This window comes from Nymphaea colorata, chromosome 11, assembly GCF_008831285.2.
Source record: "Nymphaea colorata isolate Beijing-Zhang1983 chromosome 11, ASM883128v2, whole genome shotgun sequence".
NCBI lineage: Eukaryota > Viridiplantae > Streptophyta > Magnoliopsida > Nymphaeales > Nymphaeaceae > Nymphaea > Nymphaea colorata.
In genome coordinates, this window is record NC_045148.1 from 18,356,133 (window position 1) to 18,428,221 (window position 72,089).

Consider the following 72,089-nt stretch of genomic DNA (forward strand, 5'->3'; position numbering starts at 1 on the left):
ACGAAGCTGTTAATGGCGGCAACCAGGTGCTGAACGGTGGCAGATGGAGATGCGCATGGTGCATGAACCGGTTCACCGAGCCACCGATTACCGATTTAGGTTAATTTTTTTTTTGTTTATTACGTTTTCATTTTTAACATTTTCTTTTCTACTTCTCCCTCCCTCTGTCTCTCTCTCATTTCTACCCCCCACGGCCGCACGACTCACCGCCGCTCTCTCTCCTCTCTACCACCCACACCGACTCACCGCCGCACACGCCATGACCACCACCATCCATCCGGCAGAGTCCTGCCACTATACTAGTTAGTCTCTATTCTCGTCTTTCCCCGAAACCCTAGCATTCTTTTGAAGATCCGCCACACGTTTAGGGCTTTTTTTGCAGGTGGATGTCGAGATGGAGATCGCCGGCAGACAGATGAAGAGGAGGATGTTCAAGAAGTTCAGTTTCAGGGGAGTTGATCTCGATGTGCTCCTTGACATGCCCACTGAGGAGCTCATCAAACTCTTCCATGCTCGGGCTCGATGATGGTGTGTATCTCTCGCACTTTGTTTTCCATCCTCCTCTCTCTCTCTCTCTTTTATATGGTTTTGCATCTTTTTGATGACTGAGTAGGTTCCAGAGAGGTTTGAAGAGGAAGCCGATGGCATTGATCAAGAAAATGCACAAACCAGTAATCAATATGTTCCTTAAATTTCATTTTGTTTGAGAAACTTCTTCCGGGTTGAGTTTGAATTGGTGCTTGGGTACATAGTTGTTTTTCATGGTGGATTTTGTTTTCTTGCATTATGCCTTTTTAGTTGTACCATAGAATTTGCTTTGGTGTCATAAATGAGTTAAACAAGTTTAAAAAAACAAGACATAAACGAGTTAATCGAGTTAAGGGAGTCGAGTTTAAGCTCAACTCTGTATAATCGAGTCGAGCTCGAGCTTGTGTCAGGGAGCTTGACTCAAGTTCGAGTCGAGTTCGAGCTCGAGCTGCGCAAGCTCGAGCTCGACTTGGCTCATGTGCAGCCCTAGAAGTGGCAATGAATATGGAAATGCAGGATGCATGCACATTTTGTGACTCATCTATTCTTTTGCAGAAAAGGAAAGTACTTTTTAATCAAAGACAACAAGCTAGAGATAAAGACTCTTTTTCATTTGATAGCAATAGTAGCAGTTATGGTTCACAATTCAGTGCTGATTGGACACATCAACACCTCCCGATGGCTTTGCGTCGTTCGCTCCTATAAGGTTCCGTTTGATGGGCGGGTGAAATGTTGTGGGGTGGGGTAAATCTGTACGGGCGGGTGAAATTTCACCCGCTCGACGGCACCCGCCCGATTAAAAACCCATCAAACGGGGTGAATTTTCACCCGTTTAACCCCAAAGGGAGGGGGTAAAATTTCACCCGCTCGACGGCTCCCGAGATGCTCCTGGTTCTCCTGCGTCAGAGCCCCTACCGCGAGGTTCATGGCGCCAAAACTCTACCGCCGAGAGAGATATCGCTTGAGGATCCAAAGGAGTGAGCGCCGGAACTCACTACCAGATTTGCAGATGACGGTGCAGCCCTTCCCAGCCACAGAGAGGGCTAGATGCCAGGATCATTGATCGGACAAGCTGGACGGATGGTGAGCCTCGCCGTTCATCCGGTGCTTTACTGCAGAAGACGTCTAGTGTGAAGATGACGGAACAACGCTTGAGGATTATCGCTGCCGGGCGACTGTTTCCCCAATTTTGTTCTGCAAATTGGGTTGATTTCGCAATCCGGTGACATGTTCTATCATCCTTTATTGTTAATTGATGTTATGAATTGCCTTTGATCGATTTTACATTCGAATTTGGGGAAATCCCCAACTTCTGTCAAGGACGTGTGCAGCACGCGGCCCGGGAGATCGACTTTGTATTATTTTGGAAGATGTTGTTGTTGGGGGAGGAGAGAGTAGCAGAGAAGAATGAAAACGCATCTTTTTTCGGTTCAGTGGGTGGATGAACATCTGGGGTTCCCTGTTGTTTCACTCTCTTCGGAGAGCGGCAATCAATTTCAATAACAAGTGTTGCAAATTTTGTGGCCTGAGAATCTTGTTAATGTATATGAATCCATCTTCTCTCTCTCTTCTCTCTGTAAGAAATGGTTTTTATAGAAATTCCCCATCACCTTCCCTCCAGCCTTAGCTGCCTTGCTGCAAGTCTGTAAGTGACGCCTGATAGTCAAATTTCAACAATTCAAATGTAAGAGTTAGAAATTGAAACAATTGACACATTTTATACAGTAAATAAACCTCAGCAAGTGAGTGAAAGGTTTGTTTTCCTTTTTGAGTAAGAATTTTGTATCAATGATTGTTGCAAATGAAAATAAGCAGTCTCTGATTTCTTTGCTTATCATAGTTGCTGCTTTTGTTGATGCATGTCTCTGGTTTCTTTGCTTATCATAGTTGCTGCTTTTGTTTATGCATGTCAAGGACGTGCAGTGGAATTGAGCTCAATTTTTGGAATTGTTGTTTGAAGTGCTCTCTCTATGCTTAGCTAGGAATTGTTGTTTGAAGTGCTGTCTCTATTTTTTTTTATCATGTGCATCAAACATGGTTAAATTTACCATGTTAAATTCTTCCTGATCATCAAACAGGGCCTCAGATTGGAAGAGGGAAAAATTTCATCTTGTAAATTTTTCCAGAAAATTTTAACATGGTAAATTTACCGGGTTAAATTCTTCCTGTGCATCAAACGGGCCCTAAATGTCGACTTTCCCTCCTCCCCATCCCGCGTTCCTTCGTCGGTCCGCCTCTGCCTCATCCTTCTGTTTTTTTTCTTCTTCTTTTTATTTGGATTGTTGATCCCAATAATCATGTTATGAAAGGTTCCCCGTTCCTCCTTGCCATCATCTGAATGGGGAAACTTTCAGAGCATGCTTATTGGGATCAACGATCCAAATAAGAAGAAGAAGAAGAAGAAGAAGAAGAAGAAGAAAGAAAGAAGGACGAGGCGGAGCGACAAAGGAACGTGGGATGGAGGGGATGGAAAGTTGACATTTATAGGAGCGAACGACGCAAAGCCATCGGGAGGTGCTGATGTGTCCAATCAGCACAGAATTGTGACCCATAACTGCTACTATTGCTGTCAAATGAAAAAGAGTCTTTTATCACTAGCCTTGTTGTCTTTGATTAAGATCTATTTTCCTCTTCTGCAAAAGAATAGGTGAGTCACAAAATGTGCATGCATCATGCATTGCCATATTCAGTGCTACTTCGAGATTTGGATGGTGATGGAGAATAGCATTGCTTATTCATCCACTTTTCTTTTTACTAGCTTTTCTTTCTCTTTTCAACGCTTTTCTTGTTCAGCTGAAACTTTGAATTGCCATCTAACTACACGATCTCAGTGCAAGCCACTCGGTTTTCTTTTCCATGGTTGCTCTTTATCGTCTAAGATACTTTTATGGGAACCCCCACTGGATTACATGGATATCAGACTCGGGTCAGAAGCCAGTGCTAACCTATACCTATCTGGTTTGTTCTATCCAAAAGGAAATCATTCCAATTTTAAAACAAACAGGAAGAAATTTCAAAGGGTTCATGATTTGATAGACAAACTTAGGGCTGCACAACGAGTCGAGCCAACTCGGGCTCAACTCGAACTCGCTCGAGTAAACTTGACTTGAGCTCGACTTGTTTTTTATACGAGTCAAATTCGAGCTTAAATATAAACTCGAGTATTTAATGAGTCGAGTTCGTTAAATATATACTCGACTCTCGGCGACGTTAATCACATTTCACCCACACAGCTTAATTTTATTTTTTTTGTTTTAAGTTTTTTAATTTTCCCTCCTTTCTTTTCCTCTTTTCACCCACACACAGCAACGTTTTTTAAATATCATTATTATACCCCACTTTCATTATCCTACTTTTCTACCAATCAATCACCTTTTTACTTTCCCTCTCCTTTTTCTCTCTCCTCACCACGCTCATGGTTCATTTTTCCCAACACGCCACATTTCTTCCTCCCCGCGTCGTCGGTGACACTTTCACCCATGCATGCTGCAAGCCCAACGATGCAGCGAAAAAGGAAGCATTACTGATGATAAACAGTCGAGCTCGAGCTGACTAAACATGAGCTCGAAGACAAACTTTCTTGTTGGCTGTATTTCTTGCAATTGTTTAAAATTAAAGAAAAACATACTTTCATGTAATGTAGAATAGAGAATGAAGTTTATTTAGTCAAATTTGTGCCATCTCTAGAAACAAGTTTTCTTGTTATGAAAAGACCTCGAAATGGTCCAAAATTTTGTAGTATACCACGCAAGCATATCAAGCTCTCACAAGGTATGCATTTTATAGCAACGAAAACCCCCACGTTCATCCCTTCCCATGCACCAACTTAAATCTCTCGAACCAGATGTACTGGAGAGACATGGAGATGCAGAAAGCAATGAACGATGATCTGATGGCATGACACTCCTTTCTCAAATTCATGACCTTTGATCACAGGGTCTGAGAGATCATATATGATTAGGAAGAAGAGGAGGAGAAAGGGGAGTTAAAAGGAAGAGGGAAGGAGCTTGCAAAAGGTGGTGGCAGCAGTGGCAAACAATCCAACAAAATGTAAGCAGGAGCATGTGGGAAACGAACTACTTGAAGCTAGTAGTTTGTTTCTCAGCTCTTGAGACGTCCCCTGCCTCCTCTGGTTCACCGGCGGCCATTGCTGTTTCTAATAGCCAGAATGCGACATATTCACCTCCCCTCTTTTCACAAGTAAACGAACAAATCAACCCAAAACACCCAAAATTTAAATCTTTCCTAATGCCGATGAACCTGATAGAGCAAGGGGCGACGATCTCCACCGACGCCCCCTACATAGATATAGAGAGAGAGAAAAAAAGAAAGAGAGGGAAGGAGAAAGAGAAAATGCGAGAGAAGAGAGGAAGAGGAAGGAAGAAGGGGAGTTGGTGATCGGAAAGATGGCAAAGAATGAATGTGGGAGAAAAAGAACAGAGCCCCCAGAAGAAAGAGAAAGGAAAAAAAAGATCAGCTTATAGTAACCAGGCATATAAAGAGAAACCTAGGCTGAGCACTGATCAAGCTTAAACACGACCTAATATATTTATAATTACAAAAACCCTAAAAAATAAAAGAAAAGTAAACACCATAAAAAAAATATAGTAGGAGCCCTCTCACCATCCCTATGCTCTTTTCAATATCTTTTATAATACTTGTTTTGAAATTTTTTCCACCTCAGTCTTAAAAGGAAACAAAAAATTATTGGCGAACGTGTCCCCCGCCCTCCCACTAGCTGATCAGTACCCGTTTGTCATTTTTGGCGAAGAAAGGATGTGTCCCACCAGGAGAAAGAGAGGGCATCGTTGCCGTTGCCTGCATTAGTACACTTTTCTTTGCCGAAAATGATAAACGGGTCCTGATCAGCTAGTGGGAGGGCGGGGGAAACGTTCGTCAATAATTTTTTGTTTCCTTTTAAGACTGAGGTGGAAAAAAATTCAAAATAAGTATTACAAAAATAATTAGTGAATATTGAAAAGAGCATAGGGATGCTGAGAGGGCTCACCCCATATTTTTTTTATGGTGTTTATTTTTTTTTATTTTTTAGGGTTTTTGGAATTCCAAATATATTAGATCGTGTTTAAGGTTGATCAGTGTCGAGCCTACGTTTCTCTTTATATGCCTGGTTACTACAAGCTGATCTTTCTTTTCTTTTCCCTTTCTTCTCCGTGCTCTCTGTTCTTTTTCTCCCACATTCATTATGTGCCATCTTTCCAGTCATGAACTCCCCTTCTTCCTTCCTCTTCCTCTCTTCTCTCTTTCTTTATCTCTCTCCTTCCCTCTCTTTCTTCTCTCTCTCTATATCTATGTAGGGTGCGTCGGGGGAGATCGTTGCCCCTTGCTCACTCAGGTTCGTCGGCATTAGGAAAGATATAAATTTTGGGTGTTTTGGGTTGATTTGTTCGTTTTCTTGTGAAGAGAGGGGAGGTGGATATGTCGCATTCTGGCGAGTGGAAACAGCAATGGCCGCTGGTGAACCAGAGGAGGCCGGGGACGCCTCAAGAGCTGCAGAATCAAACTACTAGCTTCAAGTGGTTCGATTCCCACGTGCTCCTGCTTACATTTTGTTGGTGCGCTTGCCTGAGACTTCCATGATCCAATAAATAGCTCACCACCTCTCAGTCATGAGATTCCTCGTCCCTAGAAAAGGAAAATCATTGAACTCATGAAAATGAGAGATTTTATTTCCTCAGGGCTGCTTGGTGCTGGATTAGAAGGGAAGGAATACAAAAGTCTCTCCATGATTCCATCGTTCTGGCTTCTTGTTTATTTTGAGATTTTTAGTGATCAACTTTTCCTTTTAAGCCTTATTTTGCTTTAATATTTTCCTTCGAGGGGTTGTAGAATTGGCTTTCAATGCAAATTTGATTAGCATTAGTTTTTGGATACTGTGTAGTTCTTCAGGAAACTTATGCCAACCCACCAATCTCTATAATTGGAAATTCAAAATGCCATGAATCGACTTGGTGAAATTCTAAAAAAATCCTAATAAGAGAAGATTTTAACTATAAATGAGGTTGCACCAGCAATGTCACTACACCAATCTCTATGGCAGAAAAAATGTCATAGTTGGAATCTTAAGATGTCGTTAATCTCCTTGGTCCACTAAAAAGGATCCTGTAGATAAAAAAAAAGGTTTACATGAAGCCTCATTTTTTAATAACTGTCTCATGAAAAATGTCTTCAGCCTACGTTGCGTATCTTTAGTTGGTTGGTTGTTTGGCAAAAGGCTGCCCTTTATATTTTCCGGTTACGGGAAAAAGTAGAGTTATGTAAAACCAATGTTTTGCACGAGGCACACATCACACACATAATTATTATTCAAATCAAGATTTTTTTTTTCACTAATTTCAAACAGAAAATGAGAGATGACCTATTAGCTTATGCTAAACTTGCAAAATAGGTGTGAGCACACGTTGGGCCTTGTGGAAGAACATACAAACCGCTTTTCACCTCTTCTCGACCAATCATCATCTTCGATGCCGGGCACTCGATAACACAATGATCAGACAAAAAGGTTATAGAACACTTTAAACTTTTAGTAAGTTCACCAACACATAGCAAATTGACCTTGAACGATGCTATACGTAACATGTCATCTATGTCAAATGAAGACAAATATTTTATCCATCTGATGTGCTAAGAGAGTTATTCCATTTGTAATGTTCCAGGCACATTGCACGTTTTTAATTTATGAAATGCTTGTGCATCAAAGCATATATGTTGAATGGCTCCCGAATCTATAATCCTAGTAAGAGAGTATAAATTAGTTGAACAATTATTACCTGTGGTGGCTATATTACCGGTAAAATTGATGTTGTCTGGCTGGTCATTCACCAAGGATAGAAGCCCACTATATTGTTCAAGGGTCAAGGCTAGTGTGATGCTTTTAGTATCATGTCCTCCACCGCCTTGACCACAGACATCTTTTGTAAAAATGGATTTCAGATTATGCCTTCATAGCACCACAGTAACAAACTGGAACCAGAGAGCAGGAACTAAACTCATCTCAAAGAGCTTTTAGCTTGGTATAGCTTGATGCAATGGACATAGTACCTTGCTGTAGGCAGCATATGGCACTCTGGATTTGATGAATCCGAGGAACAAGACTTTGTGAGAAGCGTTCTTTCAAATCTTGCCAGACTTCTCTAGCATTAATTGAGTATATGATGCTTGTTAAAATATCCTTGGTGACTGAATTGAAGATTCAAGACAGTACAAGATTGTTGTATATAATCCACGTACAATGGTTAGGGTCACCCTTATTTGGCATCTATAAAACTGATCTTACTTTTTGTCGAGAGAAACAAGAGCATGGCTCTACTCCACATCCCATAATTTTCTCCATTAAAATTTCGAGACACCAAAGCATTTCCAAGATTATCATTGTGATGAATATAAAAAGGGCTAGACAACACCTGGGATGTATCGGCACCATTGATGTTGAGATCAGCATCATCACCAGACTGACATCCATTGTTGATCTCCTTAGGTCCATGTTCTGCCATTGAACTCATAGCTCTGATACCATGTTGAAACACTTACGAAATATATTTGGGTGACCACTGATTCTAGTTTGGGTTTAGAAAGCTAAATTTGAAATACAAACCCTTTAGCCATGGGAAGCACTATTGGCTTTACAAGTGTGACTTTACCAAACTCTTTTACCGTCTCCTCCACCCATTTTATATAAGTAGTTGTTATAGCTCACATCACTTTTGCATTGCCTTATTAAGAATGCCTAAGCGTAGGTTGCATATCTTTTGTTTGTTGGTTGTTTGCCTGTTTGGCAAAAAGCTGACCCTTTGATATTTTTCGCCTACCTGAAACCTAAAAGTTAAGTTATGTAAACCATATAGTGTCAATAAATGTGTCATAGTGGCTTCAAATGTATATAATTAACTACATATACACACATATGAGGAATGTGTGTGTGTGTGTGTTTATGATGATGATTTTAGATTCTGATCATCTATTCTTCTTTCCGTTTTTAGTTGTTAACACGAGGCCATGCTGTGCCTGTTTCACAAGATATGTGGTCCTCTAGTTGTTCATACTTTTTGTTCATATAATATATATATATATATATATATATTAAATAGTGACTCTAGCTTTTTAGAGTTATGTTGTCATCTAATCTAAACTATATGATCCAACATGATGGACAGTTAAGAGAAAAATAAAAAAAAAAAGATGATGAACATTTTCGTCATCTAATATTAATTTACATATTTTTTTCTTTATTTTTCTCTCAATCATCTTTATACTTTACATGGACAGTCTTGATTACATGGTTGGGTGTGATAACTAGAGTTCTCGTTCATATATATATATATATATATATATATATATATATATATATATATATATATATATATATATATATATATATATATATATATATATATTCGGCCCTCTTAAATTACCAATGTTATGGTTCAAGTGAGTTGAGTTTAATATAATTTTGTTTGTATGTTTATGTGCATATATAATGACTCTAGATTAAGTAGACAGTATGAAACATCAATCATGGGCAGATCTCGTCTCCTGTTAGTAAGGCTGGGCGTAGGGTTGGGCACCAGATGGGTACCTCACCCAACTCGAGCTCGGGCTCGGCCTGAAAAAGGGCACCAAGCCATCTTGATAAGTTATCGGGCCAGCTCGGGTGGGCCCAATTAAGCCTCGTTCGGCTTAATAAGATTTTTTTAATATATACTTTATTAACTTTTATATATAATTATAATATTTTATTAAGATTAATTATATTGATATATTATTTTATATTAAGTATATATTTTTTAATTTAATTGGGCAAGCTCAGCTTCATGTTTTAAGTGTTGGCCAACCCGAGCCCAACCCTTTAGTGGGTAAAGCCGGGCCCACACTGTGTGCCACCCAAACCCCTTTCTTCCCCTCTCTCTCTCACTCTCTCGTGCTCCCTCTCCCCTTCTAACACAGACTGCATCAGGCAGCCTCCCCATTCCATTCCGTCCACCAGATGATGGGTGGAAGGAAGGGGCTCACCCTCCAGTCACCGAAGCCCCATGCCGTCAAGCAGCCATAGGGCTCCTCCATCCCTCCACCCGACAATGGGTGGAGGGGAATGGAGGAGACCGGTATGCTGCGGCGATGGAGAGGAAGAAAAGAGCAAAAAAATGAAAAAATGAAAACACTTGTTAATCTTTGACCTGAGATCCAACGAGATATAATTTTACATATCAGACACGAGGATTTGGAGTACTTCCCACAGATTGGAAATCTAAAATCTTCTTTTCTCGATGGTGGTGATGAAAGAAAATATGCATGATAGGAAGTTTTAAAGTGGTTCCGATAAAATCCTACCTCCACTATCTCTCACACCAAGACTTAGATGATGTGAGGTTCCCTTATGATGATATTTCATTTGTTTGAATTTTAAAAAATCTTTCCTTAAACTTTGATTCTCTGTAACGATTGCTCTCATCTTTAATGAGGATGTGTTACCATTTTCGTTGCTTAAATTTCCTTCCCTAAGATACCCTGTTTCTTGATTGTTAAGATCATGATCAATATCTTTTCCTGCCGTTGAGCAGTTGTTAGCAGCAGGTATGATTTCCTTTTTATTAAGATTGTGCTGAATTAATTCAGCATGATCTTCTCCAGCCTTTGAATGTACGTAACTGCCTTGAGATGATCGGTTAACAGGTGAAACCCAGCATTAGCCTTAGGGAGATTTCATAAGCCTCACATCTATCAAACACACCGGAGTTAATGTCTCATGATAGGATCACAATTCAGTGTATTGGATCTGTATAAAAGGACATATTATGAACTAGAAAAACAATAGATACGTCTCTCTGAGTTTTTAGTTCGTTTTTCTTTGATAACTTGTTGTCTAGTTTCAAAAAAGTTTAAAACCTAATTAGTTCCATTCGAATGGAATGGATTTAGATTTGGATGATCATTTGAATTTCTTGGGCAGGGATTCAACACAAAAACCAATTTCAATACATCCGTCAAACTTGACATCAACCCACTTGTCCATTTCTTTCATCTCTCTCTATCCCTCACATCTTCAACTCCCATAACATGCATCAATAACTTGTTTATGACTCTACTCAAAGTAAGAAACTCTCTTCCGGGTGGAAAGTGCGTAAGAACACATTCTGACAACCACTTTAAACAGAAGAAGATTATGTGGACACTCGTCACTTTTCTGTGAGTGGGGTCTTCCCCGTTCAAAAAAAAAAAAGTCAAAATTTCCACCCAACTTTAGAAGTTATAAGACCTGCTTTTAGTGTCTCGGGTTGCGGTCCTCCCCGTATTCTATCTTGCACATTAGTGGCTGGTTACTCATCATTCATGCAGCAAGTAAAGCGGGCCACTTATCAAAACCCTTTAATGGGAAAAAAAAAAAAGAAGGTTCAACCATTTGGGCTCAGTTTTGTTCTTTTATCCTACTGGATCAACGAACCGTTTCCTAGAAGAAAGCAGTCAACATTAAATGTAATTAACAAATGTGAGGGTGGTTTACACGCATATAAGTCATTCGTAAATAAAAAGCAAACCATACAGGGATAACTTTTGACTCATAAAAGTTACAACTAATTAATGGCATGTTTAGATGATGCAGACACTAGAGACTACCTGCTAAATCTTGGTGTAGTGTCAAACGTAGTTCCAAAAACAATGGGCAAAAGGTATGACCAGAAAAGACAATTCCCCTCGTTTGAAACAAACATTACACGTAATTCACCGTTACTACTTTGGGGCATTTGGGAGAGATACCAATGGCTTTTTGCTAAAACAAGAAATTAAAGATAATGAAGGCAAATGCAACAATATGGTTCGGCATGTGATCTTGTCATAATAAATTAAAGAAAGATGCTTATTAGAGAATGAACGTTTATCTAACACAATAAAAGCAATTGTTTCCTAATCTTACTGAAATGGAATTATATTTTATTGGTGAGTACATGACGTGCATGGTTCATGCCAATGAGAGAGAGAGAGAAAAGAGAATGAGCAAGAGAGTTTTTCTAACAAAACACACCTGCAGGAATGCGCACAAGCATAATCAGGAATTTACACATGCGCCTTCATATGCAACTCTTGATCATGCTGGTAAATGAATTTGTGATCAGGAATTAACATTTACTAGTATCAAACGCTCAATTTCCCTTCTGAATACGAACTTGATCGATGGTTTAATCTTGACCGCTTCTTGTGCATAATTAATCTCTGTGGATCATGTTCTTTGATCAACTTGAGGAATATTGTGAGGGCCAGATCATTTCGCACATAACATCTACATAAATGGAAATCCAAGTGGAGCTCCGAATTTGGCAACCAACCTGGGCCCTAATCACTAGAAGGGGGTGGGGGGAAGCCATGTAGTACATGCTTGTCATCTCTATAGCCTGGGGAGAGTAGCTATTCTGTATTTACTGGCCATGCTTTTTGAAAGAGCTCCATTTCTCTCTCTTCTTTCTCTTTCCCTCTCCTTTCTTTTGCTACCAGAACAATCAAGACCCTCCATTCCATCTTTGATGAAAGATATGCCTTTCTTGTCAAGCTAAAGAAAGGGACCAGCCATTTCTGCTGCCCAAAATGGGAATGGTGGGGAATTGGAGGCATATTTCAACGGCAGTTTTAACGTACAATCCCATTAAAAAGATAAGAGAAGGAAAAACAGAAAGGTGCAAATTTTGAGTTTGAATTAAGGTGCTAAAACCTCGTTGGTAGTACGCTTGAGCATCGAAAAAGGAATGCTATTTGCATCTTAGATGATTCTTGATTGGTGTTATATAGTGTTAAAGTCTAATAATGTTATATAGTGTTATAATATTATTGTGTTATATATCAGTTGTAGTGTCATATATTGTTAATGGATGAACGAGTGAGCTAACTTGGCTTTTGTTTTTTCTTAGCATTTGAGAGAGAGAGAGAAAGAGAGAGAGAGAAAAAAATGTTCCCTCTTTTTCCTTTTTTATGACTTTGGGAAGAATACATCTGCATATATGTTTATTTATTTCAATTGGCAGCCTGTCACTTTTTTCCCTTCTTTATAGAGAAGAGAAGAGATTTCCTTGGGCTGACGACATAGGGCAGCATCCATCCGTTTGGGATCGCAATTTAGAGAGAGAGAGAGAGAGAGAGAGAGAGAGAGAGAGAAATTCATAGGTAACGCACAAGTCGAGGATTCGACCTACCCAACAATTTTGAAAAGCATGTCGAACATCATGTAGAAGACCAATTAAGTTGGACGACCCGAACCCCAAGGTCAAGGCGAAATTGCCGACGTGATGTTGGGGCTTTTGGCTGGGGAGGTCGATGAAGACAAGGACCAAAAACTGTAGTTCTGAATCAGGCATGTGATCTAGGTTCTTCTGGACCGGACTCACATGCTATATATATCATGGTAAGTGTATATGCTATGGATGACGGAGTGTTGTCAATGACTGGCAATGGTTGGTGTGTTGTGCTAAATCGCAGCCACTGTCTTGACAAGCTATGAACACGACACTGCCATTTATCCTCTTAGCCATTGAGCTTAAATGAACCTCCCCAAAAAAGCTGAACGGTAGATGTGTTTGACATGGTCCTTGATGACCATATCAAACACATCTATCGTTCAGCTTTTTTGGGGAGGTTCATTTAAGCTCAATGGCTAAGAGGATAAATGGCAGTGTCGTGTTCAGAGCTTGTCAAGACAATGGCTGCGATTTAGCACAACCAAACGGATGGATGCTGCTCTATGTAGTCAGCTCAAGGAAATATCTTCTCTTCTCTATAAAAAGGGAGAAAAAGTGACCGGCAGCCAATTGAAATAAATAAACATATAAGCAGATGTATTCTTCCCAAAGTCATAAAAAAGGAAAAAGAGGGCACATGCAAGCTTCACTAGAACATTTCTCTCTCTCTCTCTCAAATGTTAAGAAAAAACAAAAGTCAAGTTAACTCACCCGTTGTCCCCATTAACAATATATAACAATACAACAATATATAATGTCTGTATAACACAATAACACCATAGCACTATATTACACCATGAGAATTATTTTAACCATTCAATATAGAGAGAGAGACATCGATGCGTGCCTATCGAGAAAAACTAATGAAAGAAACATTGAGAATGATTTAACAAGGTGTTATCATTTGATGCAGGGGATCCATTTTCTTCACAGTCATATCTTCTATTTGGGTACACAACACTTGGACCAACAAAAGGAAATCCTTCTGTAATTCCTGTGAACTGTTCTAGTGGTTAACCACCGTTTGACAATGCATCAAAACAGCAATCCAATCAAGAATCATCATCTAAGATGCAAATAGCATTCTTTTTGAGAAATGCGAAAGTACTACCAACGAGCTTTTAGCACCTTAATTCAAAATCAAAATTTGCATCTTTCCGTTTTTCCTTTTCTTATCTTTTTAATGGGATTGTACGTCTGCAAGTCGTAAAACTGCTATTGAAATATGCCTCCAATTTCCCACCGTTACCATTTTGGGCAGCAGAAATGGCTGGTCCCTTTCTTTAGCTTGACAAGAAAGGCATATCTTTCATCAAAGATGGAATGGAGGGTCTTGATTGTTCTGGCAGCAAAAGAAAGGAGAGGGAAAGAGAAAGAAGAGAGAGAAATGGAGCTCTTTCAAAAAGCATGGCCAGTAAATGCAGAATTGCTACTCTCCCCAGGCTACAGAGATGACAAACATGCACTACATTGCTTTCCCCCACATTCGGAGCTCCACTTGGATTTCCATTTATGTAGATGTTATGTGCGAAATGATCTGGCCCTCACAATGTTCCTCAAGTTGATCAAAGGACATGATCCATAGAGATTATGGGAGGGAAACACACCCATTTTGTGATAGGGAACTTAAGGGCCCATCGGCCGGCACGTTGCGATTTTGGGCAATATTGCTTCTGCCTTGAAAACTTGAATCTCCTACCTCCATGTGATCCATCCCGATCTTCCCACGTGCTCCTGCTTACATTTTGTTGGTGTGCTTGCCTGAGACTTCCATGAGCCAATAAATAGCTCACCTCCTCTCAGTCATGAGATTCTTCCTCACCACATAAGGAAAATCAATGAAGTCATAAAAATGAGAGATTTTATTTTCTCAGGGCTGCTTGGTGCTGGATTAGAAGGGAAGGAATACTAAAGTCTCTCCACCATTCTGGTTTCTTGTTTATTTTGAGATTTTTAGTGCTGAACTTTTCCTTTTAAGCCTTATTTTGCTTTCATATTTTCCTTTCAGGGGTTGCAGAATTGGATTTCAATACAAATTTGTTTAGCGTTCAATTTTGGATACTGTGTGGTTCTTCTGGAAACTTATGCGAACCCACCAGCCTGTATAATTGGAAATTCAAGATGCCAAGAATCAAACTTGGTGAAATTCTAAAAAATCCTAATAAGAGAAGATTTTAACTATAAATGAGGTTGCGCCAGCAATGTCAGTGCACACCAATCTCTAAGGCAGGGAAAATGTTATAGTTGGAAACTTAAGATGTCATTAATCTCCTTGGTCGAATAAAAAGGATCCTGTAGATGAAAAAACGTTTACATGAAGCCTCATTTTTTAATAATTGTCTCGTAAAAATGTCTTCAGCATACATTCCATACCTTTAGTTGGTTGGTTGTTTAGCAAAAGGCTGACGCTTTTATTTTTTCCGCTTACTGAAAAAAGCTGAGTTATGTAAAACCAATGTTTTGCACAATGACACACATCACACGCATGATTATTATTCAAATCAAGAGTTAAACCTAAATTTTTGTTCACTAATTTCAAATCAGAATATGAGAGATGACCTAATCTCTTATCTCAGAGTTCATGCAAAGAAAGAGTATAATAGGTGTGAGCACATGTTGGTCCTTGTTGAAAAAAAAAAGTTATAGAACACTATAAACTTTTAGTAAGTACACTAACAATGAGCAAATTAACCTTGAACGATGGTATATATAACACGTCATCTATTTCAAATGAAAACAGAGATAATTTACCCATTTAATGTACTAAGAGAGTTTGTCACATTTGTAATGTTACAGAAACATTGCACATTTTTAATTTTTGAAGTGCATGTGCATCAGAGCATATATGCTGACTTGCTCCCGAATCAATAATCCAAGTAAGAGAATGAAAATTAATTGAATAGTTGTTACCTGTTATATTACCAGCAATATTGATGTTGTCCGGCTGGTCCACCACCAAGGATAGAAGTCTATGATATTGTTCAAGGGTGAAGGCTCGTGGAATGCTTTTAGTATTATGCCCTCCACTGCCTTGACCATAGGTGTCATTAGTAAACATGGATTTCAGATCTGGGTTGGTTTGTTATTTATTCACGTTGGCTGCAATATACTATTTAAAGTCGGAACCATAGAATTGGTGGCCTAGGTACCTAATTAGTTTGAAACATTCCTCTTTAATGTGTCCAACACCTTGACAATAACTACAAACTGCTATGTTTTGGCGTCCTCCTTTGTTTGGTTGAAATCAAGCACTATTCTCTAGGTTGAACTTCTTTTCTTTATTTTTTTTATGACAGCTAAGGTTGTGGTTCCTTCATTGACTGAACTTGATAGATGTGCTTCCCATTGTTTTTCTTCTTGTAATATCATAGCATAGACCTTATTTACATTTGAGAGAGGGTCAATAAGTAGGATCTGCCTTCTAATTGAGTTGTAATAGTCAGTAAGACCCATAAGGAATTGCATAAAAGATTCTCTTTGGATTTGACCAGAGTATGCCTTCATAGCACCACATGAGCAAACTCGAATGAGAGAGAATGAACTAAACGCATCTCAAAGAGCTTTTAGCTTGGTATAACATGATGCAATGGACATAGTATCTTGCTGTAGGCAGCATATGGAAGTATGGATTTGATATATCCGAAGAACAATACTTTGTGAGAAGCGTTCTTTCGAATGTTGCCAAACTTCTCTAGCATTAGTTGATCTCCTTAGTACAAGATTCAAGATTTTCCCATATAGTACTCAAGATTCAAGCGTTCTTTCAAATACTATATGTTCTTCTATAGAAGAACATATAATATCTGATTTTTGCTAAATATTCCTTAGTGACTGAGTTTAAGATTCAAGACAGTATAAGATTGTTGCATCTAATCCACATATGGTGGTAGGGGTCACCTCATTTGGTTCTATAACGGAACCATCTATAAAACCGATTTTATTTTTTGCTGAGAGAGCCATCAACATGGCTCTACTCCACATCCCATAATTTTCTTCCAATAAAATTTTGAGACACCAAAGCATTTACAGGATTATCAAAGTGATGAATACAAAAAGGGTCAAACAACACCTGGGATGTATTGGCACCCTTGATGTCGAGATCAGCATCATCACCTGACATTCATTGTTGATCGACTTAGGTCCATGCTCTCCCATTGAATTCATAGCTCTGATACCATGTGGAATTTCTTCTTCATGAAAAATGCATAAAAGCAAAGAGAGGCAAACCAGAAATAACAAATAAAACTTACTTAATTCCTTATGCATTGTGATATATATTCAAAGAGGCAGCTCATTGTTTTACAATGTCTACTTACAACTGACAAGAAAGAAATCGTTTTTACTAAAAATAAATATTTTTTAAGAAGATAACACTTAACTAGGAATGAGAAATATGGCTGGAATTTGAACGTTGCAATAATTGGATGCTTGAAGTATATGCGACCTAATACAACGTCAAGTATGACAACTAATTTTAACAGTTACCCAACCATTTTATCGTCTCCTCCTCCCATTTAATATTAGTAGTTGTTATAGCTCACGTCATTTCTTCATTGCCATATTAAGAGTTTTTGTTAATAACTGCCTTGCAAAAAATGTCTATTCATATCTTCAGTGTGTTTCAGTTTGTTGGTTGTTTGGCCCTTTTATAGTCTTTTGTTTACCTGGAAACTGAAAACTCAATTTTGTAAACCCAATAGTATATATAAATGTCTCATAGATGAAGGGTATATATATATATATATCGAGAGAGAGAGAGAGAGAGAGAGAGTGGGGGAGAGGGAGAGGGAGAGGGAGAGAGATGATCTAAAAGTTGCCTATCATCTTGACCTGACCTAACAATGAACAACCTTATAAGAAACAAATAATGCGTGTGACATTTGTTTACCTTTGACCTTAGATCCAATGAGATGAGATTAGGATATCAGACGTGAGGATTTGAAGCACTTCCCACATATCGAAAATCTAAAATCCTCATTTTTAGATAGTGGTGAGACCCATCATTTGTTTAATTCATGAACTCAATACAGAGGGGGATTTCGGCGTTAGATCTACTAAACACGCTGGTATTAATGTCTGACAATTCATGTTTATTTTTGTCACCAATTCATGTTTTTCTTTCAATCATCAAATAAATGATGAACCTGACGAGATAATTAAGAGATTTGAATAAATAGAGTCATCAGTGACTCATTATATATATATATATATATATATATATATATATATATATATATATATATATATATATATATATATATATATATATAAAATCAAATCGACAGCTGATATCACATCTATTAAAAGGATGCAAGGCCACGGCTACAATGAAAATGAAGGCAATTATTATGGAGAAGAAGGACTAATCCTTTGGTCTCTTGTTTTCTGGGTTGCCATTTGAGGAGAAGAGCTTCAATCCTCGCCAGTTGACGAAGAACTCTTGAAACGGACCCGTGGCAATGTGATATCAACATGATCCATTCATTAGAAAAAAAAAAAACTAGTTAAATATTCAAGAAAAAGAAAAACGCCTCAAGGTTTCAAGGTGCTTGCCCTTTCGTACTTATGTCTGCAGCATTTTGTCTTTGCAGAAAACAACAATAATTAGCAGATTTAACACGCAGAAGAAAGGAAATTAAATGGCGTTAGGAAGTGATGACGACTTTCATGAGGTGGTCCGGATTGGAGGAGAAGGGGTTTCACAGTAGAACAGGCGAGGAAACATGAGAATGGTGGACGAAGCTGTTAATGGCGGCAACCAGGTGCTGAACGGTGGCAGATAGAGATGCGCATGGTGCATGAACCGGTTCACCGAGCCACCGATTCACCGATTTAGGTTAATTTTTTTTTTGTTTATTACGTTTTCATTTTTAACATTTTCTTTTCTACTTCTCCCTCCCTCTGTCTCTCTCTCATTTCTACCCCCCACGGCCGCACGACTCACCGCCGCTCTTTCTCCTCTCTACCACCCACACCGACTCACCGCCGCACACGCCATGACCACCACCATCCATCCGGCAGAGTCCGGCCACTATACTGGTTAGTCTTTATTCTCGTCTTTCCCCGAAACCCTAGCATTCTTTTGAAAATCCGCCATACACGTTTAGGGCTTTTTTCGCAAGTGGATGTCGAGACGGAGATCGCCGGCAGACAGATGAAGAGGAGGATGTTCAAGAAGTTCAGTTTTAGGGGAGTTGATCTCGATGCGCTCCTTGACATGCCCACTGAGGAGCTCATCAAACTCTTCCATGCTCGGGCTCGATGATGGTGTGTATCTCTCGCACTTTGTTTTCCATCCTCCTCTCTCTCTCTCTCTTTTATATGGTTTTGCATCTTTTTGATGAATGTGTAGGTTCCAGAAAGGTTTGAAGAGGAAGCCGATGGCATTGATCAAGAAAATGCACAAACCAGTAATCAATATGTTCCTTAAATTTCATTTTGTTTGAGAAACATCTTCCGGGTTGAGTTTGAATTGGTGCTTGGGCACATAGTTGTTTTTCATGGTGGATTTTGTTTTCTTGCATTATGCCTTTTTTGTTGTACCATAGAATTTGCTTTGGTGTCGTAAATGCGTTAAACAAGTTGATATAAACAAGTTTAAAAAAACAAGACATAAACGAGTTAATCGAGTTAAGGGAGTCGAGTTTGAGCTCAACTCTGTATAATCGAGTCGAGCTCGAGCTTGTGTCAGGGAGCTTGACTCAAGTTCGAGTCGAGTTCGAGCTCGAGCTGTGCAAGATCGAGCTCGACTTGCCTCATGTGCAGCCCTAGAAGTGGCAATGAATATGGCAATGCAGGATGCATGCACATTTTGTGACTCATCTATTCTTTTGCAGAAAAGGAAAGTACTTTTTAATCAAAGACAACAAGCTAGAGATAAAGACTCTTTTTCATTTGATAGCAATAGTAGCACTTATGGGTCACAATTCAGTGCTGATTGGACATGTCAACACCTCCCGATGGCTTTGCGTCGTTCGCTCCTATAAGGGCCCGTTTGATGGGCGGGTGAAATGTTGTGGGGAGGGGTAAATCTGTACGGGCGGGTGAAATTTCACCCGCCCGATTAAAGACCCATCAAACGGGGTGAATTTTCACCCGCTCGACGGCTCCCAAGATGCTCCTGGTTCTCCTACGTCAGAGCCCCTGCCGGGAGGTTCATGGTGCCAAAACTCTACCGCCGAGAGAGATATCGCCTGAGGATCCAAAGGAGTGAGCGCCGGAACTCACTACCGGATTTGCAGACGACGGTGCAGCCCTTCCCAGCCATAGAGAGGGCTAGATGCCTGGATCATTGATCGGACAAGCTGGACGGATGGTGAGCCTCGCCGTTCATCCGGTGCTTTACTGCAGAAGACGTCTAGTGTGAAGACGACGGAACAGCGCTTGTGGATTATCGCCGCCAGGCGACTGTTTCCCCAATTTTGTTCTGCAAATTGGGTTGATTTCGCAATCCGGTGACATGTTCTATCATCCTTTATTGTTAATTGATGTTATGAATTGCCTTTGATCGATTTTACGTTCGAATTTGGGGAAATCCCCAACTTCTGTCGAGGATGTGTGCAGCACGCAGCCCGGGAGATCGGCTTTGCATTATTTTGGAAGATGTTGTTGTTGGGGGAGGAGAGAGTAGCAGAGAAGAATGAAAACGCTTCTTTTTTCAGTTCAGTGGGTGGATGAACATCTAGGGTTCCCTGTTGTCTCACTGTCTCCGGAGAGCCTGAGAATCTTTTTAATGTATATTTATCCATCTTCTCTCTCTCTTTTCTCTCTGTAAGAAATGGTTTTTACAGAAATTCCCCATCACCTTCCCTCCAGCCTTGGCTGCCTTGCTGCAAGTCTGTAAGTGACGCCTGATAGTCAAATTTCAACAATTCAATTGTAAGAGTTAGAAATTGAAACAATTGACACATTTTATACAGTAAATAAACCTCAGCAAGTGATTGAAAGGTTTGTTTTCCTTTTTGAGGACGAATTCTGTGTCAATGATTGCTGCAAATGAAAATAAGCAGTCTTTGATTTCTTTGCTCATCATAGTTGCTGCTTTTGTTTATGCATGTCTCTGGTTTCTTTGCTTATCATAGTTGCTGCTTTTGTTTATGCATGTCAAGGACGTGCAGTGGAATTGAGCTCAATTTTTGGAATTGTTGTTTGAAGTGCTCTCTCTATTACTGGATGCTTAGCTTGGAATTGTTGTTTGAAGTGCTCTCTCTATGCTTAGCTAGGAATTGTTGTTTGAAGTGCTCTCTCCATTTTTTTTTATCATGTGCATCAAACATAGTTAAATTTACCACGTTAAATTCTTCCTGATCATCAAACAGGGCCTCAGATTGGAAGAGGGAAAAATTTCATCTTGTAAATTTTTTCAGAAAGTTTTAGCATGGTAAATTTACCGGGTTAAATTCTTCCTGTGCATCAAACGGGCCCTAAATGTCGACTTTCCCTCCTCTCCATCCCGCGTTCCTTCGTCGGTCCGCCTCTGCCTCATCCTTCTTTTTTTTTTCTTCTTCTTCTTTTTATTTGGATTGTTGATCCCAATAATCATGTTATGAAAGGTTCCCCGTTCCTCCTTGCCATCATCTGAACGGGGAAACATTCAGAGCATGCTTATTGGGATCAACGGTTCCTCCTTGCCTTCATCTGAACGGGGAAACTTTCAGAGCATGCTTATTGGGATCAACGATCCAAATAAGAAGAAGAAGAAGAAGAAGAAGAAGAAGAAGAAGAAGAAAGAAAGAAGGACGAGGCAGAGCGACAAAGGAACATGGGATGGAGAGGAGGGAAAGTCGACATTTATTGGAGCGAACGACATAAAGCCATCGGTAGGTGCTGACATGTCCAATCAGCACAGAATTGTGACCCATAACTGCTACTATTGCTATCAAATGAAAAAGAGTCTTTTATCACTAGCCTTGTTGTCTTTGATTAAGATCTATTTTCCTCTTCTGCAAAAGAATAGGTGAGTCACAAAATGTGCATGCATCATGCATTGCCATATTCAGTGCTACTTCGAGATTAGGATGGTGATGGAGAATAGCATTGCTTATTCATCCACTTTTCCTTTTACTAGCTTTTCTTTCTCTTTTCAACGCTTTTCTTGTTCAGATGAAACTTTGAATTGCCATCTAACTACACAGTCACAGTGCAAGCCACTCGGTTTTCTTTTCCATGGTTGCTCTTTATCGTCTAAGATACTTTTATGGGAACCCCCACTGGATTACATGGATATCAGACTCGGGTCCGAAGCCAGTGCTAACCTATACCTATCTGATTTGTTCTATCCAAAAGGAAATCATTCCAATTTTAAAACAAACAGGAAGAAATTTCAAAGGGTTCATGATTTGATAGACAAATTTAGGGCTGCACAACGAGTCGAGCCAACTCGGGCTCAACTCAAACTCGCTCGAGTAAACTTGACTTGAGCTCGACTTGTTTTTTATACGAGTCAAACTCGAGCTTAAATATAAACTCGAGTATGTTAATGTGTCGAGTTCGTTAAATATATACTCGACTCGGCGACGTTAATCACATTTCACCCACACAGCTTAATTTTATTTTTTTTGTTTTAAGTTTTTTAATTTTCCCTCCTTTCTTTTCCTCTTTTCACCCACGCAGCAACGTTTTTTTAAATCTCATTATTATACCCCACTTTCATTATCATACTTCTCAATCAATCAATCACCTTTTTACTTTCCCTCTCCTTTTTTTCTCTCCTCACCATGGTCATGGTTCATTTTTCCCAACACGCCACATTTCTTCCCCCCACGTCGTCGGTATCACTTTCACCCATGCATGCTGCAAGCCCAACGATGCAGCGAAAAAGGAAGCATTACTGATGATAAACAGTCGAGCTCGAGCTGACTAAACATGAGCTCGAAGACAAACTTTCTTGTTGGCTGTATTTTTTGCAATTGTTTAAAATTAAAGAAAAACATAGTTTCATGTAATGTAGAATAGAGAATGAAGTTTATTTAGTCAAATTTGTGCCATCTCTAGAAACAAGTTTTCTTGTTATGAAAAGACCTCGAAACGGTCCAAAATTTAGTAGTATACCACGCAAGAATATCAAACTCTCACAAGGTATGCATTTTATAGCAACGAAAACCCCCACGTTCATCCCTTCCCATGCACCAACTTAAATCTCTCGAACCAGATGTACTGGAGAGACATGGATATGCAGAAAGCAATGAACGATTATCTGATGGCATGACACTCCTTTCTCAAATTCATGACCTTTGATCACAGGGACTGAGAGATCATATATGATTAAGAAGAAGAGGAGGAGAAAGGGGAGTTAAAAGGACGAGGGAAGGAGCTTGCAAAAGGTGGTGGCAGCAATGGCAAACAATCCAACAAAATGTAAGCAGGAGCATGTGGGAAACGAACTACTTGAAGCTAGTAGTTTGATTCTGCAGCTCTTGAGACATCCCCTGCCTCCTCTGGTTCACTGGCGGCCATTGCTGTTTCTAATCGCCAGAATGCGACATATTCACCTCCCCTCTTTTCACAAGTAAACGAACAAATCAACCCAAAACACCCAAAATTTATATCTTTCCTAATGCCGATGAACCTGATAGAGCAAGGGGCGACGATCTCCACCGACGCCCCCTAGATAGATATACAGAGAGAAAAAAAGAAAGAGAGGGAAGGAGAGAGAGATAATGCGAGAGAAGAGAGGAAGAGGAAGGAAGAAGGGGAATTCGTGATCGGAAAGATGAAAAAGAATGAATGTGGGAGAAAAAAAACAAAGAGCCCTGAAAAGAAAGAGAAAGGAAGAAAAAGATCAGCTTGTAGTAAGTAGGCATATAAAGAGAAACCTAGCCTGGGCAGTGATACACCTTAAACACCATCCAATATATTTATCATTCCAAAAACCTTAAAAAATAAAAAAAATAAACACCATAAAAATTGCATAAAAGATTCTCTTTGGATTTGACCAGAGTATGCCTTCATAGCACCACATGAGCAAACTGGAACGAGAGAGAATGAACTAAACGCATCTCAAAGAGCTTTTAGCTTGGATTAACATGATGCAATGGACATAGTATCTTGCTGTATTCAGCATATGGCAGTATGGATTTGATATATCCGAAGAACAATACTTTGTGAGAAGCGTTCTTTCGAATCTTGCCAAACTTCTCTAGCATTAGTTGATCTCCTTAGTACAAGATTCAAGATTTTCCCATATAGTACTCAAGATTCAAGCGTTCTTTCAAATACTATATGTTCTTCTGTAGAAGAACATATAATATCTGATTTTTGCTAAAATATCCTTAGTGACTGAATTTAAGATTCAAGACAGTATAAGATTGTTGCATCTAATCCACATATGGTGGTAGGGGTCACCTCATTTGGTTCTATAACGGAACCATCTATAAAACCGATTTTATTTTTTGCTGAGAGAGCCATCAACATGGCTCTACTCCACATCCCACAATTTTTTTCCAATAAAATTTTGAGACACCAAAGCATTTACAGGATTATCAAAGTGATGAATATAAAAAGGGTCAAACAACACCTGGGATGTATTGGCACCCTGGATGTCGAGATCAGCATCATCACCTGACATTCATTGTTGATCTCCTTAGGTCCATGTTCTCCCATTGAATTCATAGCTCTGATACCATGTGGAATTTCTTCTTCATGAAAAATGCATAAAAGCAAAGAGAGGCAAACCAGAAATAACAAATAAAACTTACTTAATTCCTTATGCATTGTGATATATATTCAAAGAGGCAGCTCATTGTTTTACAATGTCTACTTACAACTGACAAGAAAGAAATCGTTTTTACTAAAAATAAATATTTTTTAAGAAGATAACACTTAACTAGGAATGAGAAATATGGCTGGAATTTGAACGTTGCAATAATTGGATGCTTGAAGTATATGCGACCTAATACAACGTCAAGTATGACAACTAATTTTAACAGTTACCCAACCATTTTATCGTCTCCTCCACCCATTTAATATTAGTAGTTGTTATAGCTCACGTCATTTCTTCATTGCCATATTAAGAGTTTTTGTTAATAACTGCCTTGCAAAAAATGTCTAAGCCTAAGTTTCATATCTTCAGTGTGTTTCAGTTTGTTGGTTGTTTGGCCCTTTTATAGTCTTTTGTTTACCTGGAAACTAAAAACTCAATTTTGTAAACCCAATAGTATATATAAATATCTCATAGATGAAGGGTATATATATATATATATATATATATATATATATATATATATATATATATATATATATATATATATATATATATATATATATATATATCGAGAGAGAGAGAGAGAGAGAGAGAGGGGGGGAGAGGGAGAGGGAGAGGGAGAGAGATGATCTAAAAGTTGCCTATCATCTTGACCTGACCTAACAATGAACAACCTTATAAGAAAACAAATAATGCGTGTGACATTTGTTTACCTTTGACCTTAGATCCAATGAGATGAGATTAGGATATCAGACGTGAGGATTTGAAGCACTTCCCACATATCGAAAATCTAAAATCCTCATTTTTAGATAGTGGTGAGACCCATCATTTGTTTAATTCATGAACTCAATACAGAGGGGGATTTCGGCGTTAGATCTACTAAACACGCTGGTATTAATGTCTGACAATTCATGTTTATTTTTGTCACCAATTCATGTTTTTCTTTCAATCATCAAATAAATGATGAACCTGACGAGATAATTAAGAGATTTGAATAAATAGAGTCATCAGCGACTCATTATATATATATATATATATATATATATATATATATATATATATATATATATTATCAAATCGACAGCTGATATCACATCTATTAAAAGGATGCAAGGCCACGGCTCCAATGAAAATCAAGGCAATTATTATGGAGAAGAAGGACTAATCCTTTGGTCTCTTGTTTTCTGGGTTGCCATTTGAGGAGAAGAGCTTCAATCCTCGCCAGTTGACGAAGAACTCTTGAAACGGACCCGTGCCAATGTGATATCAACATGATCCATTCATTAGAAAAAAAAAAAACTAGTTAAATATTCAAGAAAAAGAAAAACGCCTCAAGGTTTCAAGGTTCTTGCCCTTTCGTACTTATGTCTGCAGCATTTTGTCTTTGCAGAAAACAACAATAATTAGCAGATTTAACACGCAGAAGAAAGGAAATTAAATGGCGTAAGGAAGTGATGACGACTTTCATGAGGTGGTCCGGATTGGAGGAGAAGGGGTTTCACAGTAGAACAGGCGAAGAAACATGAGAATGGCGGACGAAGCTGTTAATGGCCAACCAGGTGCTGAACGGTGGCAGATAGAGATGCGCATGGTGCATGAACCGGTTCACCAAGCCACCGATTCACCGATTTAGGTTAATTTTTTTTTGTTTATTACGTTTTCATTTTTAACATTTTCTTTTCTACTTCTCCCTCCCTCTGTCTCTCTCTCATTTCTACCCCCCACGGCCGCACGACTCACCGCCGCTCTCTCTCCTCTCTACCACCCACACCGACTCACCGCCGCACACGCCATGACCACCACCATCCATCCGGCAGAGTCCGGCCACTATACTGGTTAGTCTCTATTCTCGTCTTTTCCCGAAACCCTAGCATTCTTTTGAAGATCCGCCATACACGTTTAGGGCTTTTTTCGCAGGTGGATGTCGAGACGGAGATCGCCGGCAGAGAGATGAAGAGGAGGATGTTCAAGAAGTTCAGTTTTAGGGCAGTTGATCTCGATGCGCTCCTTGACATGCCCACTGAGGAGCTCATCAAACTCTTCCATGCTCGGGCTCGATGACGGTGTGTATCTCTCACACTTTGTTTTCCATCCTCCTCTCTCTCTCTCTCTCTTTAATATGGTTTTGCATCTTTTTGACGAATGTGTAGGTTCTAGAGAGGTTTGAAGAGGAAGCCGATGGCATTGATCAAGAAAATGCACAAACCAGTAATCAATATGTTCCTTAAATTTCATTTTGTTTGAGAAACATCTTCCGGGTTGAGTTTCAATTGGTGCTTGGGCACATAGTTGTTTTTCATGGTGGATTTTGTTTTCTTGCATTATGCCTTTTTAGTTGTACCATAGAATTTGCTTTGGTGTCGTAAATGAGTTAAACAAGTTGATATAAACAAGTTTAAAAAAACAAGACATAAACGAGTTAATCGAGTTCAGGGAGTCGAGTTTGAGCTCAACTCTGTATAATCGAGTCGAGCTCGAGCTTCTGTCAGGGAGCTTGACTCAAGTTCGAGTCGAGTTCATGCTCGAGCTGCGCAAGCTCGAGCTCGACTTGCCTCATGTGCAGCCCTAGAAGTGGCAATGAATATGGCAATGCAGGATGCATGCACATTTTGTGACTCATCTATTCTTTTGTAGAAAAGGAAAGTACTTTTTAATCAAAGACAACAAGCTAGAGATAAAGACTCTTTTTCATTTGAAAGCAATAGTAGCAGTTATGGGTCACAATTCAGTGCTGATTGGACACGTCAACACCTCCCGATGGCTTTGCGTCGTTCGCTCCTATAAGGGCCCGTTTGATGGGCGGGTGAAATGTTGTGGGGAGGGGTAAATCTGTACGGGCGGGTGGAATTTCACCCACCCGATTAAAGACCCATCAAACGGGGTGAATTTTCACCCGCTCGACGGCTCCCAAGATGCTCCTGGTTCTCCTACGTCAGAGCCCCTGCCGCGAGGTTCATGGCGCCAAAACTCTACCTCCGAGAGAGATATCGCCTGAGGATCCAAAGGAGTGAGCGCCGGAACTCACTACCGGATTTGCAGACGACGGTGCAGCCCTTCCCAGCCACAGAGAGGGCTAGATGCCTGGATCATTGATCGGACAAGCTGGACGGATGGTGAGCCTCGCCGTTCATCCGGCGCTTTACTGCAGAAGACGTCTAGTGTGAAGACGACGGAACAGCGCTTGAAGATTATCGCCGCCAGGCGACTGTTTCCCCAATTTTTTTCTGCAAATTGGGTTGATTTCGCAATCCGGTGACATGTTCTATCATCCTTTATTGTTAATTGATGTTATGAATTGCCTTTGATCGATTTTACGTTTGAATTTGGGGAAATCCCCAACTTCTGTCGAGGATGTGTGCAGCACGCAGCCTGGGAGATCGGCTTTGTATTATTTTGGAAGATGTTGTTGTAGGGGGAGGAGAGAGTAGCAGAGAAGAAAGAGAAGAATGAAAACGCTTCTTTTTTCGGTTCAGTGGGTGGATGAACATCTAGGGTTCCCTGTTGTCTCACTCTCTCCAGAGAGCCTAAGAATCTTGTTAATGTATATGAATCCATCTTCTCTCTCTCTTTTCTCTCTGTAAGAAACGGTTTTTACAGAAATTCCCCATCACCTTCCCTCCAGCCTTGGCTGCCTTGCTGCAAGTCTGTAAGTGACGCCTGATAGTCAAATTTCAACAATTCAATTGTAAGAGTTAGAAATTGAAACAATTGACACATTTTATACAGTAAATAAACCTCAGCAAGTGATTGAAAGGTTTGTTTTCCTTTTTGAGGACGAATTCTGTGTCAATGATTGCTGCAAATGAAAATAAGCAGTCTTTGATTTCTTTGCTCATCATAGTTGCTGCTTTTGTTTATGCATGTCTCTGGTTTCTTTGCTTATCATAGTTGCTGCTTTTGTTTATGCATGTCAAGGACGTGCAGTGGAATTGAGCTCAATTTTTGGAATTGTTGTTTGAAGTGCTCTCTCTATTACTGGATGCTTAGCTTGGAATTGTTGTTTGAAGTGCTCTCTCTATGCTTAGCTAGGAGTTGTTGTTTGAAGTGCTCTCTCCATTTTTTTTTATCATGTGCATCAAACATGGTTAAATTTACCACGTTAAATTCTTCCTGATCATCAAACAGGGCCTCAGATTGGAAGAGGGAAAAATTTCATCTTGTAAATTTTTGCAGAAAGTTTTAGCATGGTAAATTTACCGGGTTAAATTCTTCCTGTGCATCAAACGGGCCCTAAATGTCGACTTTCCCTCCTCTCCATCCCGCGTTCCTTCGTCGGTCCGCCTCTGCCTCATCCTTCTTTTTTTTCTTCTTCTTCTTCTTTTTATTTGGATTGTTGATCCCAATAATCATGTTATGAAAGGTTCCCCGTTCCTCCTTGGCATCATCTGAACGGGGAAACTTTCAGAGCATGCTTGTTGGGATCAACGGTTCCTCCTTGCCTTCATCTGAACGGGGAAACTTTCAGAGCATGCTTATTGGGATCAACAATCCAAATAAGAAGAAGAAGAAGAAGAAGAAGAAAGAAAGAAGGACGAGGCGGAGCGACAAAGGAACATGGGATGGAGAGGAGGGAAAGTCGACATTTATTGGAGCGAACGACACAAAGCCATCGGGAGGTGCTGACGTGTCCAATCAGCACAGAATTGTGACCCATAACTGCTACTATTGCTATCAAATGAAAAAGAGTCTTTTATCACTAGCCTTGTTGTCTTTGATTAAGATCTATTTTCCTCTTCTGCAAAAGAATAGGTGAGTCACAAAATGTGCATGCATCATGCATTGCCATGTTCAGTGCTACTTCGAGATTAGGATGGTGATGGAGAATAGCATTGCTTATTCATCCACTTTTCTTTTTACTAGCTTTTCTTTCTCTTTTCAACACTTTTCTTGTTCAGATGAAACTTTGAATTGCCATCTAACTACACGGTCACAGTGCAAGCCACTCGGTTTTCTTTTCCATGGTTGCTCTTTATCGTCTAAGATACTTTTATGGGAACCCCCACTGGATTACATGGATATCAGACTCGGGTCAGAAGCCAGTGCTAACCTATACCTATCTGATTTGTTCTATCCAAAAGGAAATCATTCCAATTTTAAAACAAACAGGAAGAAATTTCAAAGGGTTCATGATTTGATAGACAAACTTAGGGCTGCACAACGAGTCGAGCCAACTCGGGCTCAACTCAAACTCGCTCGAGTAAACTTGACTTGAGCTCGACTTGTTTTTTATACGAGTCAAACTCGAGCTTAAATATAAACTCGAGTATGTTAATGTGTCGAGTTCGTTAAATATATACTCGACTCGGCGACGTTAATCACATTTCACCCACACACCTTAATTTTATTTTTTTTGTTTTAAGTTTTTAAATTTTCCCTCCTTTCTTTTCCTCTTTTCACCCACACAGCAACGTTTTTTTAAATCTCATTATTATACCCCACTTTCATTATCATACTTTTCAATCAATCAATCACCTTTTTACTTTCCCTCTCCTTTTTCTCTCTCCTCACCATGCTCATGGTTCATTTTTCCCAACACGCCACATTTCTTCCTCCCCACGTCGTCGGTATCACTTTCACCCATGCATGCTGCAAGCCCAACGACGCAGCGAAAAAGGAAGCATTACTGATGATAAACAGTCGAGCTCGAGCTGACTAAACATGAGCTCGAAGACAAACTTGCTTGTTGGCTGTATTTTTTGCAATTGTTTAAAATTAAAGAAAAACATAGTTTCATGTAATGTAGAATAGAGAATGAAGTTTATTTAGTCAAATTTGTGCCATCTCTAGAAACAAGTTTTCTTGTTATGAAAAGACCTCAAAATGGTCCAAAATTTTGTAGTATACCACGCAAGCATATCAAACTCTCACAAGGTATGCATTTTATAGCAACGAAAACCCCCACGTTCATCCCTTCCCATGCACCAACTTAAATCTCTCGAACCAGATGTACTGGAGAGACATGGAGATGCGAAAGCAATGAACGATGGCATGACACTCCTTTCTCAAATTCATGACCTTTGATCACAGGGACTGAGAGATCATATATGATTAAGAAGAAGAGGAGGAGAAAGGGGAGTTAAAAGGAAGAGGGAAGGAACTTGCAAAAGGTGGTGGCAGCAGTGGCAAACAATCCAACAAAATGTAAGCAGGAGCATGTGGGAAACGAACTACTTGAAGCTAGTAGTTTGATTCTGCAGCTCTTGAGACGTCCCCTGCCTCCTCTGGTTCACTGGCGGCCATTGCTGTTTCTAATCGCCAGAATGCGACATATTCACCTCCCCTCTTTTCACAAGTAAACGAACAAATCAACCCAAAACACCCAAAATTTATATCTTTCCTAATGCCGATGAACCTGATAGAGCAAGGGGCGACGATCTCCACCGACGCCCCCTAGATAGATATACAGAGAGAAAAAAAGAAAGAGAGGGAAGGAGAGAGAGATAATGCGAGAGAAGAGAGGAAGAGGAAGGAAGAAGGGGAATTCGTGATCGGAAAGATGAAAAAGAATGAATGTTGGAGAAAAAAAACAAAGAGCCCCGAGAAGAAAGAGAAAGGAAAAAAAAGATCAGCTTGTAGTAAGCAGGCATATAAAGAGAAACCTAGCCTGGGCAGTGATACACCTTAAACACCATCCAATATATTTATAATTTCAAAAACCTTAAAAAATAAAAAAAATAAACACCATAAAAAAAAATATCGGAGGAGCCCTCTCACCATCCCTATGCTCTTTTCAATATTCAATAATTATTTTTATAATACTTATTTTGAATTTTTTTCCACCTCAGTCTTAAAAGGAAACAAAAAATTATTGGCGAACGTGTCCCCCGCCCTCCCACTAGCTGATCAGGACCCGTTTGTCATTTTTGGCCAAGAAAGGATGTGTCCCACCAGGAGAAGGAGAGGGCATCGTTGCCGTTGCCTGCATTAGTACATTTTTCTTTGCTGAAAATGACAAACGGGTCCTGATCCGTTAGTGGGAGGGCAGGGGAAACGTTCGTCAATAATTTTTTGTTTCCTTTTAAGACTGAGGTGGAAAAAATTTCAAAATAAGTATTACAAAAATGAATATTGAAAAGAGCATAGGGATGGTGAGGGGGCTCACCCCATATTCTTTTTATGGTGTTTATTTTTTTTATTTTTTAGGGTTTTTGGAATTCCAAATATATTAGATCGTGTTTAAGGTTGATCAGTGTCGAGCCTAGGTTTCTCTTTATATGCCTGGTGACTACAAGCTGATCTTTCTTTTCTTTTCCCTTTCTTCTCGGTGCTCTCTGTTCTTTTTCTCCCACATTCATTATGTGCCATCTTTCCGGTCACGAACTCCCCTTCTTCCTTCCTCTTTCTCTCTTCTCTCTTTCTTTCTCTCTCTACTTCACTCTCTTTCTTCTCTCTCTCTATATCTATGTAGGGGGCGTCGGTCGGCATTAGGGAAGATATAAATTTTGGGTGTTTTTGGTTGATTTGTTCGTTTTCTTGTGAAGAGAGGGGAGGTGAATATGTCGCATTCTGGCGACTAGAAACAGCAATGATTGCCGGTGAACCAGAGGAGGCTAGGGACGTCCCAAGAGCCGCAGAATCAAACTACTAGCTTCAAGTGGTTCGATTCCCACATGCTCCTCCTTACATTTTGTTGGTGGCTTGCCTGAGACTTCCATGAGCCAATATATAGCTCACCACCTCTCAGTCGAGATTCCTCCTCCCTACACAAGGAAAATCATTGAACTCATGAAAATGAGAGATTTTATTTCCTCAGGGCTGCTTGGTGCTGGATTAGAAGGGAAGGAATACAAAAGTCTCTCCATGATTCCATCGTTCTGGCTTCTTGTTTATTTTGAGATATTTAGTGATCAACTTTTCCTTTTAAGCCTTATTTTGCTTTAATATTTTCCTTCGAGGGGTTGTAGAATTGGCTTTCAATGCAAATTTGATTAGCATTAGTTTTTGGATACTGTGTGGTTCTTCTGGAAACTTATGCGATCACCAATCTCTATAATTGGAAATTCAAAATGCCATGAATCGACTTGGTGAAATTCTAAAAAAATCCTAATAAGAGAAGATTTTAACTATAAATGAGGTTGCACCAGCAATGTCACTACACCAATCTCTATGGCTTTAAAAATGTCATAGTTGGAATCTTAAGATGTCGTTAATCTCCTTGGTCGACTAAAAAGGATCCTGTAGATAAAAAAAAAAAAGGTTTACATGAAGCCTCATTTTTTAATAACTGTCTCGTGAAAAATGTCTTCAGCCTACGTTGCATATCTTTAGTTGGTTGGTTGTTTGGCAAAAGGCTGCCCTTTATATTTTCCGGTTACAGGAAAAAGTAGAGTTATGTAAAACCAATGTTTTGCACGAGGCACACATCACACACATAATTATTATTCAAATCAAGACTTTTTTTTTCACTAATTTCAAACAGAAAATGAGAGATGACCTATTCGCTTATGCTAAACTTGCAAAATAGGTGTGAGCATGTTAAAGAAAGGGGGAAACCAGAGAAGCGATAAAACAGAGCATAACAGAGACATTTACGTGGTTCGGCATTTAGCCTACATCCACGAGAGAAAAGGAGGCACTCTTCTACTTCATTCTTTGATGATTCTTTACAGCAGGCATTCAGTTCCTTATATAGTTTTTGGATACATGGGATTAAGATAGAAACAGTTTCATGAGAGATTTACGAGAATCCTTCAGCAAGATTGATTGCAAAAATCTTGGAGATGATTGATACATCAGGATCTGTATCCTATCTCTTCCCAAAGATAACGGATCATGATCTTCTTTCTATGGAAGTTGCAGAATCCCTCCTTATCTCTATGCCACGAACAGTCTCCCCCTCAAGTTGGTGAGCAGACGTCGATCTGCCCCAACTTGCACACAATGTATGTATGACGATCTCTTCCAAGAGACTTTGTAAAGATGTCGGCAAGTTGAAATTCACTTCTGACGTGAGGTGTTTGAATGGTTCCATCTTGTATTTTTTCTCTAATGAAGTGGCAATCAACTTCGATATGTTTAGTTCGTTCGTGAAAGACAGGATTTGCTCCAATGTAGATTGCTGCCATGTTGTCGCACATCAACTTCATAGAATCCTTTATTTCAATTTTCATATCTTTCAGTAATGCTTTTATCCATATCAACTCACATGTGCATGACGCCATAGCCCTGTATTCTGCCTCTGCACTCGATCGAGCCACAACTGATTGTTTTTTGCTTTTTCAAGTTACTAGATTTCCTCCAACAAAAGTACAGAACCCTGACGTAGACTTTCGGTTATTTGGATCACCTGCCCAGTCGGCATCACAGTATCCAATTATATCTATTTTCTGATCTCGTTTCAACAAGACCCCTTGTCCTGGCGTTCCTTTTAAGTACCTCAAGATTCTGTGAGCAGCTTCGACGTGTTTCGACGTCGGATTGTGCATAAATTGACTTATGAGACTGACAGCATAAGTGATATCTGGTCGAATGACAGTCAAATATATGAGCTTCCCAACTAATTTTTGAAAACTTTGAATGTTTTCAATTTCTTCTCCTTCTTCTTTCTTCAATTTATAGTTCATTTCAAGAGGAGTGTCTGCAACCTTGGTGCCCAAGCACCCGGTTTCCTTTAAAAGGTCAAGGGTATATTTTCTTTGGCATATGAAAACTCCACGTTCGGAATGTGCCACTTCCATACCCAAGAAATATCGTAGGATCCCAAGATCTTTGATCTCAAATTGCTGATTGAGGTAAACTTTGACTTGCGCCATGAACTCATTGTCATCACCTGTCAATGTGATGTCATCTACATATACAAGTAAAATAGTTATCTTTGAAGACCGGATAGCCACGAACATTGTATAGTCAGCATTGCTTCGCTTAAAACCAAGTTTAATCAATGCTTCACTTAGGCGAGAAAACCACGCTCGGGGGGATTGTTTAAGACCATAAAGAGCCTTTTTTAGTTTGCACACATACCCTTTCTCATGTTTTATGCCTTGAGGAATTTCCATGTACACTTCTTCATTGAGTTCTCCATGAAGGAAGGCATTCTTGATGTCAAGTTGGGCTATTTTCCACCGCTTAATTGATGCTACTGACAGAAGAATCCTTACTGTATTCATCTTGGCGACTGGAGCAAAGGTTTCATTATAATCTATTCCCTCTGTTTGAGTGAAGCCTTTAGCAACAAGACGAGCTTTGTATCGTTCGATGGTTCCATCACTGTGGTATTTTATCTTATATACCCACTTACATCCGACGACTTTCTTCCCTTTGGGTAGCGGAACTAAAAACCAAGTTTGGTTTTTCTTCAAAGCTGAAAGTTCTTCTTGCATAGCTATCTCCCAGTTTGAACTTTTTCTTGCTTCCTCATAGTTTTTTGGTTCACACTGGGAATAGGTATTGAGTACATATGACTTGTAGGGTTTAGATAAGGTATCAAAGGTAATGTAATCATCTATAGAGTGATTGTGTTGGGTTGATAAGTAGGTATAGAAATCTTTGAGTTTTGATGGTGGCCTAGGAGGACGGTTGATCTTCTAAGGATTGGTTCAATCATTTGACTTGGTTCAATGGTTTGGTCTAGAGGGTTACTATCTTGGTTTTGATGGTTACCATCTTGGTTTTCTATAAAGGGCTGTGCACTTAAAGAGGAAGGTTCGCTAGGGTACTGGTTTTTTGTTTTGGTTTTGGTTTGGATAGTGGTATTTTGGAACACATCAACAAGAGGAAGAGATAGAGAAGCAGTAGTAGTACCAGCAGTAGGACCGTCCATGGAACATTGAGGACCAAGAGAAGCAGTAGTAGTACCAGCAGTAGGATCGTCCATGGAACATTGAGTCTCCCCCTGACTCGGTGCCTCATAGAATGGTTCATTCTCAAAAAATTTTACATCCCGAGTCACAAAGAACTTTCTTGATCTTGGATCAAAACATTTATAACCCTTTTTTTTGCTTGAGTATCCAAGAAAGACACATTTCAAAGCACGTTTTTCAAGTTTGTTCCGGAATCTCTCTTGTATGTGCACAAAACATTTGCACCCAAAAATTCTTAAGTGCCTAATAGAAATCGTTTTTTGAATCAAAACTTCAAGAGGAACTTGATTTTCAATACTAGAACTTGGCACTCTATTAGCAATATAACATGCTGTACCTACTGCTTCAGCCCAAAAACTCTGAGGGACGTTCATATGGATCATAAGAGCACGAGCAATGGTAAGAAGTTGTCTATTTTTCCTTTCTGAAACTCCATTTTGTTGGGAAGTGCCAGAGCACGTAAGTTGTGGTTGTATTCCCTTTTTGTTCATAAAGTCTTCAAATTGTTGGTTCACATATTCCCCCCATTATCAGACCGGAGTTTCTTAATTTTTGCTCCATACTGAGTGTATACCAAATTGTAGTAATCTTGAAAAATCTTAACAACTTCACTTTTATTTGTAAGGAAAAAAATCCATGACATACAAGATTTATCTTCAATGAAAGACACATAGTACCTGTATCCCGTATATGATTCTACTGGGGCTGGTCCCCACACGTCAGAGTGCACCAGTTCAAAGAAATCTGTGGATCGTTCAGTGGACGGTTGAAAAGGCAACCTAGTCGACTTTGAAAATTCGCAAGCATCACAAGAGTGTCCATCTGCGTCAATATTAGGAACCCGCATCTTCAAGTTCTTATCCGAAATATGCCCAAGTCGTGCATGCCACATTTGATATTCTTGCTTCCTCTTTTCGCTACGTGTATGTACGAAGAAACTTGCACCTGGAGTTTCCATTATGTATAGCCCATTTTGCTCCCGTCCTCTACCAATCTCCTTCTTCGTTACCAGATCCTGGAATATCACATTCTTGGGAGAGAAAATGGCCATACAGTTATAAGTCTTGGTCAGTTTGCTTACTGACATCAAACTAGTAGAGAGATTAGGCACATAAAGAACTGCAGATGATTTATTTTCAAAGAAGGAAAATTTTCCAGTTCCATTAACATTGATATGTGATCCGTCGGCTGAGAAAACATGTTTTTTGTTCATATTATCTATAGCAGTCAACCTGGATGAATCATTAGTCATATGATCGGTTGCACCAGTATCAATGACCCAAATAGGATTGCTTGAATGAGTAAGAAAAGCAAGATTGTTACCTTCAGTGGAATTACCAACAGGCTGAGAAGAAACGAGATTTGTCTTAGAGAATTTTTGAAAAAATTTCTCTAAATCATCTTTTGTGACAAGATCTACTTGGGAAGGTGACATTTTCTCCCTTACCGGTTTGCCGACGAGCTCCCAACATTTTTCTCGACGATGCCCAGTTTTCTTACAATACGTGCACTTGAGTCTACTGCGGTTTCGTTGGAAGTTGCTTTCATCGTTCTGGTTTTGTGAATCAGTCTTCCGAGTACTTGATTTAAACCGAGCAAGACACGCCATTTTTCATGATTCTCTTCATATAACTCTGTTTTTGATGTGGGGTTCATGACCTTTCTTCTAGTATCCTCTCTTTGAATCGCTTGGCATACTTGATTAAAATTTGGTAAGGGCGTGGTCATCAGAATCTGGCTGCGAAGACTCTCATAATCAGGTCCTAGACCAGCAAGCACTTTAAAAATTTTGTCTTCCTCAAAACGTTTTTGATAGATGTCTGCATCTGCAGTAGCCGGCCTGTATTGGGCAAGTTCATCATATAAGCTGCGAAGTTTGTTTAAATACAAACTGGTTTGCTTGCTGTCTTTGGTGAGGTTGGCGATATCAAGGTGAAGTTGATACACTCGAGCAAGATTATTTTGCTCGCTATACATCTCCCTCAATGTATCCCATATTTCCTTTGCGGTTTCCTTATACAAAAATAGGCTGGAGATGTGAGGTTCCATGGAATTCATAAGCCACGCCATTACCATGTCATTTTCAGATTCCCAAACTTCATAGTTGGAATCGTTCTTTGGTGGAGGTGAGATTCTTCCAGTGATATATCCCACTTTACATCGTCCGCTTAGGAAGAGGCGAGCAGCTTTAGCCCAACTGAGATAATTTGTGTCGTTGAGGAGAATAGAGGTGATCTTGAGCGTCCCATGGCTTTGATCGTTTCCTCCTTTCAGATTGTTGGGGCTGCTGCAGCTGGTTTGATTGCTGAGAGTATCAGCCATGGTAAATAAAATTGTAAAAAAAAACAATTTTATATCAGAAAGTGAAGCCGCGGTGACGACTGGTTTGAGGTCTGAGTCGACACCAGCAAGCATCTTCCACCAGGATCAGGTATGTCCTCCTTCTTGTTCTGCTCTTTGCCGAGAAACAGAAACGGCGTCGTCAGTGAACAATAGAGAATGATAGAGACGGATCACCGCCAGAAGCAAGGGAAGCAACTGACTAGTGATAAAGTCCAAAAAAAAAAAACCCCAAAAATTTGAGGAGGTGGAGGTGGAGATTCTTCGTCGGTTGTATCAGACAGCTTCCCAAAAAATTCAAAGATTCCTTCAGAGGTCTCCAAGGAATCTGAGATTGTACGGGAAATCAAACAAACTAGATAGACTCCTGCTTGACGACAGGAATCACCAAGGAAAAACGGCACCACAGGTTGCTCCGTCGGTGCCTTCTTCTGTCCTCCGGCAGCAGCTCAATCGTCCACCACTCTTGCAGGAATCAACTTCAAGAGCTCATATAAACCTGCTCTGATACCATGTTAAAGAAAGGGGGAAACCAGAGAAGCGATAAAACAGAGCATAACAGAGACATTTACGTGGTTCGGCATTTAGCCTACATCCACAAGAGAAAAGGAGGCACTCTTCTACTTCATTCTTTGATGATTCTTTACAGCAGGCATTCAGTTCCTTATATAGTTTTTGGATACATGGGATTAAGATAGAAACAGTTTCATGAGAGATTTACGAGAATCCTTCAGCAAGATTGATTGCAAAAATCTTGGAGATGATTGATACATCAGGATCTGTATCCTATCTCTTCCCAAAGATAACAGATCATGATCTTCTTTCTATGGAAGTTGCAGAATCCCTCCTTATCTCTATGCCACGAACAGAGCACACGTTGGGCCTTGTCGAAGAACATACAAACCGCTTTTCACCTCGCCTCGACCAATCATCATCTTCGATGTCGTCGGGCACTCGATAACACAATGATCAGAAAAAAAGGTTATAGAACACTTTAAACTTTTAGTAAGTTCACCAACACATAGCAAATTGACCTTGAACGATGGTATACGTAACATGTCATCTATTTCAAATGAAGACAAATATTTTACCCATCTGATGTGCTAAGAGAGTTATTCCATTTGTAATGTTCCAGGTACATTGCACGTTTTTTAATTTATGAAATGCTTGTGCATCAAAGCATATATGTTGAATGGCACCCGAATCTATAATCCTAGTAAGAGAGTATAAATTAGTTGAACAATTATTACCTGTGGTGGCTATATTACCGGTAAAATTGATGTTGTCTGGCTGGTCATTCACCAAGGATAGAAGCCCACTATATTGTTCAAGGGTCAAGGCTAGTGTTATGCTTTTAGTATCATGTCCTCCACCAACTTGACCACAGGCATCTTTTGTAAAAATGGATTTCAGATTATGCCTTCATAGCACCACAGGAACAAACTGGAACCAGAGAGCAGGAACTAAACTCATCTCAAAGAGCTTTTAGCTTGGTATAGCTTGATGCAATGGACATAGTACCTTGCTGTAGGCAGCATATGGCACTCTGGATTTGATAAATCCGAGGAACAAGACTTTGTGAGAAGCGTTCTTTCAAATCTTGCCAGACTTCTCTAGCATTAATTGAGTATATGATGCTTGTTAAAATATCCTTAGTGACTGAATTGAAGATTCAAGACAGTACAAGATTGTTGCATCTAATCCATGTACAATGGTTAGGGTCACCCTTATTTGGCATCTATAAAACTGATCTTACTTTTTGTCGAGAGAGCCAAGAGCATGGCTCTACTCCACATCCCATAATTTTCTCCATTAAAATTTCAAGACACCAAAGCATTTCCAAGATTATCATTGTGATGAATATAAAAAGGGCTAGACAACACCTGGGATGTATCGGCACCATTGATGTTGAGATCAGCTGGATGACCACTGATTCTAGTGTGGGTTTAGAAAGCTAAATTTGAAATACAAAACCATGGGAAGCACTATTGGCTTTACAAGTGTGACTTTACCAAACTCTTTTACCGTCTCCTCCACCCATTTTATATAAGTAGTTGTTATAGCTCACATCACTTTTGCATTGCCTTATTAAGAGTGCCTAAGCGTAGGTTGCATATCTTTTGTTTGTTTGTTGTTTGCCTGTTTGGCAAAAAGCTGACCCTTTGATATTTTAAGTTAAGTAAACCATATAGTGTCAATAAATGTGTCATAGTGGCTTCAAATGTATATAATTAACTACATATACACACATATGAGGAATGTGTGTGTGTGTGTGTATATATATATATATATATATATCCTGGGTTTTTTCATTATGATGATTTTAGGTTCAGATCATCTATTCTTCTTTCCGTTTTTAGTTGTTAACACGAGGCCTTGCTGTGCCTTTTTCACAAGATATGTGGTCCTCTAGTTGTTCATACTTTTTGTTCATATATATATATATATATATATATATATATATTAAATAGTGACTCTAGCTTTTTAGAGTCATGTTGTCATCTAATCTGAACTATATGATCCAACATGATGGACAGTTAAGAGAAAAATAAAAAGAAAAAGATGATGAACATTTTCATCATCTTATATTAATTTACATATTTTTTTCTTTATTTTTCTCTCAATCATCTTTATACTTTACATGGACAGTCTTCATTACATGGTTGGGTGTGATAACTAGAGTTCTCGTTCATATATATATATATATATATATATATTCGGTCCTCTTAAATTACCAATGTTATGGTTCAAGTGAGAGTTTAATATAATTTTGTTTGTATGTTTATGTGCATACATAATGACTCCAGATTAAGTAGACAGTATGAAACATCAATCTTGGGCAGATCTCCTCTCCTGTTAGTAAGGCGCAGGGTTGGGCACCTGATGGGTACCTCACCCAACTCGAGCTCGGGCTCGGCCTGAAAAAGGGCACCAAGCCATCTTGATAAGTTATCGGGCCAGCTCGGGTGGGCCCAATTAAGCCTCGTTCGGCTTAATAAGATTTTTTTAATATATACTTTATTAACTTTTATATATAATTATAATATTTTATTAAGATTAATTATATTGATATATTATTTTATATTAAGTATATATTTTTTAATTTAATTGGGCAAGCTCAGCTTCATGTTTTAAGTGTTGGCCAACCCGAGCCCAACCCTTTAGTGGGTAAAGCCGGGCCCACACTGTGTGCCACCCAAACCCCTTTCTTCCCCTCTCTCTCTCACTCTCTCGTGCTCCCTCTCCCCTTCTAACACAGACTGCATCAGGCAGCCTCCCCATTCCATTCCGTCCACCAGATGATGGGTGGAAGGAAGGGGCTCACCCTCCAGTCACCGAAGCCCCATGCCGTCAAGCAGCCATAGGGCTCCTCCATCCCTCCACCCGACAATGGGTGGAGGGGAATGGAGGAGACCGGTATGCTGCGGCGATGGAGAGGAAGAAAAGAGCAAAAAAATGAAAAAATGAAAACACTTGTTAATCTTTGACCTGAGATCCAACGAGATATAATTTTACATATCAGACACGAGGATTTGGAGTACTTCCCACAGATTGGAAATCTAAAATCTTCTTTTCTCGATGGTGGTGATGAAAGAAAATATGCATGATAGGAAGTTTTAAAGTGGTTCCGATAAAATCCTACCTCCACTATCTCTCACACCAAGACTTAGATGATGTGAGGTTCCCTTATGATGATATTTCATTTGTTTGAATTTTAAACAATCTTTCCTTAAACTTTGATTCTCTGTAACGATTGCTCTCATCTTTAATGAGGATGTGTTACCATTTTCGTTGCTTAAATTTCCTTCCCTAAGATACCCTGTTTCTTGATTGTTAAGATCATGATCAATATCTTTTCCTGCCGTTGAGCAGTTGTTAGCAGCAGGTATGATTTCCTTTTTATTAAGATTGTGCTGAATTAATTCAGCATGATCTTCTCCAGCCTTTGAATGTACGTAACTGCCTTGAGATGATCGGTTAACAGGTGAAACCCAGCATTAGCCTTAGGGAGATTTCATAAGCCTCACATCTATCAAACACACCGGAGTTAATGTCTCATGATAGGATCACAATTCAGTGTATTGGATCTGTATAAAAGGACATATTATGAACTAGAAAAACAATAGATACGTCTCTCTGAGTTTTTAGTTCGTTTTCCTTTGATAACTTGTTGTCTAGTTTCAAAAAAGTTTAAAACCTAATTAGTTCCATTCGAATGGAATGGATTTAGATTTGGATGATCATTTGAATTTCTTGGGCAGGGATTCAACACAAAAACCAATTTCAATACATCCGTCAAACTTGACATCAACCCACTTGTCCATTTCTTTCATCTGTCTCTATCCCTCACATCTTCAACTCCCATAACATGCATCAATAACTTGTTTGTGACTCTACTCAAAGTAAGAAACTCTCTTCCGGGTGGAAAGTGCGTAAGAACACATTCTGACAACCACTTTAAACAGAAGAAGAGTATGTGGACACTCGTCACTTTTCGGTGAGTGGGGTTTCCCCCGTTCAAAAAAAAAAAAGTCAAAATTTCCACCCAACTTTAGAAGTTATAAGACCTGCTTTTAGTGTCTCGGGTTGCGGTCCTCCCGGTATTCTATCTTGCACATTAGTGGCTGGTTACTCATCATTCATGCAGCAAGTAAAGCGGGCCACTTATCAAAACCCTTTAATGGGAAAAAAAAAAAAGAAGGTTCAACCATTTGGGCTCAGTTTTGTTCTTTTATCCTACTGGATCAACGAACCGTTTCCTAGAAGAAAGCAGTCAACATTAAATGTAATTAACAAATGTGAGGGTGGTTTACACGCATATAAGTCATTCGTAAATAAAAAGCAAACCATACAGGGATAACTTTTGACTCATAAAAGTTACAACTAATTAATGGCATGTTTAGATGATGCAGACACTAGAGACTACCTGCTAAATCTTGGTGTAGTGTCAAACGTAGTTCCAAAAACACAATTTAATCATCAAAAATTAGTTGAAATAGCGTGTTTTGCTGTTGTTTCAGACTTAGCTTCAAAAGCACAATCTAAATTATTAAAAACCCTACAGTTCTTATATATATATATATATATGCAATGTTAAAAACGGTAACAAATGGTGTATTCCTCGAGAAAAGTTGATTGGCCACATGTTTTAGCTATGGAATGCACCATTTGCGATGGTTTTAACATCATAAACTGTCTTTTTTTTTTTTAAGAAAAACCTTCTAATCATAGATGTAGGCGGATTACTTCAATTTTTTAATTATATATCCTCCCAAACTGAGATTCATTTAATTACAGCCACTTGAACATTACGTCAGGAAGTTTTTAGGTAAGAGACAACTGAGTACGGGGTTTAATTTCAGGTACTTCTTTATTTGAACACGCAGAGCAGTGACCTTTAGTTCAATGAACTAAGAATTTTCATTCGAATACACGGATATCAGATTCATTAAGCTAAAAGTTGACAAAATCTCCTTCGAATGCATGGAGAAACTAATACTTTGATCAATTCTGACCTCTGCCAATTTGGGCTTTGAGATTTAAGTGGTTTAATCTTAGGATCGCTATTACTAAGAAAAACAAGACAGAGAAAAACACATGTAGTAAAAAGATAATAGAGGTAATTTGTGGCACTCTTCTTTGAGGGCTTGCCCCGTCAGGTTGGGGCAGTGGTTGGCTTAGAGTCTCCACTGTGAGGTAAATTACTAGTTTGCCATGAGATTGCCGTTCGGTTTCTGAAACGTTAAACCCCAATGGGTTATAAAGCAGTTCAATTAAACCAATGAACTAGTCCTTTAGATCGTAAAAAGTTTCAAAAAGTACTTTGTAAATTTCAGAATTTGGCCATAAAACTGGGTTTTAGCAACTTCAATTTTTTTCAACATTACTTTTCCTTACTAAATAATGTTCGTATGGGTCTGGCTGATTTTTTTTTCTTTCCCTTTCCAGTTTCTCTCTTCTCCCTCATGTTTTTCGGATTCAGGTTGTCACGTAGATATCCAATAAATGTCAACTAGTATATTAGTGTAGATACCCAATAAATGTTAACTAGTATTTTAGTGTCCTCTCATTAGCGGAGAACTAAATGAGCTGCCTACCATTGGCTTTAGGTGGTAATGTCCCCCTAATGAAAGGGTACTTCAGATTCTTATTTGACATTTTTGCAGTCTTATAAAATGTTTTGGCCTTATTTAAAAAAATGCGGAAGAGATTTTCCTTCTCAAAACTATGGGCAAAAGGTATGACCAGAAAAGAAAATTCCCCTCGTTTGAGATAAACATTACACATGATGCGTGGTTACTACTTTGGGCATTTGAGAGAGATACGAACGGCTTTTTGCTAAAACAAGAAAATGAAGATAATGAAGGCAAATGCAACATTATTGTTCGGCATGTGATCTTGTCATAATAAATTAAAGAAAGATGCTTATTAGAGAGTGAACATTTATCTAACATAATAAAAGCAATTGTTTCCTAATCCTACTCAAATCGAATTATATTTTATTGGTGAGTACATGACGTGCATGCTTCATGCCAATAGAATGAGCAAGAGAGCTAGTTTTTCTAAATAAAATTTATGGAGGACTCCTCGAGCAGGTTTGATGCGGAAGCAATGCTATTATCCATCACCGTCCAAATCTCAAAGTAGCACTGAATATGGCAATGCAGGATGCATGCACATTTTGTGACTCACATGTTCTTTTGCAGAAAAGGAAAATACTTCTTAATTGTGACCCATAACTGCTACTATTGCTATCAAATGAAAATGAGTCTTTTATCTCTAGCCTTGTTGTCTTTGATTAAGAAGTATTTTCCTTTTCTGCAAAAGAATAGGTGAGTCACAAAATGTGCATCAGTCACAAAATGTGCATGCATCCTCCATTGCCATATTCATTGCTACTTCGAGATTTGGACGGTCATGGAGAATAGCATTGCTTATTCATCCACTTTTCCTTTTACTAGCTTTTCTTTCTCTTTTCAACGCTTTTCTTGTTCAGATGAAACTTTGAATTGGCATCTAACTCGACCGTCTCAGTGGAAGCTGCTGGGTTTGCTTTTCCATGGTTTCCCTTTATCGTCTAAGATACTTTTATGGGAACCCCCACAGGATTAAATGCAACGTTATAAAAAGAAGAAGAACAAGAAACTTAACGATTTACTTAGATCCAAATTTAAGTTCTAAATATCTTCCTTTCACCAAACATCTACATAAATGGAAATCCAAGTGGAGCTCCGAATTTGGCAAACTTTGTGTGTGTAAGTGTGTGTGAAGCGCTTGTGTGCATGCATGCAGGTGTGTTTTGTTACAAAACTCTCTTGCTCATTCTCTTTTCTCTCTCTCATTGGCATGAAGCAAGCACGTCATGTACTCACCAATAAAATATAATTCGATTTGTGTAAGATTAGGAAACAATTGCTTTTATTGTGTTAGATAAATGTTCATTCTCTACTATGCATCTTTCTTTAATTTATTATGACAGCATCACATGCCGTACAATAATGTTGCATTTGCCTTCATTATCTTTAATTTCTTGTATTAGCAAAAAGCCATCCGTATGTCTCTCAAATGCCCCAAAGTAGTAACCACGCATTACGTGTAATGTTTATCTCAAACGAGGGGAATTGTCTTTTCTGGTCATACCTTTGGCATATAGTTCTGAGAAGGACAATGTCTTTTGTAGGATACTCCTGCGACTCTCATGAAACTTGAAAAGAAAAAAAAAAAAAAACAGCCAGACCCATATGAACATTATTTAGTAAGAAAAACACAATTCAAAAAAAATTGCAGTTGCTAAAACCCAGTTTTATGGCCCAATTCTGAAATTTACAAAGTGCGCTTTGAAACTTGTTATGGTCTAAAGGACTAGTTCAATTGATTAAACGTTTCTTTAACATGCTGTAGGATTTCAGCTTTATATATATATATATATAAGAGATGATATGGGGAAGGGTAACGTCTGATGTTGGCATGGATTGTGATGAAAGGGAAAGGAAGGAAATGAAAAGGACGGCAAGTTTTTATTCTCCAAATGTGATTATAACTTATAAGGAAGTCGTGACATTATATGGGAGGGAAACACACCCGTTTTGTGAAAGGGAACTTAGGGGCTCACTGGCCCGCACATTGCAAAGAACTTGCACCAAGTATTTCGTGCAATATTGCTTCAGCCTTGAGAACTCGAATCTCCTACCACCACGTGATCCATCCCCAACTTCCCACGTGCTATCCTTACATTTTGTTGGTGTGCTTGGCGGAGATTTCCATGAGCCAATAAATAGGTCACCTCCTCTCAGTCATGAGATTCCTCCTCGCTACATAAGGAAAATCATTGAATGCATAAAAATGAGAGATTATATTTTCTCAAGGCTGCTTGGTGCTAGATTAAAAGGGAAGGAGTACTAAAGTCTCTCCACATTTCTGGCTTCTTGTTTATTTTGAGATTTTTAGTGATGAACTCTTCCTTTTAAGCCTTATTTTGCTTTAATATTTTCCTTCTAGGGGTTGTAGAATTGGCTTTCAATACAAATTTGATTAGCATTAAACTTTGGATACTGTGTGGATCTTCTGGAAACTTATGCGAACCCTCCAACCTCTATAATTGGAAATTCAAGATGCCATGAATCTACTTGGTAAAATTGTAAAAAATCCTAATATGAGAAGGTTTTAACTGTAAATGAGGTTGCACCAGCAATGTCAGCACACCAACCTCTATGGCAGAAAAGACGTCTTAGTTGGAAACTTAAAATGTCATTAATCTCCTTGGTCAAATGAAAAGGATCGTCTAGATGAAAAAAAAACTTTTACGTGAAGCCTCATTTAATAACTGTCCTGACCTTTTTTTTTTCCCTTACTCAAAAAAGCTGAGTTTTGTAAAACCAATGTTTTGCACGATAGCACACATATCACACATGATTATTATTCAAATGAATGAAGACTTAAACCTAAATTTTTGTTCACCAATTTCGAACGAGAAGATGAAAGATGACCTAATCTCTTATGCCAAATTTCAAGCAAAGAAAGAGTATAATAGGTGCGAGCACATGTTGGTCCTTGTTGAGAAACATACAAACTGCCTTTCACCTCACCCTAACCATGCGTCATCTTCGATGCCAAGTCCTGGATAATATAATGATAAAAAAAAAAAGTTATTGAACACTTTAACCATTTAGTAAGTTCACTAACAGAAAGTAAATTGACTTTGAACTATGGTATATATAACACGTCATCTATTTCAAATGAATTCATAGTTATTTTATCCATCTGATGTACTAAGAGAGTTCACCTATTTGTAATGTTACATGCACATTGCACTTTTTTAATTTCTGAAGTGCATGTGCATCAAAGCGTATATGCTAACTGGCCCTCGAATCGATAATACAAGTAAGATAATGTAAATTAGTTGAACAATTGTTACCTGCAGTGGCTATATTACCTGTAAAATTGATGTTGCCTAGCTGGGCCTTCACCAATGATAGAAGTCTATGATATTGTTCAAGGGTGAAGGGTAGTGTGATGCTTTTTGTATCATGTCCTCCACTACCTTGACCATAGGCGTCATTAGTAAAAATGGATTTCAGATGTGGGTTGATTTGTTTTTTACTCACGTTGGCTGTAATAGTCTGTTTAAAGTTGGAATCATAAAATTGGTAGACAACACATTACTTGTTTAATGTTCCAATTAGTTTGAAACATTTTTCTTAGATGTGTCCAACACCTTGACAATAACTACAAACTGGTCTGTTTTAGCATCCTCCTTTGTTTCTTTGAAATCCAGCACTATTCTCTCAGCTGAACTTCTTTTCTTGATAGATTTTCATGACAGCTAAAGTTGTGGTTCCTTCATCGATTGAACTTGATAGGCGTGCTTCCCGTTGTTTTTCTTCTTATAATATCATAGCATAGACTTTATTTATTTGTGGGAGGGGGTCAATAAATAGGATCTGCCTTCTAATTGAGTTGTAAGAGTTAGTTAGACCCATAAGGAATTGCATTACAGATTCTCTTTGGATTTGGCCATGGTATGCCTTCATAGCACCACACGAGCAAACAGGAATGAGAGAGGATGAAGTACATGCATCTCAAAGAGCTTTTAGCTTGGTATAGCATGATGCAATGGACATAGTATCTTGCTGGGCGGCATATAGCACTCTGGATTTGATAAATCCAAAGAGAAGACTTTGTGAGAAGTGTTCTTTCAAATCTTGCCAAACTTCTCTAGCATTAGTTGAGTATATGATTTTTGCTAAAAAATCCTTAGTGACTGAATTCAAGATGGAAGACAGTACAAAATTGTTGTACCTAATCCACATACGGCAGTAGGGGTCACCCTTATTTGGTTCTATAACTGAACCATCTATAAAACTGATTTTATTTTTTGCCGAGAGAGCCATCAGCATGGCTCTATTCCACATCTCATAATTTTCTCCATTAAAATTTTGAGACACCAAAGCATTTTCAACATTATCAGAGTGATGGATATAAAACGGGTCAGACAACACCCGGGATGTATCGGCACCATTGATGTTGAGATCAGCATCATCACCAACTTGACTTCCATTGTTGCATGCTCTGCCATTGAACTCATAGCTCTGATTCCATGTGAAATTTCTTCTTCAGGAAAATGCATAAAAGCAAAGAGAGGCTAAGCAGAAATAGTGAGTAAAACTTACTTCATTCATTATGCACTGTGATATATATTCAAAGAGGTAGCACATCTTTTTACAGCATCCACTTACAACAGACAAGAAATAATTCCTTTTTACTAAAATAAAGCTTTATTAAGAAGAGAACGCTTAACTAGGAAGGAGAAATATGGCTGGACTTTGAACGTTGCAAGAATTGGACGTTTGAAGTATATGCAACCTAGTACGACCTCAAGTATAACAACTAATTTTAACACTTACTCAACCATTTTATCGTCTCCTCCACCTATTTAATATTAGTAGTTGTCATAGCTCACGTCATTTCTTCATTGCCATATTAAGAGTTTTTGTTAATAACTGGCAAAAAATGTCTAAGCCTAAGTTTAGCATCTTCAGTTTGTTGGTTGTTTGGCCCATTTATAGTTTTTCGCTTACCTGAAAACTAAAAACTCAATTTTGTAAACCCTATAGTATATATAAATGTCTCATAAATGAGGGGTATATATATATATATATATATATATATATATATAGAGAGAGAGAGAGAGAGAGAGAGAGAGAAAGAGAGATGTTCTAAAAGTTGTCTATCATTCTTGACTTAACAATGAACAACTCTATAAGAAAACAACTAATGTGTGTGACATTTGTTTACCTTTGACCTTAGATCCAATGAGATGAGATTAGGATATCAGACAGGAGGGTTTGAAGCACTTCCCACATAACGAAAATCTAAAATCCTCATTTTTAGATAGTGGTGAGACCCAGCATTTGTTGAATTCATGAACCCAATACACGGGGATTTCATACCAGTGTTAGATCTACCAAACACACTGGCGTTAATGTCTCACAGGCTCACAATTCAGTGCTCTGGATTTGGATAAAAGGACAAATTATAAACTAGAAAAATAATAGATACTTCCCTTGAGTTTTTAGTTCATTTTTCTTTGATAACTTGTTGTCTAGTTCCAAAAAAGTTTAAAACCAAATTAATTCCGTTCGAAAGGAACGGATTTAGATTAGGTGGATCATTTGAATTTCTAGTGTAAGGACAAAAACCAATTTCTGACCCTGTAACCTTTGCAGCGATAACTAGCAGAATCTGTGCAGATACTGGGGTAGATACTGCGGTTGGTTTTCTCCAGCACTCTCTTCTTAGCCATAAACAACTGCATGACAATTCATCCTGTGGTAGCAACTGAGCGAATAGTCATGTATCGGGAAATATTTGCAGGGATGTACTCTGCACATGCTTATTCACTGGCACAGATTGGAAAAAACTTCTCCTCTAGTTTAAAATCTTAAAGTTCTGTCCGGCGACGGCGGTGGCAAAAGTGGGGGGAAGACAGTGGCGGAAGAGGCCAAGGATGCAGTGCTGGTTATGTAAGACATTCCGATAGGAGTTGCCGTGATTCTGGCAGCTGGCATGGAATTATTTGGGGAACCGGAAAATGATGCGGGTGATGTCGGAGAATGGCACCACCCACAACTACAAGGGCCTTGATATATTAATGGTCGGGGCCTTGTAGAAGATGGATGCGTCCGATAATGGTAGAAAATTGACATTGTGGAAACGGTGCCCGTTTGACTTCTTGCCGATGCTGTCCTTTCCAGCGGTGAATATTGAAGGAAAGAGGATCTGAAACGAGCCGTACTTGCTCGGCGGCACACGAGCCGAGTCGAGCTCGGCCGGCTTGAGGCTCAACTCATGATTAGTCAGCTCGAGCTTGACTGAAGCTCGACACACGCTTCATAGCTTCAGTTTGAGCTCCACTCTAGTGACTGTCTTTAAGCTCCAGCTCAGCTGGAGCGGCTCGTTTATTGACAACGCCTTCCTTTTTAGCTGGTTATGCATGGGACGATGTGGGGAGGAGAGCGTAGTGGAAAAAGAAAAAAAAAAAAAAAGGAAATGAAGACGTGGGAAGGGGAAAAGGAGAAAAAGGGGCATGTTCGGAAAAGTGAAAAAAGGAAATGACGATGGGGGAGAAGAAAGCGTGTTGAGAAAAGACAAAAGAAGGAAGAAAAAAAATTAACGAGGTAAGGAAAGAGAAACGTCGGTGAAGAGAGAGAAAAAAAGAAGGGAAATTAGAAAATTTAGAAGGGTGAAAAGAGAAAAAAAAAGGAGGGAAATTAAAAAACTTAAAAACTAGTTTAACTTTCAGCAAATTGATTTAATATAACTAGTTGAGTCGAGTTTAAACGAGTCGAGTTCTTGCAACTCGAACTCGACTCATTTATTGATTCGAGTTTAACTTTCAGCTCGAACTTGACTCATTTATAAATGAGTCGAGCTTGAGCCAAGTTTTTGCAAGCAAGTTTCAGTCGAGCTCGAGTTGGCTCGACTCGTTGTGCAGCCCTACTACTTGCAGGATTTTCCCTCTATGTCCGCATTTTACTGCCATGATCGTAGGGTGAGCGGAGCGGACAACAGTAAATAGCCTATTTTACCACACCAATGTCTTAGCGACTGACCCCAGACTGTATATACTACCGTTCCCTAGAATAAGATGATTTGTAAACTAATCGAATAAAAAGCTTGATTAAACATGATGATGCCCAAATTTGGTATTATGCACAATAACTATATTTTGAACGTTCGAGTGTATAACTTGAACACAAAATTAACTTTTTCAGGCCGACTGATTTCTGCAAGTGTTATTTTTTTGAACAATAAACTGTGACATGCATAACACTTAAGTCAAACAGTATATGGTAACATATTTTTCAAGAAAGAAAAAAGTATGAAAAAATTTGTACTTTAACTTTGAAAAATGGAATTTACATGTAACACTTTATTAGGATTAATCGAGTTGCTCGAATGTCTTGTAAATAAGCATACATAAATATTCCTTCTATTTACAAATTAGTAAGTATAACCCTCATTTTTTTGGAGGAATGAAGTATTAGGTTTTTTTTTTTAAAGTTAAAATTAAATTGCTTTTGAACAAGTGGCATCGAGTCAGATCCAAAGCCGACATTTTGGATATGGAACAGATTTCAAATTTTCAAGTGAAAGAGATCCGAAAACCGGATCTGGTTTTTATTAGGATCAGAGTCAACCCATTTTCCAGAATTATCCATATATATATGAAATATGTATGAAAAATATAATTAAAATTTTAATGGAGTCCGGCCCAAAAAATGAAATATTTAAAAGAAAGGAAAATAAAAATATTTTAATGGTCTTACTTCTTGTTGAATAATAATATAATAAGCTAATGAAGCCCTTGATTTGTTAGACTTAGTTTCGGTTGCTTCAATTTTTTGAACGTTAGTGCCGTGTTTTGCGTCCAGTCTCGAGGAAACCAGACCCAGTTGACAGTTTCGTATTGTTTGTGAGTTTACGCAGAGAAATTCAGGCGTCTGCTCCAACGGTCTGCTCAAAATTTAATTGAAAATAGAAAGTTATGCGGTTTTTCTCTCCATCAGGCGGGCTTTCCTTTTCCCGCTTCTCTGCCTTTTCCTGTTTTTTTTTCTCTTCCTCTTTCTCCGGTCCGCCCGTGGACCGATCGGCGTCGTTCAGCGTCATTCAGTGAACCTTTCGGCCCTCGCTCAACTGGTAACTCTCTCTCTCTCTCTCTTTCTCTCTCTCTCTCTATCCCCCTTGTGGGCAGAGGGTTTCACTGGTCAAAACCCTCCGCCGGCAGCCTCTCTCTCTTTTGTTTCGCTGGCAGAAGGGTTCGCCGGTGGAAACCCTCTGCCATCTCTCTCTCTCTCTCTCTCATGTCCGTTTGCCGGTAGAGGGTTTCAGTGGGAAGCCCCAATCACGCAGAGGCCCTAGGCGGGTCCAAAGCCCCTTTTCAATCTAGTCCACCTATAACTTGAAACTAGTTAGAAAATACTCCCCAGAATTTTGTTCCTTTTCACTTTCCATTTGAGGATTCCATTTCAGTTTATGGTTTGTCATCAGCTCATCAAGCATGCAACATGTAGATAACAGTTGAACTCTACGATGATGTGCTTTTGGGTGTACAGAAGATTTACTAGAAAAAACACATACATGATAGTGTTCTTCGTCAACAATAATAATAATCATTGAGTTAACCATTGGAAATTTTATGTTACAGGAAATAACTATGAAAGAGAGGTACACTTTAGGTGAGGCGTTGTTTCAACCTTCCGTTTTGGGCTTTGAAGAGCATGGTATTGTTGAGCAGCTTCTGCGCTGTATCTCAAGTGCTTCATATGAGAACCATAGGCAATTGTTGGAAAATATTGTGGTTTGTGGATTGTATCTATGACTGGTATGTCCATGTTCTTCACTAAGTTTGACCTTCCCATGGTTCTTTCTTCTATTAGTCTAAATTATGAAAAACAGTTAACCACTCGTTGTCAATCTGGTGCATTCACTACTTAAAACTTCTTGCAACATTTGGTAGCAATTCATGTCTCCATAGGTCTCATCTTAAAATAAGCTTCTGCAGCAAAGTACTGCTGGAGGAAGGACTGTCTTCAGCGTACGAAGGTTGTCACACAACATGAAATTCTAACTGGTTTTTTCTTTACTTGCATACCCTACAACAACTGGCTTTGAATTGACATGAGTTGAATTATGAACCAGTTGAATTATGAACCACTGCAAACATATACATGATATCAGTAGGCATGTACTGTTAACGGCATATTGTGGTTATAGTTCATCTTAAGTCTTAACTAGTTACATGATACATCACATTGCGTCTAGAAGCCCTGGCCTCTTTTTCAGCATGTTTACATCCTGTCCATATTGTAGAAGCTTTGAACATTGACTACTAACAACTAATAAGTTTATGTCATCAACACTGAAAAGATGAAGATCATGAAAGAGGACGCTTTTAAAGTGCATCATCAACCTCATAAAGCAAGTTACTGGTTTATGTCTACATTTTTTTTTGGCACAGATTTTGAAAAGTGCTTTCAAAAGGATGCATGTTCTCAAATTTTTTACTTCTTGTAGAAAAGAGATGTTCAGCTATACTTTTTTCGAGTGTTTGTTTCATCTTTCTAGTTTTTATTTATGATTTTTCTTCAATTTTTAGGCATTTATATCTCCATCAAATAGAATACAATTTTGAACTTGTCTGCATTTAAGGATCTAGAATTTCCACTTAGTTAGGGAGATGAGGGTATTTTAGGACTTGCGTGGTGATTTTTGCTTTGATTTCGGCATATTGTTTTTTATGTCTTATTGCTAAGAGGATTATCTAAAACCATTCAAACCAATCCAACTTGGCCCTGAAAGTGGTTTTTAGGTGGATAGGAGAATGAGCTACAGATGTAGCAATTTCCCCTTAGCTATAGAATGAGCTACAGCTACAGAAGTAGCAATTTCCCCTTAGCAATCAATGATCCTCTATTTTTATGAGAGAGTTTGAGAACTCATCCCTTGTATAGAAGTCCCTAGGAGAGTTGGTGAAGTTCATTTTTCTACCCAACGAACCTATGCTATTATGTGCATTCACCCTTTTTTAGAGTAGAATACCTTCCTCGTGGTGGTATATTATTTGATGTCAATATTTTTTTGTAAAAGTGATCATTTTCAGTTTTGCTTATGTAATCACCCAAATTTTTTCAAAAAGAATGTCCACTTTTATTGAAAACACAAAACCCAATTTTTGGATCAAAATTGGTCCAAAGCCATAGTCCAAATCTAAATTAGATCCAAAAACCCAAGTTCAAATCCAAATCAAGCATTTGAGACTCATTTGCCATTCCTTTTGACAAAAAAGCCTCCTTTTAGAGGGTGATTTTGGTCTTTTTATGGACAAGACTCATTTGCCATTCGTTTTTTACAAAGAACCTCCTTTTAAATGGTGATTTTGGTCTTTTTGATGGATAAAGGTCTTTAGTATTGTTATGATGAGTAACAAGACGGAAAGTTCACCCAAAAAACTTCCCATAATCCCAAAGACCTTTATCCTACAAAGCGGCGATGATAAATTGTCAGGTGACTCTTCAGATGGAGATTCGTGCTACTTGGGTGAGGTCCTCCCCTTGAAAGAGCGCATCGTTGAAGGAGAGTGGATTCAGACATTTAAGGTCCAGTCAATTACCCTTTCAGAAAAAGACCTCTCAAAATAGGGTTATTATCATGAAGAGGTTCTTTACATCGTCGTCCAGGTCAATGGGATGACTGTGCCACATGTCTTAATTGATGGAGGAAGTGGCTTGAACATTTGTCCTGATCTTACGGCCAAAGCTTTGGGGTTCCGTGAAGACAAATACCGCTCTGACGATATCAAAATCTGCGGATATGATAGTCGAGGCATGAGCAGTAAAGGTGCCATTGACATGAACGTGATCATTGAAAATTCCAGTCATCGCATTGTATTCCATGTGGTAGATGTACCACCATCATATAACTTGCTTTTGAGACAACCTTGGATCCACCAAGTATGAGGGATCTCATCCACGCTTCATCAATGCCTCAAATGGAATTTTAGCCCATCAGTCATCACCGTACGTGCTGAGGATCCGGTCGAAAGGTTGGTGCAACCCATACTCCTTAGGTCAACTGATCTGGTGGATGTACCGAGCATAAGAACAACAAAGGACAGACCTTTGGAAGAATGGATGCAGAACATGGAGATAGGCGAATCATCTGGGAGTGCCCATACTATTTCAAACAATCATGCCAGTTATAAAAAACATCCCTTATACGTTCATTTCATAAAAAACCCTAAGGGATTTCAGCTACTTCTCAAAGGTGGTTATCGTCCGTTCAAAGGCCTTGGGAAGAATGATGATGGTCTATTGCAGCCGATCAATATCCCTTTTCAGATGAATACCAGGGGACTAGGATAACATGAAAAAATCTGAAGATCTTGTGGGCTGATATTGTTCACCTTTGTTTCAAATCCTCCCACGAATTTTGTAATCTTGAACTTCTTTTCGTCTCGTCTAGTCAATATGCAATGCAAAGTAATATTTTGTTATCAATTTTAATTTTGTTCAATTTTCCATTTATACTCCTATCTCCAGGATGTCAGAATTCAACATGTCTCAATTTCTTTTTTTTCCTTGGAAGTCCCCCCAAAAAGCATTTGTCAAACAAGCAGTCGATGAAATGGAACCTATGACAATACCCGAATCAGAGTTACTGGAATTTACTCAGATTCAGAAACAAGAACATCCCTCATCCATGGTTAATGATCTAATTGAAGAGATTAATATTGGAACCAGCAAGGACCCTAAAATCCTTCAAATTGGTACTAGTTTGTCAGTAGACGAGAGGAAAAGATTTGTGGACTTTCTTGTAAGTAACCAAGAAGCTTTTGCTTGGACTTATGAAGATATGCGGGGCTTAGACCCCCAGTTGGTTGAACACCGTTTGCCTTTAAGTCCTAATTACAAGCCAGTTAAGCAAAAGTTGTGCATGCTTGATCCTCGACTAGAAGGACCAGTAAAAGAAGGATTAGAAGACCTACTAAGAGCAAAATTTATTCGTGCCATTGACTACCCCGAGTGGTTGGCTAATATCGTGGTTGTCCCCATGAAAAGTGGTAAAGTCAGATTATGCATCGGCTTTCGAGACCTGAACAAAGCCACACCAAAAGATGATTATCCACTTCCAAACATCGATCTATTGGTTTATAGTACCGCAGGACACACAATGTTCTCTTTTATGGATGGATGTTCGGGATATAACCAAATCAAATTAGCAGTCAAAGATCAACTTAAGACTGCTTTTACTACACCTTGGGGCACTTTCTGTTATACAGTAATACTGTTTGGGTTGAAAAATGCTGAAGCAACTTATCAAAGAGCCATGTCCACTATCTTCCATGAACAAATGCACAAAATTATGGATGCATATATTGATGACATATTGATTAAATCTAAAGCGAAAGAAACCACATTGAAACTCTCGCCCAAGTATTTGAGAGACTCTTACAGTACAAGCTTCGTTTGAATCCTCAAAAATGCGTGTTTGGGGTTGAATCGGGCAAACTTTTGGGCTTCATGGTCAGTGAAAGGGGAATCGAGATGGATCTTACCAAAGCTAAAGCCATCATCGATATGCCTCCACCTACCAATATCATGGAGTTGCGAAGCATACAAGGACGAATCCCATCCATCAAACGATTCATTTCTAATCTGGCCATGAGATGCGAACCATTCAACTAGCTGCTGAGGAAAGGTGTCAAGTTTGAATGGGGTTTTGGATGCCAACAGTCATTCAAAAGGATCAAGAAATACCTTTTAAATCCACCAATTCTAAACCCACCAGCGTTGGGTAGGCTATTGTTGCTTTACATCACAGTGAATGAGTCAGCATGTGGCAGCTTTTTGGCACAATATGAGTAAGGAAGTCGCATCGAGCATGCAATCTATTACATTAGCAAGACTTTTGTCCAGTACGAAAAGAAGTACTCTCCAATAGAGAAAACTTGTCTGGCATTGGTTTGGTTGTGTCAGAAGCTGAGACATTATTTATTAGCTTGTGAGGTCGAGATACTCTCCAAGGTAAATCCTCTCAAGTACATCTTGGAACAATCATTTGTTAATGGGCGTGTCGTCAAATGGCAAGTTCTGTTGATGCAATATGATCTTGAATATGTGTCTCAAAAGTCAATCAAAGGACAAGCAATTGCGGATCAGTTAGCAGACTTCCCTCACTACGAAGAACTCAAAACAAATGGTGAGTTCCAGATGAACATGTACTAAGATTGGAAACAGTTTCGATATGGAAGATGTACTTTGATGGGTCCAGAAATGTGATGGGAGCAGGCATAGGCATCTTGCTCATCACTCCGGAAAACGAAATGATCTCGTACTCTTTGAAACTTGATTTTTCATGTACCCATAACATGGCTGAATATAAAGCCCTCATACAAGGACTTCGTTCTTTATTGAGTTTTCAAGTGAAAAGAGTGCATGCCTTCGGCAACTCTCAGCTTATTATAAACCAAGTGAATGGAGAATGACAAGTCAAAGATGAAAAGTTGGTGCCATATCAAGAAACCGCTACCTCTAAAGAGAGAAGGTAACCCAATTGCGGATGGCCTCGTGAGCCTAGGGTCCACTATCACCTTTCGAACCAATGAAGCAATCCGTTCTTTTAAGATTGGAAGATTGGAACACCCTACTTTTGAAACAACGACGCATGTTTATCATATCCAAGAGGGGAATACGCATTGGTACCATGACATCAAAAAGTATATTGAAAGTGGAGAATTCCCAAACAGAATGTCCAAAAATGAACAGAAAGCAATTCAGCGTATGTCAGCAAGGTACTTTATTCTTGCAGGAGTGCTATACAAACGTGGATTTAGTACCGAATACTCTCGGTGTCTTGATGAAGATGAAGCAAGGGAAATCATCAAAGAATCACATCAAGGAGATTGTGGAGGCCATGTTGGTTACCAAAGCCTCACCAAACAAACAATCCGAGCAGGATATTATTGGCCTACTATGCAAAAAGATTATCACTAATTCGTCAAAAGATGCAAAGAGTGTCAACTACACGCTCTAGTGATCCATGCCCTAGCCTCTCACCCACATTTTGTGGCATCTCCTTGGCCATTTTCAATGTGGGCATTTGACGTAGTTGGACCGATATCCCCCACAGCTTCGAATGGCCATAAGTATTTTCTTGCTGCAACAGACTATTTTACCAAATGGGTAGAAGTCGTCACACTCAGAAATGTGGAAGGACGTCATGTAGTGTCTTTCATTCATAAAAATCTTCTTTGCATATTTGGAATCCCTCATGATATAGTATCTAATAATGGGACTCATTTCAAAAATGAAAAGATGAGATAACTATGCAACAAATACCGCATCATGCATCATTTTTCAGCTCTCTACTACCCCCAAGGTAATGGACAAGTGGATGCCACCAATAAGATCTTGATCCGCATCTTGGAACGGACAGTAGAAACTGGAAGAAACTGAAATAAAAAGATGCATAACACTCCATGGGCATATCGCACCACTATGAGAACTCCAACAAATGTTACTCCAGTAGAGTTAGTCTATGGAACGGAAGTAGTCCTACCATTACATGTGTTGAAACCTGCTTTGAAATTCACTTCTGTTATAGAGCTTCCTCTAAATCAATATCAGCGGAAAAAGTTAATGTAGCTCGATTTGCTCGATGAAAAGAGGCTAAAAGCGGCTGAGCATGCTGAAGCTTATCGTCAAAGGGTCGCTAGACAATTTGCAAAGTCAGTTATTGAGAGACAGCTCAAAGTGAATGACTTGGTCCTACGATCGGTGGTATACCTCAGAGCACGACTGCATGGTAAGTGGGCACCAAACTGTGAAGGCCCATATGTTGGTAAAGAAGCCTTGCCCCGAAATTCCTACCGACTGACCGATGCTGAAGGGGTGGAACTTGCCGATCCTATTAATGCCCTTCACCTCAAGAAATTCTATGCCTAGTTCTTTTGTATTCACTTTTCAATCAATAACAAATATTTATGTTTTCACACTTAAACTACCATTCTACCATTCAATCTATATTATTCTCAGATGTGAAACATGACGATTACACTGAGGCATTTTTTTATTATTATTATTCAAGGGGGACCCATGCAGGCAAAGGGATAAACCTGCCACGTGAGAGCAACCCACGCAGGTAAGAGGTCAAACCTGCAATGCAAGCCAAGGCAACCCATTTCAGGGGGGTTAAACCTGAATTAAATATTGGCAAACTCATGCATGCAAGGGGTTAAACCTGCAATATAAGCTCAAACCACCCATTCAGGTAAGGGGTTAAGCCTGAAACATCTCTCAAAAAATGTTTTGTTTGAAAAATTTGTGGTGTTTATCTTTGTTATTAAGCACGGTTAGCACTGGCTCAGTAACAAAGAAAGGCGTCTATAATCACCCCAAATTTTTCCAAAAAGAATGCCCACTTTTATTAAAAACACAAAACCCAATTTTTGGATCTAAATTGGTCCAAAGCCATAGTCCAAATCCCAATTAGATCCAAAAACCCAAGTTCTAATCTAAATCAAGCATTTGAGACCCATTTGCCCTTCTTTTTGACAAAAAAGCCTCACTTTAGAGGGTGATTTTGGTCTTTTTGGTGGACAAGACCCACTTGCCCCTCCTTTTTTATAAAGAACCTCCTTTTAGAGAGTGATTTTGGTTTTTTTGGTAAACAAGACTCATTTGTCCCTCCTTTTTTTACAAAGAACCTCCTTTTAAAGGGTGATTTGGGTTTTCTTGGTAAACAAACCCATTTGCCCCTCCTTTTTTACAAAGAACCTCCTTTTAAAGGGCGGCGATTTTGGTCTTTTACAAAAAAAAAAAAAAAATCAAATTTTGGTTTTTGGCTCCAAAATCCTCTATAAATACGCTCCACTTCCCCCTCTTGGGCAAGATTGGCTCTTGGGAGAAACTCTAGTCTATTCTCACTTAAAGACTTAGAGTTTCTCTTGAGCTTTCTTTCTCTCTTTCTTCCTCTTTCCATTTCTCTCCAACTTGGAAAAAACCACAACCCTCTTTCCATTTCTCTCCATTTCTCTTCCTCTAAAATCTTTCTCTTTATTCAAATCAATGATGTTTTACAATATTCCATATATATGTATATGTGATAGTATATACACATGTGCATCTTTTCTACTGCCCTCTCTTCCTCTCTTTCTTTTAAAAGCTTCATTTTTCTTCTCTACTCAAATTCAAACCTCATTTTCATAAACTTACATATATGTATCTATACGTATATAGATATACATATATATGTATATGTGTATGTGTGTACGAATGCATATCTTTCTTCATTTTAAATCTTTGATTTTGTGATTTTCCATATCTCTTTCTCTTTCTCCTTCTATAATTTTTCTTACAATCAAATATCTCATCTTTTGCATTCTTGTGGACATTTTTCTTCTCCAAGATCATTTTCATTTACCGATTTCATTAAGACCACAACTCAAGTAATGACCTAATATTGGATTCATGTTTGATGGTCTACAATCCCAATCCATTTTCAAAAACTTTTCTTTCTTATATATGACAACTATAAAGACAAAATCTTAGATGTATGTTATGCTAGGAATGCCTTAGATGAATGTGGTGGTAGGAATGAGTCATTTTTCTTCCATTCATCTTAGGATTGATGCATTCATGCATTCACTTCCACTCAATATCACAAATGAGCAAAAACACATCTTTAAAAGAATTTAAGCAAGATGAGATGGAGCTCTAACTAGGTGGTAATCGTATTAGAGTAAATTCTCAAGTCTACTTAAATTCTTAAGAGAACACTAAAATGACTTCAAAGTGATTCCCCAAGCTTTTTAAATGATATTTAGAAGTTTTCCCAACTCTAGTTTTCATCAAAATGTTTCACATTCTCAAGCAATTATTCAAGAACCTTTTCAAAAGTTTGAAACATCAAACTTCCAATATTCTTCTACACCGCATATAGAAAAGTTTTTTAAGCCAAAATGAAATGCATCAATAATAAACATAGCCCTTGGATTGATTACCCCCTGTAAAGGCGCTAGGAACGGTTCATCCACGTAACGGGCGAGTCCCTTTTTCTTTTATTTTGAAATAAAAAAACTCATTTTTGTGGAGCACTCTAAATACCAAAAATTTTGAGATGCAAACAGCTTAAAAACATTTTAAAAGTGTCTCTCACACAATGATGTGGCTTTACTTTATTCTTAGTACCTCCTTGAGTAGAAGAATAAAATTTTAAGATTTTGTTGCCAAACAATGGAAGAGGAAAATTGAAAAGATCCTAGATATGAGCAGTAAGGAAAGGTCCTGTGAGAAATTCAAGACTGAGAAATACTATTGACTCTGGTAATCAAGCTTTTGCAAGGATTTAGCAGGAAAATATCTTGAGAGAGAAGCCAAAATGCTTTGCAAGATCTTGACAAGTAGGAAAATGGGAGTTGAGAGATGGGCTCGGGGCTTGTGTAGTTGTTTCTCTAGGTTAGTAATCAAGAGTACCGGGTAGACATATAGGTGATTTATGTCTATACCGTGAAGATAACGACTTATGAACCTTTGGTTCGTCGAAAACCCGCAAGGTGAAGCAGGTTGGATACGCGACAAAGCTACACATAGCCACCAAAATAGTGGAGCTTCGTAGTAGCCTTTGGGTGGTGAGGTATTCTCTCAAAGGTGAAGGTTGGCCTAAAAAAATCAAAGAAAAAAAAAGGCAAAAGCTGATGCAAGAGAAAGAAAGAAAAAAAAGAAGAAGAAAAAAAAGCAAAATGTGTTGCCAAGAGATGAAAGGCATGAAGGCTGAACTCACAAGAATTGAATGTGACAATCTTTGGTAGATGTGCGATTCTAGGGTCAATATCTTCTCATATTTTTTATTACCTAAGATGTTGAGGATGATTCCTTTATGTTCATATTTTGGAAATTGAAAGACATCCCTTCTAGAGATTTGACACAGTGTTGTACAATACATAAGATACAGGGACGATACATATCTTTTACAAAATACGATACGATACACCCCTTGTATCGTAAATAGGGGTGTATCGTGCTTGTATCTTACGATACGTACGATACAGGCTGATTTCAAAAAATGGGGGTTGGAACCCCCTTTTTCGAGTTTTTTTTATAAAAACCCGACCCTTCATTTTTACCTAGAGATTATGCCTCTATGGGGGGAAATCATCGATTTTCATCGTTAAATCATTTATTTTCAAAATGAAATCATGATTAAACCATGGATTTGTGTGTGGGTGGCTGATTCTCGTTGGGAGGAAAGAGGTTTTTTGAAATCGTGAAGATGAAAATGTAGAAGAAGATGGAGAAGAGGATGAGAATGAATATGATGAAGATTATGAATGAGAGTCGAGAGTGCTTTTATTTTATTTGTATTGACATTGAACATTTTCTCAATTTCATTATCATCTTGTGATGTAATACATAATATCTAAAACTTGTTTTTTGATGTAGTATCTCATAAACTTATGGACCTTATGACTTATAAATCTATGTGTTTTTTATAAAGAACATATTATTCTTGATTTTATTGATTTTTTATGAATTTCTTTCCTATTTTTTTGATTTATTAAAAAGACGATACAGTTACGATACGTTATGATTACGATACGGCCTATCTTAAAGCCAGACCGATACGGCATATCTTAAAGCCAGACCGATACAGCTTACGATACGCGTTTTACAACATTGATTTGACGACATTGATGCAAAATGAATCCTAATGCTTGTACGACACTATGTGTAAATGAAGGCCATATTATTTGCACAACACGAGCACTCATGCTTATTAGTTAAATTGATAATTTTTGAACTATTTCAAACTAAAAACTTGACATCTCAAGTCATAGGAAGAACTAACCAATCTCCTTTGGTCCTGAAAGATGTTTGTCATTTCATTACCAATCTCCTTTGCCCTTCAAAGATGCTGGCCATTCCATTACCAAACCATTAGTTCATTCATCGAGTAGATGAAACTCCTCAAACCTAGTCAACTAATGCTGACTGTGATCTCAAGAGATGCATATCATTTGGGATAACTGATTAAGCCTGGCCCATTATTCCATCTTAATCAAGTGCCTTCAACATAACCCAAACTTAAGGGTGAGTCTGTCATGGAAAACCTTTATCTCTTTTCAAAAGGACTAGTCAATTTTTTAGTCGATTTTGAACTGTGACATTTTTGAAAGGTTCTATTCGTCGAAGTTTCATGGGTTTTGGGTTTTATGTCCTCGGGTCCTTCATGGTTTAGTCCAGGTTAGTCCTTGATTTCTTTCTTCTTGTGTCACGTTAGTGTCAGGTTAGTTGAATAGATCCTTTAGTTAGCTATTGCACATGTCCAGCATAGGTGATGGTCATTGCCTTGATTTGTTTTCAGTAGGATCCTATTTTGATTTAGTTTGATTATTTAGTTTTGTTGAGTTGGGCAATTGCTGGTTTGATTTTATAGTAGTTCAATCTTTTTTATTTTCTGCATTAATGGTTTCCAGCATAGTGTCATGTTTAGTTTTCACTTTCATTGTGACATGGGTTGTTTAGGTGTTTTGTTGTCTTAGTTGCTTGGTTTCATTTTTCAATGCCTTCACTTGTGTTGCAGCCGACTATCACTCGGCACCATGTGGGCCAAATAGTTCTGAAAAAGTGAGTCTGTGACAACTTGATTCTTTTGATAAATATAATCTTATCAAGTTCATGGGTGTGTGTGTCACATTCTTATAGAGTCTTTGATTTGCATATCATACACTGCTTAAGTTTGTAGGTTGATTGACTGAATATCTATTATTTTGTATATGTGTCTGGTCGTTGGTGCATAAACACCCATGAGTTTGTACATGTGCATGTGTGTGTGTTATTTCTGTGCATGATTTAAGTATTTGCAAGTGTCTAGCCATTGTAAACAAATGAATACCAAATAAGGTTTCAAGTCATTCTGTGTATGTCATTTTGAATATTATATCCAACAACATGCATATGTGGTAATGACCTTTCTTTTTTTGGGCTTGAATGGTGCACTGGATGAATCGAAACCAAGAGGACAACAAAGATAGAGTTAGGAATTGAAACTGCTGGTGCACTGGATGAATGGTTGAAGGTGCTCTCTCTCTCTCTCTCTCTCTCTCTCTCTCTCTCTCATATGATGCACATTGATGGGATTAGAATGTGGGGCAATTGTGGAGCCATGTCCAACTACTTGTCTCCTGAAACATGTGTTCATATGGTTGAGTAAGTAAAACAACAAAACTTATTTTCTTGCTAGGTTAAAGGTGGGGAAATGGTAAGATTAAAATTAGAAGGCAAGAAGCAGAGGACCAACCTTGGAAAGTGGTCCTGCACAGTGAAGACACCTTAAGTAATTAGGAGTGAACCCCTTTGCTGAACTTGTCTGAATCGCCCATTGCCACCTGCTTGTTCATGCTACTTCCAATTCCACGTTAATCAATCATAAACCAGGGCAAAGCTCCTTGTGTCCATCACATGATCATTTGAGTTACCCATTGGAAATTCTATGTTCCGGAAATAATTATCTGGAAAGAGACGTACACTGTCGGTGAGGCCTTGTTTCAGCCTTCCATTTTGGGCTTGGAGGAGCATGGTATTGTTGAGCAGCTTCTGGGTATGGGGGTGGAGCATTTCCGAAAAAACATAGGTACAGGGACACTCTGTACACACACACACACACACACACACATATATATATAAAACAAAAAGTAAGATTTTAAACAAACAAAACCAAAAATTCAGAATTCATAACTTGTAAATTATGAAGGAGAAATTAATGAACTGTTTTTGGTATCTGACCAACTCTTCTTTCAGCACTGATGGGTGTGATCGGAGCTCGGAAGACAACCCTCATGGACGTTCTTTCTGGAAGAAAAACTGGAGGTGTTATTGAGGGGACATATGGATTGGATGATATCTTAAGGTCCAGAAGACATTTGCTAGGGTATCTGGATATTGTGAACTGACTGATATTCATTCTCCATATATTACTGTTGAAGAATCTCTTATCTACTCTGCTTGGTTGAGATTAGCCCCTGAAATTGATCCAAAGACTAAAAGGGTAAGCTAAAGTGCAAGTTAAACTCTCATACTGAACTGATACTTCCACGGTTTATGTGGATGTCAACATCCACAAATTCATGCCCTCACAAATTTGACTGAAACGTTACCTGTCGTGCTTGTTCTTGAGATCATTTCTTTTAATGAATTTAGATGATGGTTAATTTTGGTTTGTCTCTTAAAATTGGAATATCAGTAATTCCACTTAAAGTCTTAAACCATACTTGCAGTGGATCTCTTAGTAATAATGTGCAAGCATCCATGAATGAGCCTAGAACCTTCCAAAACTTCAATGCACTAGTTTGGATTAGAGAACTCCAAACCCCAACCTGCAAGTAGCTTTTCTGTCTGTGCGAAAGGTTGACAATCATAGGTCAACGAGTTCATCTTCCAATAAATCTGGAAATAAAGCTACTTTGAGTTGATAGATCATGTCAGTCATGCCTGAGGACTGTAGTAAGGCTTGACATGGCACGCACTTTGCCTCCCGGCTCCCAGGCTGTTCTATTTGTGAGCAGGAACAATTTTTGTGATAAGCCTATTGGATGAAGTAGCTGGAACAAGACTCAAGGTTCAAATATCTACACCTATGCAAGGGCATGCTTGGTGATAAGATCCAAGCCTCTGTGTATGGGTGAAGCTTGTTTGGCAGTTCCCTGTTGTTAAAGAAAGCGGTGCAGCCTCACATTTACCTGTTATGTTTTTCCTCTCAATACATCAGATATTGCACTGCCATACCTCCTCCATAGTTTGACAATAACTTGCTATTATTATTTTGATCTAAAGATAACAGCGTATTGTCATTCCTTCTTGCTTTGTGCCACTATGTATTGGAGCTGCAAAGGAAAATAACATGGGCATGTGGATCTGCAGGGAATTATTGGTATTCCAAAGATAATAGACAACTACAAATACAGCAACATGGGTGTTGGAAGTTACTTCTATTTCGGTAGAAAAACAAAGATTTTGCTAGACTGTACAAGGAGTCGTCCCTCTATCGGTGAGTAATATACACCAACATCTGACAAACTGGGTTAAATGGGTTTGTGATCCTACACTTTTGGGGCTTACACAGCATTGAATTTCTCAACCCTATCTGATTAGTTACAGTTGGAACTCAATGATCAGTCATCACTATCTTGTTGATATGCCTCACAATATTATGGAATTAATTAAAGAAATAACGATTCCTTTTTCTTCAGTTTTAACATCATCTTTTAAGGCATTCCTTCGTATTATGTGATTCTCGGATCTAAACTGACAATGTTCCTTTCTGTTCAGGAGAAACCTAAGTCACATGGATACGCCTATTTGGCCCAAGTATTCATGTCAATATGGGGATACGGGTGCGGATACGGCATGGATAAGTTTTGGATCAGGTCTGAATCAGACCCGATCCGAACAGAAAAAAACAGATTTTAAGTTAAGTTGAGTTCTTCTCCCTTTCTCTTTGGGTTTTTTTTTCTGTTTTTCTAATAAATGATTAGAATGATGATATTGATAACAATGTTTTGTGATAAACAATGTTTTGTTTGTGACTTTAAGAGTGAACTATTAATTTAATGTTTTTTTTTCAATTTATAATTTTTTATAATATTATATTTTCCGTATCCGCGTATCTGGGAATTGTGAAAATTGCCGTGTCAGTAGCCGTATCCCCGTATCCGCACCCGTATTGCATCCACACCCGTGTGACTTAGAGAGAAACAAAGAACCAGTCCGACAATTGAATACACAAGCCCCAAGCTCAAAAGACTTGAATTTTCCCACTGTATTTCTGTAGAGTGAGTGGGGACAGTTTAAAGCCTGCCTGTGGAAGCAATGCCTATCATACTGGAGAAATCCTTCATTTAATCTGGCCTATATCACATTCATAACCTTCATCTGTGTTCTATTTGGTGCACTCTACTGGAAAGATGGCCAAAAAATGTTAATGGAACTCATCCAAATGACTTGCTCCCTCTCTCTCTCTCTCAACCCATGCACCAACTTAAATCTCTCGAATCGAACCAGATGCACTGGAGAGGCGTGGAGATGCAGAAAGCATGAATGATTATATGATGGCATGGCACTCCTTTCTCAAATTCATGACCTTTGATCACCGGTCTCTGAGAGGTCATATATGATTAAGAAGAAGAGGAGGAGGTGGAGGAGAAAGGGGAGATAAAGGAAGAGGGAAGGCGCTAGCAAAGGTGGGGGCAGCAGTGGCTATGGCCTCCATGACTACTTCTTCTTTGTTGGTGTGCTTGCCTGAGACTTCCATGAGCCAATAAATAGCTCACCTCCTCTCAGTCATGAGATTCCTCCGCCCTACATAAGGAAAATCATTGAAGTCACTAAAATGAGAGATTTTATTTCCTCGGGGCCGCTTGGTGCTGGAATAGAAGGGAAGTAATACTAAAGTCTCTCCACCATTCTGGCTTCTTGTTTATTTTGAGATTTTTAGTGATGAACCGTTCCTTTTAAGCCTTATGTTGCTTTAATATTTTCCTTCTAGGGGTTGTAGAATTGGCTTTCATTACAAATTTGATTAGCACTCACTTTTGGATACTGTGTGGCTCTTCTGGAAACTTATGCGAACCCACCAGCCTCTATAATTGGAAATTCACGATGCCATGAATCAACTTGGTAAAATTCTAAAAAATCCTATTAAGTGAAATGTTTAACTATAAATGAGGTTGTGCACGATAGTCATTGTTGCTGAATGATTTTCATTTTGATCTTCGAAGTTCGAACCCAAACACGTGAAACCAAATTCACCTGGTCGATCAAAAAGAAAGATGGTTAAACTTCAATCAAACACACATACGGTTTCCAAAAAGGATCAACTTTTTTTAATGTTATGAACATAGTTATTTATCTAATTAACGAAAAAAATTGACGTTACTAACACAGCTATGATTTTAGCTAATATGCGAAAAAGATATAGACGGTGATGGGGGTAATTCTACTCCGCTTGATACTTCAAAAAAAAGGTAAATTTACTATATATAATTTAATCGAGAAAATGACTGAAAAAAGGTGGGGTAGTGAAGATATTTCTGATGATGGCACGGAAACAAACAAAATAGTAGAGAAAGAGAAAGAGAAAAAGGACAAAAATGCAAGGAGGAGAAAGGGGCCACGATCGAAAAGGAAGAAGAGGAGGAGAAAGGGGAGATAAAAGGAAGAGGGAAGGAGCTTGCAAAAGGTGGTGGCAGCAGTGGCAAACACTCTCTAACAAAATGTAAGCAGAAGCATGTGGGAAACGAACTACAGATTGATTCTGCAGCTCTTGAGACATCCCCAGCCTCCTCTGGTTCACCGGCGGCCATTGCTGTTTCTAGTCGCCAGAATTCGACACATTCACCTCCCCTCTCTTCACAAGAAAACGAACAAATCAACCCAAAACACCCAAAATTTATATCTTTCCTAATGCCAACCAACCTGAGTGAGTAAGGGGCCACGATATCCACCGACGCCCCCTACATAGATATATATAGAGAGAGAAAGAGAAAGAAAGAGAGGGTCCTCTAGTTCACCGGCGGCCATTGCTGTTTCTAGTCGCCAGAATTCGACATATTCACCTCCCCTCTCTTCACAAGAAAACGAACAAATCAACCCAAAACACCCAAAATTTATATCTTTCCTAATGCCGACCAACCTGAGTGAGTAAGGGGCCACAATATCCACCGACGCCCCCTACATAGATATATATAGAGAGAGAAAGAGAAAGAAAGAGAGGGAAGAAGAAAGAGAAAATGCGAGAGAAGAGAGGAAGGAAGAAGGGGAGTTGCTGATTGGAAGGATGGCAAAGAATGAATGTGGGAGAAAAAGAAGAGAGAGCCCCGAGAAGAAAGAGAATGGAAAAAAAGATAACCAGGCATATAAAGAGAAACCTAGGCTGGGCACTGATCAACCTTAAGCACGATCTAATGTATTTATAATTACAAAAACCCTAAAAAATAAAAAAAGTAAACACCATAAAAAAAAAAATATAGGAGGAGCCCTCTCACCATCCCTATGCTCTTTTCAATATTTTTTATAATACTTATTTTGAAATTTTTTCTACCTCAGTCTTAAAAGGAAACAAAAATTATTGGCGAACGTGTCCCCCGCCCTCCCACTAGCTGATCAATACCCGTTTGTCATTTTTGGCAAAGAAAGGATGTGTCCCAGCAGGAGACATCGTTGCCGTCGCCTTTAGTACACTTTTCTTTGCCGAAAATGACAAACGTGTCCTGATGAGCGAGTGGGAAGGAGGGGGACATGTTCGTCAATAATTTTTTCTTTCTTAAGACTGAGGTGGAAAAAAATTCAAAATAAATATTATCAAAATAATTAGTGAATATTGAAAAGAGCATAGGGATGGTGAGAGGGCTCACCCCATTTTTTTTTATGGTGTTTATTTCTATTTTTTTAGGGTTTTTGGAATTATAAATACATTAGATCGTGTTTAAGGTTGATCAGTTCCTAGCCTAGGTTTCCTGGTTACTACAAGCAGATCTTTCTTTTCTGTTCTCTTTCTTCTCGGAGCTCTATGTTCTTTTTCTCCCACATTCATTCTTTGCCATCTTTCCGATAACGAACTCCCATTCTTCCTTCATCTTCCTCTCTCCTCTCTTTATTTCTCTCTCTCTATATCTATGTAGGGGGTGTCGTGGAGATCGTCGCCACTTGCTCACTCAGGTTCGTCGGCATTAGAAAAGATATAAATTTTGGGTGTTTTGGGTTGATTTGTTCTTTTTCTTGTGAAAAGAGGGGAGGTGGATATGTTGCATTCTGGCGACTGGAAACAGCAATGGCTGCCGGTGAACCAGAGGAGGGCGGGGACGTCCCAAGAGCTGCAGAATCAAACTTCAACTGGTTCGATTCCCACGTGCTCCTGCTTACATTTTGTTGGTGTGCTTGCCTGAGACTTCCATGAGCCAATAAATAGCTCACCACCTCTCAGTCATGAGATTCCTCCTCCCTACATAAGGAAAATCATTGAACTCATGAAAATGAGAGATTTTATTTCCTCAGGGCTGTTTGGTGCTGGATTAGAAGGGAAGGAATGGGAAGGAATACTAAAGTCTCTCCACCATTCTGGCTTCTTTTTATTTTGAGATTTTTAGTGATGAACTTTTCCTTTTAAGCCTTATTTTGCTTTAATATTTTCCTTCTAGGGGTTGTAGAATTGGCTTTTAATACAAATTTGATTAGCACTAGTTTTTGGATACCACAAACCTCTATAATTGGAAATTCAAGATGCCATGAATCAACTTAGTGAAATTCTAAAAAAAATCCTAATAAGAGAAGATTTTTAACTATAAATGAGGTTGCGCCAGCAATGTCAGCACACCAATCTCTATGGCAGAAAAAATTGTCATCGTTGGGAACTTAAGATGTCATTCATCTCCTTGGTCGAATAAAAAGGATCTTGTAGATAAAAAAAAAAATTGACATGAAGCCTCATTTTTTAATAATTGTCTCGTGAAAAATGTCATCAGCTTACGTTGCATATCTTTAGTTGGTTGGTTGTTTGGCAAAAGGCTGACCCCCTTATATTTTTGCATAGCAGAAAAGGCAGAGAGTTATGTAAAACTGATGTTTAACCGATGTTGAGCACGATGGCACACATCACACACACAATTATTATTCAAATCATGACTTATACCTAAATTTTTGTTCACTTATCTCAAAAGAGCAGATGAGAGAAGATCTAATCTCTTATGCTGAAGTTGCAAAATAGGTGTGAGCACAGGTTAGGCCTTGTTGAAGAACATACAAACCACCTTTCACTTCACCCCGACGAACCATCATCTTAGACGTCAGGCACTCGATAACATAATGATGAGAAAAAAAAGTTATAGAATGCTTTGAACTTTTAGTAAGTTCCCCAACACAGAAAAAATTGACCTTGAACGATGGTATATATAACACATCATCCATTTCAAATGAAGACATAGATATTTTACCTATCTGATGTACTAAGAGAGTTATTCCATTTGTAATGTTACAGGCAGATTGCACGTTTTTAATTTATGAAGTGCATGTGCATCAGATCATATATGTTAATGGCTCCTGAATCAATAAACCTAATAAGAGAATGTAAATTAGTTGAAAAATTGTTACTTGTGGTGGTGATATTACCGGCAAAATTGATGTTATTTTTCTGGTCCTTCACCAAGGATAGAAGACCACAATATTGTTCAAGTGTCAAGGCTAGTGTGATGCTTTTCGTATCATGTCCCCCTCTGCCTTGACCATAGGCATCGTTTATAAAAATGGATTTCAGATTATGCCTTCATGGCACCATAGGAGCAAACTGGAACGAGAGAGCAGGAAGGAACTAAACTAATCTAAAAGAGCCTTTAGCTTGGTATAGCATGGTGCAATGGACATAGTACCATGTTGTTGGTGGCATTTGACACTCGGGATTTGATAAATCCGAGGAGCAAGACTTTGTGAGAAGCGTTCTTTCATATCTTGCCACATTTCTCTAGCATTAGTTCAGTATATGATGCTTGCTAAAATATCCTTAGTGATTGAATTGAAGATTCAAGACAGTACAAGATTGTTACATCTAATCTGCGTACGGTGGTTAGGGTCACCCTTATTTGGTATCATCTATAAAACTGGTCTTACTTTTTGTCTACTCCTCATCCCATAATTTTCTCCATTAAAATTTTGAGATACCAAAGCATTTTCAAAATTATCAGAGTGATGAATATAAAAAGGGCCAGACAACACTTGGGATGTATCGGCACCTTTGATGTTGAAGTCAGCATCATCACCAGACTGACATCCATTGTTGATCTCCTTAGGTCCATGTTATGCCATTGAACTCATAGCTCTGATACCATGTGGAATTTATTCTTTATGGAAAATGCATAAAAGCAAAGTGAGGCTAACCAGAAATAGCGAGTAAATATTTCTGGCGAGTAAATCTTACTACATTCATTATGCACTGTGATACATATGCCACAAATTTGATTGAATTATCTTCATTCTCTATTCCAAAATCAGAATTTAGTCGAAATTATGCTTTTTTTTTCACAGATTGCAAATAACTGAGAAATGTAAGTTTTCCTGGCCATTCATTCATTTTTTTCCATTCACAGTTTCAACCCTTTCAAAGGAGTAATGTCATGTCCATGTGCAGTTGACTACTTGTTCGACCAAAATGGTGTCAATTTGGCCTTTGGCGATGGCTTTCTTTTACCACCAGTTCTTTTCCTTCTCCTTTGATCTCTCTTTCTTTGTTGCACCAAAGAGGCCTTTGATGCTTAAACACTCCCTAGAAAAATGTTGCCCACTTTGACAGAAAAGCAAGCTTATCACCCTTGTGCTTCTCTAGTTTGTCGTTTTTCGGCCCGCCCTTCCACACACCTCACCTGAAAAACTACCCTGATCCCAA

The 72,089-nt window shown here is 38.8% G+C and overlaps 2 pseudogenes; both read left to right on the forward strand.

The window, feature by feature from the left end:
* Window positions 1–18,684: 18,684 nt before the first annotated feature.
* Window positions 18,685–19,210, forward strand: LOC116263625 (40S ribosomal protein S15-like; annotated as a pseudogene).
* A 6,783-nt stretch (window positions 19,211–25,993) lies between these two features.
* LOC116263626 (40S ribosomal protein S15-like) lies at window positions 25,994–26,709 on the forward strand (annotated as a pseudogene).
* The last annotated feature ends 45,380 nt before the right edge of the window (window positions 26,710–72,089 follow it).